This window comes from Lactuca saligna, chromosome 2, assembly GCF_052625555.1.
Source record: "Lactuca saligna cultivar CGN05327 chromosome 2, ASM5262555v1, whole genome shotgun sequence".
Taxonomy (NCBI): Eukaryota; Viridiplantae; Streptophyta; class Magnoliopsida; order Asterales; family Asteraceae; genus Lactuca; species Lactuca saligna.
Window position 1 is genome coordinate 148898021 of NC_136418.1, and position 72089 is coordinate 148970109.

Sequence of the window (72089 nt, forward strand, 5' to 3'; positions counted from 1 at the left end):
AAGGGAAGACAAAAGATCAAAACTTTCCTAGTCCAAGAAAACATTCTAAACTGAATAAAAAAGGTGTGGGAATCCAGATCTGAAACATACAATGCTCTTGGGACATTGGAGAGTAATAAAGTTTCAAACTTTATTCCTAACTCTCCACAATGAATATGTAATAAAGCTTGGAACTTTATAACTTACAAAGGTCTAGAAGGTAGATGATAGTTGAGCTCTTTAATTTCCAAGCTTCAAGGATTAATCTTGCATGAAACATTGCTCCAAGACCACCAAAAACGCTAAAATAAAAGGATGGGAGAAGAAAGGGAAGGCTCAAATCTTAAAAATGGAGGTTAGGGTTTCTCCCAAGAGGTTCTAGATATGATGGAGGCTAAGAAAATACCCTAAAACATGAATCCTTACCTTTAAATACATTGAAACCCTGAAAATTTATTTGGCTTTGGGCTGCACAGTTCTCATATAGTGAGAATATAGTTTCACCTCATGAGCACTCTCACGTCGTGAGAATTACATCTGACCTCGTGAGAACGGATTTCACCCGTTTTCACTCCAACTTCAAATAGTCATAACTTATTCATTTCAACTCCGTTTTCGGAATTATTTATATGCACGGAAAGGTGTTGAAGAGCCTCACAACCCTATTTAATTACTTTTGACTTAATACATATTGAACTAAAAGAATAATCCATGTAAGAAGCCTAGAATATTACTTTTTTCCTGTAAGTCCCCAAAATGCTTGTGTATCAATCAGATCCGTTTGATGGTGCAGAATCCCAATCAAACGGATGATGCCAAATCAAAATAGAAGAGAAGAAGAAGAAGAACTTGGATCTTGAATGTATTGATGAATATGACTGAAGTTCCTTACACAAGATTCACTTTCTCTCTCTAGAACACACCTTAAGTTTCACACACTTAAGCTCTTCTCTTCTTTCACTCTCTACTACCCCTCACCCTATATATAGTTGGGAACATGGGCCTAAATGAGTTTACGGCCATAAACCTGTTTACAGCCGTAAACACCCCACCTAGTCGTAAACTAGACTGTAAACTCATAAAATATTACATAAAAATACAATTGCCCAGAAAAGCAAAGTATAAACCATATTTTTAACCCAACAATCTCCCCCTTGGTTTATAGGTTTCTTTTCTTAATTGAGCCAACAAGCTCCCCCTAAAAAGTAGCTGGATTTTCTTGTCAATCTTCATCGAGAGCTTACCTTCAGCATTAATCTTCAAATTCTTCACAACTTCAAGATGAACTTGATGAATCTTCAATGAATGACCTCTTCTTGAGTAGTTGGGATTTTCTTAAGAATTTGACATTGAACGCACATTGAGTGAGGATGCTTGATGTACTGATTCTTGAAAGATAGCGCTTTCAGTTTGAGAATATTTAGAGATAACATTAGTGAGAACAAATCTTCTAGATCACTTTAGCAGGTACAACGATAGGAGCAGACTGATTGAGGAGACTTCAATGCAATCCATCACATAATCTTCAGTTTCTGCTTCACCTTGCTTCCGGGGTAGAAAAATTGAATGTTGAAAGAATAATCTTCATTTCTTGTTCCTTCGAATGAGAATTCTTCGATGATCATGGATGAAGCCTTGGTTCAGAAATCTTCGACACAGTCTCCATGAGTCTTATCTATACCTGAAATCACTTTTCAAGACAAAACTAAACTAAAAGAAAACTTAGCAAACAATATTTCTAGGTTTTTCATATTTTTTGAAAAAAATAAAACAGAAACAAAAATATTTTTGGATTTTCTGATTTTTCTGAACATGATATAAAATAGAAATAACACTATTTTTGGATTTTTAATTTTTCTGATTTTTTATTTGTTTGTTTGTTTGTTTGTTTGTTTTTGTTTTTTTTAATTCTCCCCCTAAATTTGTGCATAGAGGAAAACTATGAACAAATTTAACAAAAAAAAAAGGATCAAAGTTGTCAGGCAATCCAATATTGTTTATCAGCATACGCCTGCATGTCTAGATCTAGTCAATTTTTGGTATTGTGGTCCACTTAAACACAAAGGATATTGACAAACTTTTCAAAATATACCATTTAGCTGACGACGACCACAGGTATTGTTGTCCACTTAAATTAAGCAACGAGATCTATAGGCAACCTCTTAAATGGTTCAATTTTAGTTGCACTAGAACGTGTTCCCCACTTCCTGATATACCCTGGTTATCAAGAACTTCCAAAAAACTCCTTACTTTAGCTGAATATTCAATTATTAAGAAAGAATTCAGATATAGAAGCACATATGTGGTATCCCAAGTCGGATGTCTTCCAATCACATAGAGGGAACAACATATGACTAACATATATAGGGGGTTAGAGAGATAGAATGTTCCATATGCTGTGTCCCAGGTCGGATCTTCCGATCATGCAGAGGGGTCAACATATGGCTAACAGATAGAAAGAATTTCAGAGATAAGGAGGTGTGTAGAATTAGAGTTGCATATGTTGCATTCCAAGTCGGATCTCTTCCAATCACGCAGAGGAAGCAACATATGACCGACAGATAGAAAACAAGAAAATAATTTCCTACATACCTACTTTATCAGAACCCCCCAGTCGCCTTATCAGAACCAGAATTAAGGACATAAGTTTGTATATCAAGGGAAAGTTGAGCCACAGTTCTAGATGCGTATTAATTTAGTGTATCCCGTAGGTTCCCGTGTTTATCTCACTGCTCAATCTACCTGAGCATCGTATGTTCAGTCCAAACAGTCCTATCAATTCCTTCGTGCCTACCAGCACATTGAACACAGAGTCTAGACAGTTCAGATTCAATACCTTACACTGGTTTTAGACTGCTCGTTATCACTTTCTCGATATCACTTCCAAAACAATACTTACTACCAAAAAACTATAAGAAAATAAAAAAAATTGTCTTTGAAATGAATTAGATTAAGATAAACTCAGGAGTATAGATAAGAAAACACAAACCGTAATTCACCGATTGAATTCTCATCCAGAAGGTCTGAGAACAGCACACATAATCTTATAACAGATCTGGAAATTCTTCATGTCGTTAAGCATTAACCCCATGAGTGATCACTTCCTTTCCTCCTTTCCCGCAAAAGAACACATACTCTCAAACAAAGGTCTGAATGTTGTATAATTGAGAGATGTCCCTTATCATGTGCCTGGAACAACCACTATCAACAAACCGAAGTCTGATGATATGCCTCCATAGCTGCTCTGACATAGAGAGGGATCAGTTGGTCTTTGGAACCCATTCCATTTTGAAACTGGGTCAACCTTTGTCATCCTTGCATGGTACTCTCTCACATGACATATCCTGCTTATCACAAACAAAATATGTAGAAATATTAGAAGCATTAGGAGATTTCGGAGATTGAGGCCTCGGAACCCATTTGTAGTTGGTTTTAACCCATTTCTTTTTCGGTCTGATGGGTGGCTCAGTACTTGCTTTTGATCTTGATGTCGGCCGTTGAGATCACTTTGACCTAACCGGTCTTTGTTTCACTGGAGCATCTCTTGGATTGGGCTTCTTGGCCGGCATTCCCTTCTTGCCTTTGGGATTTAGATTCTTGGCCTTGGAGATTGAGTTCTTGTTCTTCGTGGCATTCCAGCCGACATTGTTTGAACGTGACCTTGAGGGGTTTCTTTTGGAGTATCTCCCTCTTGGCGCGTTCTGCCATCCTTGTGCATAGTAGGGAACATATGCGCGATTTGGACAGTTTCAGGCAATATGTCCAGGTGTTTCATAGTGAAAACAAGTCTTTTTCTTCACTGTGAAGTTGTTTCTTCCTGCCCCTAGTGGTGTGTCCTTGACATGTCTCTTATTGTTCCCACAAGCATAGTTACAACATGCATTCTGTTTCACTGGAATTGGTGGTCTGTATTTCTCAACAGTAGGTTGATCAGAAGCATCTGAGTTCGAAGCAACAGATTCAGAGTTCAAGGAGATGTTGGTTTGTTCAATGGTGTTCTCCTTGTTCCAATCCTCTGCTACTTTACCTACACACAAAGTAGAAGCATTAGTATTTTCAACCTAAATACCTCCTGACACAAACCCAGCTGGTTTGCCATATTGAAGATGTGCCTCCCTATCAATTTCTTCTCGTGTCATAGGGATGGATGTGTAGTTATGATTGAAAGGTGGAGGAACACTATCATACCCTAGACATTTTTGCTGGTTATTTTTAAATTGCAGACAATAGTCTATCATGTTTGCAACTTCTTTGCTTGACACATCAAATTTTTTAAAATAAAAATCTGCAGTTTCAAATTTGCATTTTAATGTGTCAAGCTCAGCAGTTAACTCAGCAAGTTGTTTCTTAACATAGTCATAATTTTCACATTTATTGCTATAATCTTCCTGAAGTTTCCTAAAGTCTTTGGTTTTTGCTTCTAATTCAGCCTTCAGGGGTTTCTATCCTTTCCTAAGTTGGTATCCTTCCTATTTTAGGTCCTCGACTTCCCTTTTTAGCAAATCATTATGTTCATGAAGAAGTTTAATCGTAGCTTCACATGATTGAGAGCATGAAACTTCATTGACCGGAGTGTTTGTGGAACTGATTGTTTTTCCACACTTCAAAGCGTCAAGTTCTTCAGTTATAGCAGAAAGACTAAGATGATTTAGATCTTTTGTCTTCTTGATGACAACCATGTTCATATCCCACAATTTTGGAAGTGAATTCAGCAGCTTTTTGTTTATCTTAGATTTAGTCAAGAAGATCCCAACTATATTCATCTCAGTAGTAAGTGTAGTAAATCGTTGTAACTGAGCTTCCAGGATTTCTCCAGGGATATAATTGAACATGTTGAAATTTTGTCTTAACATATCCTGACGATTCTCTTTCATGTCTTCATTTCCCTTGTTGACATCAAAAGCCATTAAAAGCACAAAATAGAAGCCAAAATCAAACTTAAAAGTGAAACTTAAAAAACCAAACTTAAAAGTCAATCTGAAAAGCTAAATTTGAAAATTTGAAGGTTAAACAATTTGATTTTTTTTAATTGAAAATGGATTTTGAAAATAAAGGAAACTGTTTTTTTTTTTTTCAATAAGATGTTGAGCTGCAAAGACTATATCAGCTAAAAATGGAAGATGCTTAACGTGTTCCTTGGTAGCTTAGCTGGTAAGGTGCATGTTTGAAGAGTTAGAGGTCTTGAGTTCGAAACCTAGCAGGCGCAAAAACTCTAATTAATTTTTTTAAGTATAGGCCGCACTCTATGGGCTGAGGTGTTGCTGGGCCGTAAACTCGGATCGTAAACTATTTCCGGCCATAAACTCTTCAAATGTGAAGAAAAACGACGTTTTTCACACTTTTTGCTCCAAAACTCGATCTAGAACTCGTTTTTATGAAAAACGCGAAGAACAAACCCCCCTTATTTTGCCAAGATCTATCCAAAAATGCAAGCATACTTCTAAAATAAGATCAAATAAGATCCAGATCTGATAAAATTGACTAATACAATCCAAGCTCTGATACCACTTGTAAGTCCCTAAAATGTTTGTGTATCAATCAAGTCCGTTTGATGGTGTGGAATCCCAATCAAACGGATGATGCCAGATCAAAATAGAAGAGAAGAAGAAGAAGAATTACTTGAATCTTGAATGCATTAATGAATATGATTGAAGTTCCTTACACAAGATTCACTTTCTCTCTCTAGAACACACCTTAAGTTTCATACACTTAAGCTCCTCTCCTCTTTCACTCTCTACTACCCCTCACCCTATATATAGTTGGGAACATGGGCCGTAAATGGGTTTATGGCCGTAAACCTGTTTACGACCATAAACACCCGACCTGGCTGTAAACTAGACTGTAAACTCATAAAATATTACATAAAAATACAATTGCCCAGAAAAACAAAGTATAAACCATATTTTTGACCCAACATTTCCCATTTTACCATTTTTTATTCCAAGCACAAATCGAAGGCTTTTATCACTTGTCCAAAATTATCACCATCCAATAAGGTCTAAACCCCATTCCCTTGAAGCCCAAGATTGTTGCTTGATCACTTTATTGTCCATAATCTCGAAATAAAAAACTTGGCGATACAGGATGTTACAATCTAGCTCTTTTTTCTTTGTTTGGGCTAGTAATTGATATCATTTCTCATGTATCTTTTCATGTTTTTCTTGCTGATCATTGCTCCTCTTTAATATGCATTTGTCTCAATAGCAATTCAATATTATAAAGTCCAAGCTTACACAGATCGATGCTTAGATAGGGCTCGTGTACTGATTTCAACTGACACACTACACGTTCATCGCATGTTTAATAATAAGGATATCTCCAGAAAAGTCTCCATATTTTGGGCAAATTTTTAATAAAGTCATAAATTTTATTTTTTGAATAAAAAAGTCCTGACTTTTTCACATTTTGAATAGAAAAGCCCAAGAAACCGGTTAATTTATTCACTTTAGTCCTTTTTGACCTGTTCAGCAGGTCATAGGACCAAATTGTTAATTTTTCGAAAATAAAAGGACTTTTTTGCATATTTCATCAAAAATTTTATATAATGTATAAACATATTTTTTTACATATCTATATCTATTTTTACGTATTTTTGTATTTTTTATATTTTTATAAGTATATATTTACGTATTTTTATGTATTTTAAATGTATAAAAGTATTTTTTTTTACTTATTTATATGTATTTTAAACAATTTTACATATTTGTTTTATGTATTTTTATGTGTAATTTTTTATGTATTACGTATTTTTACGTATTTATGTATTTTTTTTAAAGCTTTTTATATAGATGTTTATGTATTTTAAATGTATAAACGTATTTTTTACGTATTTACATCTATTTTTTTTAGTATTTTACATATTTTTTTATGTATTATGTATTTATGTATTCTTTTAAGTGTTTTATATAGATGTTTTTGTATATTTATGTATTTTAAATGTATAGGCGTATGGTTTTACGTATTTATATGTATTTTTTTAAAAACTATTTTACACATTTTTTGTGTTTTTTTATGTATTATGTATTTATATGTATTTTTGCGTATTTATGTATTCTTTTAGTTTTCTTATATAGATTTTTTATGTATTTTTATGTATATTAAATGTTTAATTGTATTATTTTTACATGTTTATATATTTTTTATGTAAAAATAATACACTTTAACATTTAATGTACATAAAAATACATAAACATCTATATAAGAAAATTAAAAGAATACATAAATATGCAAAAATATATATAAATACATAATACATAAAAAACACATAAAAACACACAAAAAAATAAATATGTAAAGTACTTAAAAAATACATATAAATACGTAAAACAATACGTTTATACATTTAAAATACATAAATATTCAAAAACATCTATATATAAAACTTTAAAAAAAATATATAAATACATAATACATAAAAGATAAGTAAAATACATAAAAGTAGATATAAATACGTAAGAAATACGTTTATACACTTAAAATACATAAACATCTATATAAAAAGCTTTAAAAAATACATAAGTACATAAAAATATATAAATATATAATATATAAAAAATAACACATAAAAATACATAAAAAAAATATGTAAAATGGTTCAAAATACATATAAGTAAGTAAAAAAAATACATTTATACATTTAAAATACATAAAAATACGTAAATATATACTTATAAAAATATAAAAAAATACAAAAATATGTAAAAATAGATATAGATATGTAAAAAATATGTTTATACATTATATAAAATTTTTGACAAAATTTGCAAAAAAATCTATTTATTTTCGAAAAATTAACAATTTGGTCCTATGACCTGCTGAACAGGTCAAAAAGGATTAAAGTAAATAAATTAACCGGTTTCTTAAAATGTAAAAAAAATCAGGATTTTTTTATTCAAAAAATAAAATTTAGGATTTTATTAAAAATTTACCTAAAATATTAGGACTTTTATGGAGATATTCCTTTAATAATAAGACTCATGCTTAATTAGGACACAACACCTTATACACTTTCAACGTCTGTTTAAATTTTACTATGTGACTTTTGAACCATCACACAAGTACCTCACGAATGATAACAAGTTTTATTTGTTCATAGTAATGGTTATCTATAAATCGAATCATTATCATATGGATATCATAGATGACTTCCAAAGTCTCTCACCCTAATATGAATATCCATATTATAACTATAGCATTTTATTCGCATATAATAGATGAACATTTCTATAGATACAATATAAGATAAAGTTCCGTAAGTACATCATGCATTTGTATCCTTCTTGAACTCACCAACCCCTCGGATTGATTGTTCTTTGGTTGGTACATCTTCCCAAACCAACATTTCCATACTAATATTAATTTACATATCCAAATAAAATATATATTTTTTATTTATTATACACTTTGATAAGAAAAAAAGTTATTTACTAATTGTATATAATATAACCAAATTTTAACAAGGATAAAAGAAACAAATATACGTTTTCTTTATCAAGTTAAATTGATAAACAAGTTAGTCTAAATCAAAATAGTATACAAAAGCAAGTAACGTTTTTATTTTATAACAACTTAATTCTCTTATTTTGAGGATGATTAACGGTTAACAGAACTAAAAAAAATCATGTGTGAAAAGTATTTAAATTGCATATTATAGTCTTCTAAAACATGTTTTATTGTTATTACGTATTGTTTGTGTTCTACAACATGTTTTAATATTGTTATTGCGTATTGTTTGTGTTCTACAACATGTTTTAATACTGTTATTGCGTATCGTTTGTGTTTTCAAACATGTTCAGGGTTTTTCTATTGACATAAAATTTATACATGTTTTATTGTTTTTGAGAGTTGTTCCTCAATCAAATTTAAAAGGCATTACTTATTTATTATTTTGATTGTAAATAAACTCCCATAAAAGCATTTACTTCAATTGTGGGTATGTAGTATGTACAATATGGTTGTTATGATGGTTGGTATTCTAAAATCGTCAACTATATCTAGAAAAAGAGAGACCTATCAAGGAGAGGTAAAATGTTTAACATCTTGTTTTAGGGATCGATATGATGTTGATAGAATAATATATTTTCTCCATGCATTGCGAGAAATGCATCGTTAGAAGAAATTTTTTCATTGGATGATAAAAATAAAATCCTAAAGCAAAAACATCAAATTTATCGGTACAAATATCCAAAAAGGATTAAAAATATTATATATTTTAACTCAAGCCTAAAAAGTTTTGAGCTTGACAACTCAATTGGCTCATACTGTACAACTCCAAACTTATTGTGTCATAGTTAAATCAGGTGGCTTATTAGGATCAAGGAACGTTAATACGAAACTCTTACTTTCAACGCAAGAGAGATAAATTACAATGTTCATATATTAAATACATAAAGGTTTCTTTTAATTCTTTTGCTTGTCGACCAACAAACGGGTCAATACAAATTTTTCTTCGGAGTCCACATTTGAGTACTTTTCCTTTGAGCTGAGATGATAATTCAGCGACAAGTTGGGGTTGGGTTTTGGGATGTCTTCGGGTGATGATAGTGTTTTAAGAATGAACTCGACTTCGAGCTCAGCAGTGGGTTGAGTTTTCAAAACATATTCGGGAAGAGATGAGAAGTTGTTCAGTAGGTTTGGGATAAAATTATTGCACATTTTGAAATTGAAAATGCATGAGTGAATAAATAGGGACATATGTTTGTGGTAAAGTGGTATTTACGGACCAAAAGCAAAAATGTTTATAGTAGTCGTGCTTGAACAAATAGCACATGATTTATTTCGACCGGATTAGGTTTTCTATTTTTTTAATTTTGTCTTTCTTGTTGTTTTATTTTAATAATGAGAAGATGCTATATTAATGGTCCTTATAGTATACAAATGTAGAACATAATAAAAGAAGCCTAAATTGGTCCTTTTATAGTTTTAATTGTGTTAACCAAAATGATAAATCATGTAAAGTTTTGAAACCATATGCATCAGCCGTTTAGTGAATGTAATAGGTATATTCATTCGGATACTTTGCAAACAACATAGACCAATCATGAAATTGTGTCAAAATATATACAAGTTTTAAGTTTAACTTTTATTGAAATCTTTATAATAGATATTTACTAGGACGTCCATAAATAAAATGCATACGTATCTTTTAACATTTTCAATAAAAGATGATTACAAATTCTTGAAAATATAGCATTGGTTAGTGAAATATGTCGTGAAGTTCGGTTAATTTGTGGATACACTTTAAGTCAATCATCTATCACCTTATCTTATATAATTTACAAAATTTGTGTTTGCTAATATGTGTAGTGCATGTGGACTATTTATATTCAGAATTTGGAAATAGTTTTTTCTTATGTACGGGATAAAAGGCGAAGCAGAAATCTGAGAAGGTGGTGGTTAAGAGACATTGCTTAGTGGTTTCATGTGTCAAAAGATGATGTAGTGGTGGCTCGGGTGCGAATGAAGATGAGAGAGTGTGTCAGAGTACTCATCAACATGGATGGTGTAAGTAGGTTTTGCAAGATGCATTAGCCGTGTAGTGAACCTAATAGTTATATTCGGTGTAATACATTGCAAACAACATAGACCAATCATAAGATTTTGTCTAAATATATACAAGTTATAGAGATTTTAAGTTTAACGTTTATTGAAATCTTTATAATAGATATTCACTAAAACGACCATAAATAAAAGTCATGTATATAAGAATAACACTCTTTTAACATTTTCAATAAAAGATGAATACAAAATTCATGAAAAATATATAGTGAAGTGCATTTTCCGAAAAAAAAAAAAAAGTGACGTTGTGAAGTTCTGTTAAGCTGTGGAGACACTTTAAATCAACCATCTATCAACTTATCTTTTATAATTTACAAATGTAACACCTCATTTCTACTTTATAGTATAATTAAATATAAATGTTTGTTAATAAAATTCGAAGTAGAAATATTTGACTTTTTAGTCAAAGTAATCATCACGAAAGTTGTAGTAGTCGTGATGACAATTCTGTGGATATAAAGAACGTTTAAATTTGACTTTATATGAAGAAGTTATGACTTTCAAAGTTTTGGTGCGACATAGCACAACAATATGCGACACAGAAACCGAAATTATAATCGGTTGATTGTTAGCCAAAAAAAAATGTAAACAAAAGGTGAAGATCTCGTAAATACGAATCTATCGATATAGATACAGTTGAGAACAGAATTCGTATGAAGAAGTTATGATTTTTGCAAGGTCTTTTACAGTGTAATCTTCATAGACTATGAATTTAAAGTATTGAGAATTAGTTGTTGAGATCTAAAGGAAAGTTGTAGTACTCAAAAATATCTAATCGTGTATATAAATAACGTCGATGACGGAGCTCGTATGCGAAAGTTATGATTTTTTGAAGATTACGAAAAATGTCCGTGAAGCGATGATGTGGCGGCACTAGAGTGTGTTTGTGACATCCCAATTTTCAAGACCAAAAATTTCATTTTTAATATAACAATTTAGTAAACCGTTTATCAGAAAAACATAGTCAAATCACATCATTCATCAAAACCACCATCACATGTCTCAAATCATATCATAAATACGAAATATCATCCAAGTATAATCCCAAGAACATCATAGTGCGGAAATCATGTGTGTGTGATGCGCTGCTACCGTGCCGACTCCTTCCACTTCGACGAAGAGGTACCTGAAAATAAAAGTGAAAATTGTAAGCACAAAGCTTAGTGAGTTCCTTCATCATACCACATACCATACATAGCACATACTGAATAACACAACTGGGTATTAACTACCCCTTCGGTCCTGTCTACCAGTACTTTACCTAGCATATCAGGGTGCTGGCCTCCCCTTCTGTGCTGTTGATCGGTATCTTGCCTAGCATATCTGGGTGCTAGCCTCCCCTTCGGTCCTTTTGACCGGTATCCGGGGACTATTTCAACCCCTATTACTACCACATAATATCATAGCACATATATCATAGGCTGTCTAGCATAACCGGGTATTAACTACCCCTTCGGTCCTTTCAATCGGTATTGGGTTCTAACCTACCCATATCACTTAACACATTACAACACAACATACAAGCAATAACAGACAGTAACATATCAAATAATTATCACAAAGACAATGAAGTCGGGTACCCAACTCCTCATGAAATTTCTTTTAGAATCTATAAGTAAAACGCACATCACAATCTGACACTATCGATGTTGGCACTCTGTGTCGAGCCACCACCTCTCGAACCTAGACCTCAACCAATTTCTCTGCAGAAGAGTTCTCACTTATAGCCAAGAAGTGAGCACTCTTTGCCAACCGGTCCACTATCACCCAGATCGTGTCTACACCCCTCGTAGTCCTCTGTAATTTGGTAATAAAATCCATAGAAATATGCTCCCACTTTCAAATAGGAACCTCCAGAGGCTGCAACTTGCCTTGACAGCACTAAGCTCTTCCTTGACCTTGCGACAAGTCAATCATCTCTCAACAACCCATGCCACGTCCCTCTTTATACAGGGCCGCCAATAATCGCGTTTCAAATCCAGATACATCTTCGTGGCCCCAAGATGGATGAAAACCTTGACTTATAGACCTCCTCCATCAAAATCTGTTGGGCCCCACCCGTATATGGCACCCAAATCCGCCCATGGAAAGTCATAAGCCCTTACTATCTGTCTCAAAATCTGAAATCTGCCCGATCACCTGCTCCCTCTTGCGGTTTTTTGGTCTCATGGCTACCGCCTGACCCTCCCGGATGACATCTAGGACAGGAATCATCATTGTAATCCCCGTACATACATCTCGAACCGGGGAATTTGTTGCTCTGCGACTCGGGGCATCAACTACCACATTAGCCTTTCCTGGATGATACACAATCTCACAATCGTATTCATTCACCACATCCAACCACCTCATTTGCCTCATATTCAGGTTGGGCTGATCCATCAGGTACCTCAAGCTCTTATGGTCTGTGTATATGGTACATTGGACACCATAGAGATAACGACGCCAAATTTTGAGGGCAAACACTACCACCCCCAACTCTAAATCATAAGTGGGATATCTCGTCTCATGAGGCTTCAGCTGCCTCGACACATATGCTATCACGTGCCCTCTATACATTAATACAACACCCAGTCCTGATATAGATGCATCACAGTAGACCATAAAGTCCTCCACCCCCCTCCGGGAGGGCTAGCACTGGAGCCTCACACAACCTTTGGTGAAGCGTCTTAAATGATGCATGTTGCTCAAGCCCCTAAGTAAAAACGACATCCTTTCTGGTTAATTTGGTGAGACGAATAGCAATCTTGAAGAAATCCATGATAAATCTCCGATAATATCCTGCCAAGCCAAGGAAACTTCTGATCTTGAATGGAGATCTTGGCACCTCCCACCATATAACTACCTCAATCTTGGCTGGGTTAACCAAAATCCCGTCTTGGTGAACGAGGTGCCCCAAGAACTGGACCTCTGTTAACAAGAAATCACACTTCGAGAATTTGGCATAAAACCTCTCCATCCTCAACACCCCAAGAATCTCCCGAATATGTTCCTCATATTGTTCCCTTGACTTTGAATAAACCAAAATATCGTCAATGAAAATGATAGCTGACCGATCCAACATGAGCCTACACACCCGATTCATGAGGTCCATGAACGTTGTCGGTGTGTTAATGAGCCCTAAAGGCATCACCACGAACTCATAATGACCATAATGAGTCTGAAAGGCCATCTTCTAAATATCCTCCTCACGGACTCTCATCTGATGGTATCCCGATCTGTCACACCCCCAAACCAGAATGGCGGATGACTTCACGTAGTATCACAACAACTGAATATTGTAAAGAAAGTAACACAACCATCATATATATAAAATGAAAACGTATATTGTTGCGTTATACATGTTATCAAAAGAATATTACAATATGATGATAAATGTTCAATAATAAAAACATCCTTTGTGTTCCTTCTCCCAAAAGCTGGTAGTTACCTGTATCACTGATTCCCTGAGAAATACAAGTGGTTTTGAAAATTGTCAACAATTAAGTTGGTGAGTTCATGAGTGTTTCGAGTTGAAAAGTATATCCTTTTTGGTAAACGAGGTTTTTAGAAAGTCCAATATTTTCTTGTAAGATGATTCAAAAGTTTCCAAAGTTGAAATGCGTTAGTATCTTTTATACTCAAATGATAAAACAACTTTGTATGAAAAATAATGTAGAAAACTGCAATGCACATATGAATCTCGTAAATCAATCTTGTTTTATACTTTTTATGTGAGTTTTATAACCATACTATTGACACCGAAGGCCTGTAACAACATTCTTCAAGTGTTGCAGTGTTATGACATTTGTCACCCCAGACCTGCCGGTCTAACTATAGCTAGTAGTTTAGGTGCGGGATTGTCAATCCCGTATAGATCTATACACAAGTATCACGCTCTCCCTCCAAGAGATTATGGTATATAATATAGGACTTGAAATGCATACAAAAATGTACGTTGAAGTTTGAATATCTCACATTGCCTAGTATAAGTAGATTTACAATGAAATGACCTTACTTCTTTTGAAAGTGTTTCGTTTTTCAAGATGTATATGTAAAATGTAGGACTGACTTGTTAACTATACCCATTATAGTTTTTCAAATAGTATGTTCCATTTAGTAGAAATCACTTAGTGACATAATCGCTCTTGTATACATAAGATGTTTGTATCGATATTCGAAGATAGAAATTTCATTTATGTTTATAAAACGATACTTTAACGTGTAATGTACTTGTATTCCCCCCCCCCCCCCCCTAAAACATGAAAAAGAATTGAAAAGTAGGGGTATGAACTCACTCGTTAAGTTTGAAGAGAGAGGTTAGAGTTGAGCAGAGTTTCAACCGCGGAAAGTTGCGTCTTCGGGTTCTCGGGAATCTTTGCAGTGTGGATCCTTCGTCGGGGGCTCGAGTGCGGAAACCAAGGTAAAGAAATGGTCTCTGGAACTGGGAGAATGGCTGAGGAATTGTGAATGTGTGCCAAAACTCGAAGCTCATGCTATCTATTTATAGTGCTGGAAGAGTGAGTACGCGGGGCGTAATTTTGGAGTACGCGGGGCGTACTCACGTACGCAGCGCGTACCTCGTTACGTTGGGCGTAAAAATGCGTCATGGCTTACGACTCCTGGCTAGCTAAGCGTAGCTTGGGCGGGCCGATGGGACTCGACTCTGGGTCTAGTACGCGGGGCGTACTCCCAGAGAACGCGGGGCGTAATCCGCCCTGTCCTCTTCTAAATTCCGTAACTTTCGCGTACGAGCTCCGTTTTTCGTGTTCTTTATATCCACGCGTAGGTGAGATTATGCTCTACAACTTTCATTTAGACTCCGTTGGCTAGTTTTGTCTTTATTTTTAATGATATATTTTTAATAGGCCGGGCCTCCTAAAGTTCGTTTAAAAACTCATAGGTTCTTTATTCGACGTCGGTTTTTGTTTGTCTTTTCATCCATTTGTTCCTATTGCGGAGATCTTCAACTCTCATTTGGATTGCGTTAGCTAATTTACACTCGATCTTGAATTCGAGTTTTTAGCCCTCTACTACTGTTACGAAACTTCGAAAAATCGTAACTTCTTCATACGAGGTCCAATTTGGGCGATCTTTTTATGCACGCTCACCTTTTAACGAGATCTACGATTTATGTTTAGATACTTAAGGCTAAAATGCACATTATTGAGATTTTACTTTTTACGTCAAATAATGTTTTAACGGCGTGTCGTAAATATACGAGTGGTTATAATTTCTTCAATATAACCCGGTTTTGAGCGTTCTTTATGTTTTCGGAAACCTTGACACGTTAATTAGTATTGGATGCATCCCAACTTAGATATTCGAATACTTTATTTTCAAGGTTAATTTAGTTGTATTTGACTTTTGAGCGTTACAATGCTTTTGGAAAATATAGGGTTGTCACATCATCCCCCTGTTAAGGGAATTTCGTCCCGAAATTTAATCTAAGATAGAGTTTACAGATTAGGAAACAGGTGCGGGTACTTTTGTTTCATTTGATCCTCTCGTTCCCAGGTGTATTCAGGTCCTCGCTTGGCGTTCCAGCGGACCTTTACGATAGGTATGCGGCTTTGTTTAGTTCTTTTGACTTCCCGGTCCATAATCTCTACTGGTTCCTCTACAAAATGGAGGTTTTCATTTATTGTAATTTCATCTAGAGGGACGACAAGGGTCTCGTCGGATAAGCACTTCTTTAGGTTTGATACGTGAAAGGTAGGGTGTACGTTGTGGAGTTCCTGAGGTAGTCTAAGTTTGTAAGCCACTGGACCGATCCTGGCAAGGATCTCGAATGGTCCGATGTATCTAGGGTTCAGTTTCCCACGTTTTCCGAAGCGTATCAATCCTTTCCAAGGCGAGACTTTTGGTAGGACACGGTCTCCAACTTGGAATTCCAAGGGTTTTCGTCTCTTATCTGCATAACTCTTTTGTCTATCCCTTGATGCTTTTAGACGTTCTCGGATTTGAACAATCTTCTCCGTAGTTTCCCGTATGATTTCTGGCCCAGTAAGTGTGTTGTTAGTTGCTTGTCCTTTTGCTAGTTGTGTGTCCCCCACTTCGGCCCAGCATAAAGGTGACCTACACTTGCGGCCATAGAGGGCTTCGAATGGGGCAGCTTTGATACTGGTGTGGTAGCTATTGTTGTACGAGAACTCGACCAAGGGTAGATGTGTGTCCCATGCTTTGCCAAAATCGATTACGCAGGCTCTTAGCATGTCTTCTAGGGTTTGTATGGTTCTCTCGCTCAAGGTTAATTTAGTTGTATTTGACTTTTGAGCGTTACAATGCTTTTGGAAAATATAGGGTTGTCACACGATCTCAGATCGATCTTGGAAAACCACGATGCCCCCTGCAACTGGTCAAATAGATTGTTGATCCTCGGCAATAGATAACGGTTCTTAACTGTCAACTTGTTTAACTCTTAGTAATCAATGCACATCCGGTATGAGTCATCCTTCTTCTTGACAAAAAGAATCGGCGCTCCCCACGGCGAGCTACTCGGCCGTATGAATCCATTTCCCAACAGCTCCTGAAGTTGCGAGGATAACTCCTGCATTTCGGGCGACGCAAGACAATATGATGCCTTGGCAATAGGCGCCGCCCCTGGAACCAGATCGATCAGGAACTCCACCTCCATCTCAGGAGGCACGCCCGATAATTCCGTGGGGAAAACATCTGAAAAGTCACATACCACTAGAAAATCGGAGACAAACATCATTTGACGACCCGTGTATCCACCACATAAGCTAAGAAGCCCATACATCCATGTTGCAGACTCTGTATCACCCTGGCGGCAGAGTAGGGTCTCGAATTATAACCATCTGACGCTCGCAATCAATCAAAGCCTCAAATCGGCTCAACCAATCCATGCCCACTATAACACAGACATCACCCATCGCTATTGGCACCAGGTCGATCGAAAACTTGACACCAAAAATCTCCAAAATACACTCCTGGGATACATCGGTAGCAAAAACTGTATGCTCATCGGCTATAAAAACCCTCAATGGTCTACTCAAGGCGTCGCGCCTAGTGCTAAAACAACGAATAAAGGATAAAGACACAAAGGATCGACTCGCACCCGAGGCAAATAACACTAAAGCAGGAACATAATCACAAGGAAAGTACCTAACATGAAACAAAACATAATCATAAATAGTTCAATTTAGAAATTTAGAATAAAAGTTACATACCAGCAACAACATCAGGTGTTTTACGGACCTCCTCTGCAACCAGCTAAAAAGCTCTCCCACGAGCTCTCGGAGCCTTGGCCTTCCCCAGCCGACCATCAGTGATACGCAAGGTAGTAGGACCAGGGGCCTGGACTGAACCCTGAGTGAGTTGAGGACACTCCGCCTTCCAGGGGCCAGTCTGGTTGCAATGAAAGAAAATCGAAAATCCCTTGGGGAAATCCTTCGCCATATGCCCCTCCTTGTCACATTTGAAACAAATCCCTGATCGCCAAGGTCCCTCATGACTCTTACCACACTTTCTACAAGTGTGACCCTTCTGGCCTCCAGCCCTAGAATCAATGGGGATTAGGCTACTTAGCCGCAGGCTACGTCTGTACTGACCTCTTGTCTCTCTCATGAGACTCCCTCCCCTCTCTCGTATGGGTCTCACTCTCTATCTCCCTCATCCTGGCATTGGTCTATAGCTCAGCCAATGTCCGATACAATGATTTCGCCATGAACTCCCGAATATCCCTCCTCATAATGCTCAAGTATCGGCTCACACGTGCCTGCTCCGTAGAAATGTGCTCAGGGCAAAATAATGCCATCTCATGAAACATCCTCGTACTCTTCATCAACATCTATGTCTTATGTTTGAGTGACAAAAACTCCTAGGCTGACTGCTCCCTCTCCACCTGAGGGACGTACTCATCTCGAAACATCTGGGTAAACCTCTCCCAAGTCATTGCAACATGCTCTGCAAGAGAGAAATTCATCGTCACAAACTTCCACCAGTCCTTTGCTCCCAAGCGAAGCTGGTTCAGCGCAAATCGATGTTTCAGGTTCTAAGGGAATGAACATGTATAAAAGCATCCATTAATATCATATATCCATCTCATCGTAGCAATTAGGTCATGAGTCCTATCAAAATCTGGTGGCTTCATGTTGTTGAACTCCCGGAGCATCAATGAATCACCCCTTACTATCTCACAGCTGTAAGGGCTACAGTGGTTGCGGCAATAGAAGCCTCAGTGACAACAACATAATGCTCGTCAAAGTCTTGATCAATGTGGTCTTAATAGACCCGAACATCTCTGTATTGGCCTCCTTGATAGCTGAGGCCACCTCATTAACAATGATCCTGCGGATATCATCGTCATTGGTACTCGCTCTCTCAGGGTTGTTGGAGCCTAAACCTTGAGTAACCACCATATTCTCTGAAACATAAACACGGAAATAATCAGGGGCCGACTAAAACGTACATACACATACATATCCATGTATGCTCTTTAGTATCCTATGATTCCTCCTTGAGTCGCGTACATATTCAATGCTTTCAGTAGTACAAGCCCAATGCTACCTTCGACACGAACCTCTATTCGCCCCAAGTCATCCTCTTAAGACACGAATTCACAAGTACTCTTTTCCCCCATAGATATCTAACTATTTTCTCAGCAAACTTCTCAAAGTGAACATCTAGGAACTCATCCTAGACTACTCTTCTACTAGATCTGGCTCGCAAAGATCTCCTCCATTCTCGTCGTCTGCTCCACGTACACTAATCGTACATGATATAGGGCTCGATAGAAAGTCGAATAAATGATTATTTCTTAAATCCACAACAAAACAAGGAACAGGAAGAAAGGATAGATCATGCATTCTAAGGCTATAAAGTCTTAACCATGTACAACTAAGTAGCACACGTAGAGAAAATAGTAAGAATAGCATCAATCAAAGGAACAACCTCCTGGGCTAAAGCAGCATGAATCAGGCAACTCTAGCTCAAATTCCTGAAGATACCTAGCCTACCATCAAGCATGCAGTTCTAACAGCTCAAGAATAACTTATCTCATAGTATAATCAAGTAAGGTTATTTTGGGAAATTACCGCTTGGGCTCTGGCTAATTGTACACACTACTTCGTCCTGCTTTCCTCTTAAAAGTCCTTTGCTATTTTTAGAAAATCATTTCTTTTTGGGAAAATTTAATCAATTCCTCGGTTTGAGTCCTGACATACCCGAGGGTGTGCAAGAATCTCTCAAACCAAGGCTCTGATACCAACTTGTATTAGTACAAAATTTTCAAACAAAATTTTCATTTTTAAAGTTTCACAAAAACATAGTTTAAACATAACTCATGCCAATTTGAAATTTTTCCAAACACAAAACATCAAATTTTTTTGTCAAATATCCTAGAATCCACATAAACTCAAATCATCAAGTTGGTGTGTACAATCATGTCGGCGCCTTCCCGCGATCCTGAGATGTACCCAAAACACATTTAATGAACACTGTAAGCACAAAGCTTAGTGAGTTCACCAAAATACCACATACACTAATAATAAGCCTTTCATGGCTATATCTCGATAAGGACCCTCTGGGCATGTATCTCAGTGAAGACCCTCCGGTCCTACATCTCAGTATAGACCCTCCGGTCATAGTTCGATTTATATATAGAATAATATAACAACATGAGTCACAAAGACAAAATGCATAATAACACGTAAAGCAGATAAGTACCTCCGGTCAGTAAAGCAAATAAGACCCTTGGTCATGCATGCATTAACACATAGGTAAGTATAGTGAGAAGACTTACCTCTCAAAGCAAAGCAAGTAAATCTCGCACCCGAACTGTTGGTCTAGACTCCGCCTACTATATGATACATATATCTCTAATTAATAATTAATATCAACAACCCCCAAACTAGAAGACCAAGTCTCTTCTACTAAATCTTAGGATGGTAAAAAGACCATTTTGCCCCTCCATGGTTAAAAGTCCACAACTTGACCAAAACCCTAAAAATCAAAGAAAGTCAACACCCAACACGTACATTGGGCGTACATCCCTCTATGTTGGGCATATAGCTAAACATGCATGCATCGGTAACTCAAGGCACTACACTGCGCATAGTTGGGCCTGGGAGTACACACGATATACTCCCCAAACTTCCTCTTTTCGATCAATTTGGTCTTAACTCGTTAAGATAATTTCTAAAATTTCAAATCTGGGCTAACTAGAGCCTATACTTAACAAAGTTGATGACTTTAAGCCTTAGCATGGCTGGACAAGTCTCAAGCTCACAAACTCTAACATTCTAAACATAAAGTTCCACATATCTCAAGCATGGAGAGGTTTCGACGACCAATATCTCTTGAAATGGACCCAAAACATGAACTAAAAGGACAGGATTTATGCTTTGGAGCTCATCAAACTCACAAAGCTTCAAACTTGGGACATAAAACCCTTGAAATGGACCCAAAACATGAACTAATCAAAACAATGAAAAAGATTCAAGCTTGATACCTCTGGATGATGCACCAACAACAGAAGAACTCAGATCCAAGAGCTTGGACACCAGATATCCTTCCTTCAAGGCTCCTCCTTTACAAAAGAACTCCACAAGAACTTTTAATAAGCCACAAGCACTCACACAAGCTATGAAAATGATATTTAGGGTTTGAGGGGGGTTGGAGGCTAGAAATGGTGGCTGGAAATCAGGCCATCATGTTCCTTAAATAGGGGCACACAAGGCATTAGGGTTTTCACTCTGAATCTAGTACGTCTTGCGTGTATGTATACCCCGCGTACTCGACTGCCACCATTTCTCAAATAAGGACTGACCTTGACAAATGAAATAAAAGTTCAGGTCATCGATGCATACCTTATTTCGGGATGTTACAAATATCGAAAAATTATAGGGTTAGGAAACCCTAAAAACAAAAGCTTGAAAACCTTTGGTAGCAAGTGCCACAAGTGTTGCGCCTCTAATGGATCACAAACAAACTCTAGCAACCAAGTAATATTACAGAGAGGGGGGAAGGAGCCAAGATTTCGTCCAAGGCACTCAGAAAGAAGGCATAGACAAAAGTCAACCCTAAGGAGGATTTATATAGATGTTAGGAAAGTATTGGATAAGGCATGTATCGCGAAGATAACCCTAATCCCTTAACTTCTTCTCTAAGGCATCCAAGGCACCCTTTTAGCCCAAGGAAACCCTAGAGAAACTCTAGATTTCGTTCCCCCTCTTTAGGAAGGTTCTTGAATTTCCCAATGCTCAAGTATTGAACATTATCACCTTTAGTCCCCGCACTTTTAATTAATTCCTTTAATCTTAAAATTAATTCCAAATTAGTTTCTGATTAAATATTAATTAAATAATATGATTTCTAATTAATATATTATTTTCATAATACATTAATAAATCATGTATTTCAATTTACTAACCAAATAATAAATTCATCATTCTCTCTCTAAAAGTTAACCTATTTAATTGTCGGGTTTGAAGGCAACCCAAAAGGACTGTGCTACCATCAATTCAATTTTATACCGATTATATTTATTGGCTTAGACACCTAATCCAACAATGTCAACCAAGGATAGAGTAAGCCCTGAGTGGGGGAGAACTAGGTATTCTTCCTGGAGGATCAACAGTTGGATTGATTTTGTTGGTTTCGCCACAATGGGTCTGAGGAAGTTGTAGCGTAAGTCTATTGAATTTTTGGTATTCGGGATTGTAGAGATTTATCATGGTTACGAGGAATAATGGACTGGTGCAAATGCAAGTGTAGAGCTAGTTGTTGTTAGGATTTATGCATTAGGATGTGTGTACCGTAGATTGTTTGGTTATGGAATCATAGTTCTTGCAAGCCCGGGATGGTGACAACTTTGAGTAGTGAGGTTGGGGATGGTTTAGAAGATTCGAAAGATTATGAAGTTATTAGAATATAGTGGAATCCAAGTGTGGGAGAAGCGCTTGGGAATAATGGGAATATTTCCAAGTGTGAATCAACGTCGAATTTTATATTTCAGGACAAGAGGATAGCTAGTTTGTAACACTCTAAATTTTCAAACAAAATTTTCATTTTTAAATCACATAAAATCAGTATCACATTTTCTCAAATTCACGATGTCTCAAATGTCAAAAACACAATTCAACAAATCAATAGATAATATCCCATAATACTCAACATAGTCTCGAACATATGTTTACAATCAAGTCGGTGTCTTCCTACGATCCTGAGAAGTACCAATAACACATAACACACAATAAGCATAAAGCCTAGTGAATTCCCCAAAATACCACATACACAAATCATAAGCCTTTCATGGCTATAACTCGGCATGGACCTTCCGGTCTCATGCGTCTCGGTGAGGACCCTCCGTTCTCACGGCTCAGTGTGGACCCTTCGGTCATGTGTCTTAGTGAAGAACCTCCGGTTTCACAGCTCAGATTGGACCCTCCGGTCCTATATCTCAGTGAAGACCCTTCGGTCTCCCAACTCAGTTTGGACCCTCTGGCCCTAACTTAGTAAAGCATAGAGTAATATAGCATATATCACAAAGACAAAATGCATAATATCGCATAACTCAGTATAAGCACATATGACCCTCAGGTCGATAACTCAATAAGACCCTTCAGTCACACAGTATTACCGCTCAGGTAAGTATAGTGAGAAGACTCACCTCGGTAGTAAGCAAGTATATCTAGCACCCCCACGAACAGTCTAGACTCCAACTAAATAATATAATTATATCTAATAAACAATTTGTAATAACCACTCCAATATGCAAAACTAACTCCTCCACTAAATCTCAAAAACGGTGAAAAGACTATTTTACCTTTTCATGGTCTCTAAAGTCCACAGTTGGCTAAACCCTAAAAGTCAACAAAAGTCAACACTCAAGTCAACAGTCCATGTTGACTAAACTTGTTGAGTGCATCTACGTGACTCGTCGAGTTCCTTCGTTTTCTCATAAGCATCGTGAAAATCCAACTCAACTCGTCGAGTTGTCTTATCAACTCGCGGAGTTGTAGTGCGTTCAGACTATCAACGAAAACCCAAGCTGACTCATTGAGTTTGCTCATGCACTCGTCGAGTCCCTCTAGACTAATTCTCATTCAGATGATTCTAAGCAGAAATAATGTCCCAAACTCTAGATCTAGCCTCCCAAGGCTGAAATACCATGTAAAGTTGCAAGCTTTATGTCCATCCATGACATCTAGGTCTCGAAAATGACAAAACAAGCTCTATATAGGGTTTAATGCATAAAAACTTGTCACCAGCTTGATAAAGCATGGATCTTTGGGCTCAAGGGACTACATATGGTCCATATCTGAAATATCAACTCTATGGCAAGCTCAAAACACTCTAGAACTACAAAGGATGGAAAAAGGCCCTAAACTTTCTAGAAACGAGATCTAACCAAACAATGAGCAATATGGTGAATTTTTACCTTCAAACAGAAGCAAGGAATGAATGAACACTGGATCAAAAAGCACCATCTCATCAAGCGCTTTGCTCCTCAACTTCCCTTCAAAGATGCACTAAAACACACAATATTAGCCTCTCTTTCTCTCACACGAGGTTATAGCTCGATTAGGGTTTTTCACAGAGTGTTAGGGTGATAAGGGAGGCGGAAATGAAGGCTTAAGGTCTTTTAAATAGGACAAACCCTGAAAATTAGGGTTTTCTCACTCAGCACTTACTCGTCGATTTAGGGTCCTCTAACTTGTCAAGTAGATTCTAAAAATCATGCGCCAATTAAACTCCTCCACTCGGCGAGTTGGGGCATCCAACTTGTCGAGTTGCTCTGAAATTATGAAAGTAAATTAATTAAATATTATACTTGGGAGTTAGGATGTTACAAGTTTGGATTGAATCAAAGCTCATGCAAGGGATATGTATAATGTTCAGTTTAATCAGGTAAGCAAATGTTGAGGATTCATGTTATCTCATCCAAGGACATGAAGCATCAACAGTGATACATGTTGGGTTCAGGTCTAGGTTCAGGTTGAGGGTCATGTTAGAACCATTCTTCATGTTCTTATTTGATGAAGCCTTTGGGGTTTAAAGCACGAACCAAACGCTTGTTTGGTTTTATTAGGATGGGTTTTAGATCGTGTGAATTTTGGCTAGGTATTCTTGTGGATAGTTGGCAAGGCCATGGGTTGGGCCCACAATACATGTGGAAGTGTTGTAAGACTACAGGGTGACCCATACTGTTCACTAGGTTGGTAAGTAGTTGCATAACTTTTATAAGACAGTGGGGTGGCCCGTAGCATACATTAGGTTGGTACACAGCTATGGAAGTGTTGTAAGACTTTGGGGTGGCCCGTAGCATTCACTATGTTGATAGGTAGTTGTGGAAGTGTTTTAAGACTATGCGGTGACCCATAGCATTCATTGGGTTGATAGGAAAATTTTAAAGTATTGTAAGTCTACGATATGGATCGTAGCCTTCACTGGGATAAGTTAGACCATTGCAGGAATGATTGTAAGACTATGGGAGGGTCACAACATTCATAGTATTGATGTAGGACAGATGTCAATTTGAGGATGGGTGTGATGTAAGGCTATGACTTGGTTGTAGCATTCACCTGGAGTGAAAACAGACTTGTTATAGTTTGTGTTTGGCATTCCTTCCTTATGTAGACAAGAGGGTCGTGTGAGCTATGTTAATAATAGGCTAGGATAACCTTTGTCTAATAGACTTTTGATTGGATTCTTGATGTGTGGCCAGATGTGAGGTTGTCAACTTCAGCAGTTTGATAGGAATTATGTATTCCAGTTATTTAGTGGGTCGGCGCAGAGAGAAAGATCTCAGGTAAATCAAAAATGTGAATTTTTGGTTATTAGGATGTGATGTAGATGTTGGTATAGCACAAATGGTTGAGACCGTTTTGAGAGTCGCTTTTGTACTCGAAAGCAAGGTTTTCGATATTGACGAATGGTCAAGGGTTATGTTTTCCAGTTATCAGTGAAATATTCAGGGTTGGAGGGTTTTTTTTTTCAGTTCGGGTTGTGCTTTAGAGTCAACATGGATGTGGTTTAAATGGTCATGTATGTCTAGAAGTCATGAAGTATAGTTGAAGTTTCTCTTTCTTGGTTAGGGTCAGCGTATCAAGGTTTGTTTCTTAGTCATGTAGCGTGATATTTGATTGATTGGGTTTCAGTAGCAGTGTTGGAAGACGGTCGTCTGGATGAGATGATTTCTCGGTTCTATTTTGAATTCAGGTAGTTCGGTCGGGGTTGGCTGGAGTAGCAGAGTAAGTTGTAAGGAATAATTTTAAGGACTAAATCTAATTTAAGTAGGGGAGACGTATAACAATTGAGTTTCTATATTGGATTGGTTTAGGGCATTAATGAGTCAAAAACTTGGTTTTGGGGGAAAACAGAGTGTCACGACGTGACCATAGGAAGGCCACAATGTGGCGAGTGATTTGGGAAACGCGTATGTGTAACAAGATTATTGTCGCGTCATGAGGATGGTTGTAGCCCAAACCCATGATATTTTTAGGTTTTCCTCCGTATTTAAGCCATTAAAATCGTATTTTGGGTTTTATTTCCAGCCTCTATCACCCTTTTGAGCCTTGAAGCAAAGGCTAATACTCTTATCTTCATTTGTGAGCTTATCCGTAGTGTTTTAGAGCCCTTGGAAGGAAGAAAAAGACCTTGTGGTGTAGAGAATATTGGCAAGCTTAGAGTTGGTGTTTGAGCCATTTCTAGATCATTGTAAGAGTCCAAGATCCAAACTTTATGTTGATAGCTTCTAGATCTAGGTTTTTTGTCCTTTTCCTTCATGTTATGGAAATTTGGATGGACAAATCTCATTAAGTTGGCAACTTTATTGGTCCATAAGGTCCCTAAGGGTTGACTTTTGGTCAATTTCTAGTTTTAGAAGGTAGACTTAAGATTTATCTTGTGTTGTTTTAGTAGGAGGTGTTTAGCACCTATTCGTTGGCTGGGAAAGCTGTTAGTTATGGACTTTGTCAGCAAGGTGAGTGTTCTCACTATATTATGTAAGATACTAGTTGTCTTAGTGATACTTGCACGCAAGACTAAGTGGTGGCCCCAGACATATGTACGAAAGACCAGGTGGTTACTCTTGGCAATTATATGTAAGACTGGCTCCGACAATTTTATGTATGTTGCTAGTTGTCTTTAGGATACTTGCAAGGAAGATCAAGATGCGGCTCTTGGTACTTGTACATAAGACCATGATTTGGCTTCTAGTGTGGCAAGGAAAGACCATGATACACTCTAAATTACACTCTTTGTATTAAAAGTTTTCCATGAACATATTACACTCTAAAGTTAAATGTCGGAAAGTCATATTTTTTAGCTCCAAAATAGACTAGTTGGTGAAAATCTTAAAAAAACTTAACTTTAGTCTTTTATAATTTCGCATAGAAACTTCGTTTGAGTTGATTTTTGTCGGTGTGTTCTTTGTGACAAGAATTTCCCATTGACAAATTACACTTCCAGTTTGGATGTTGGGAATTAAAAAAAAAAAAATTAGCTATAAAATAGATTATTCTGTGAAAATTATAAAGAAAAAACTTCATAACAATCATCATACCATTTAATTTCTCTCAATCGCATCAGTATACAAAAATCTAAAAAACAAAAAAAAAAAAAAAAAATCATTTTTGCATACAAACTTCATAACAACCATCATACTATTTAAGTTATTATCGGTCACATTACTATCTACAATAATTTGAAATTAAATAAATAAATAAATAAAAATTTTCGCAGTCACCCTATATTACCGCAAGTATTAAGCTGCAAAAAGTCTAAAAAATATATATATATATTTTTTTGTAGTAAACCAGATTTTCACTGATGGTTGATTAGGAATGGTTATTTTGTCCAATTTTCAATTTTGTGGCTTTTTTGAGGTAAAAGGTTTTAAAAAATCGTTGTTGTGATCTTCTTTAAGCTAATAAACTTAGGTATATTATATTGAAAAATGAAGAATTAACATTAGAATCAGTATAATAAAAAAAGTTAAAATATATTAGCCAAAAATAAAATTTAAATGTTTTAAAGTTTCAAATTAATATGATTTAAAAAATAACATATTTTTGACTATTTTTATAATTTTTTATTGTGATTATTAAATTACGTATAGGTTATTATTATTTAACTTAATATATTTTTTTACTTTTAACTTTTTTGTAATTAATATTATTTTCAATTAATAAAAATAAGTTTTTTTTTTGGAAAATTTTAATTATTAATATAAGATCATTTTTATTTATTTTTTTTTGTTAATAAAATATTTGTATTTAAGCTTTTATAAATATTATTATATCATTATTTTTTCTAAATATTTTAAAAAAGTTTGTCTTTAAATATATTTTTTCAGTAAAATTTTAATTTATGTTTTGAACTTAATATTACATTTATTGTAGCAAATTTAGCATATTGATTATAATTATAATATAACTTCATTTAAAGACAATATTTTAGAATTGATTTAAATTAATAAATTAAGTATATTATATTTAAAAAAATTAATATAAATATTAGATTCATAATAATTGTTTTTAATATATTAGTTAAACTAAAGATTCGAAAGTTTTAATTTTTTTGAAATAAATAATTAAATTAAATAACATTTATTGTAATCGCTATATAAATTTTCAAAAGAATTTCCTATATTTGAAGATAATTTTTCAATTTTTAAATATAGATTCCACCCAATCTCTCTTTCTCCGTTTCTCTCTCTCATCCCCACCAACAAACCCCTGATCCATCTATCAAAATCACTCTTCAGTCGACCTGAAATTTATACACTCCACTGCCCTTCCTCCTCGACCAAATCACCGCTCTGATTTATGGCCGCTTATTTAGCCTGCTCCATTCGTTCATTAGTTATTTAGGGATACACCAACACCCAGACCTTCATATATATATAAGGAGTTGGGAGAGAGAGAGAGAGAGAGAGAGAAGAAAAGGTGTCGGTGCTGTTTGATTATCCGTTTCACGTTTTGCAGATTTGATTTTTGGTCCTAGATCGATGGATGTGAGAGGAGAATTAAAGGGGCGATGTAGTTGTTCGTCGGCGGCGATTACCACGGGGAAGAGGAAAAACGATCATAGACCTTACAAGGGAATACGGATGAGAAAGTGGGGAAAGTGGGTGGCGGAGATTAGGGAACCAAATAAACGGTCAAGGATTTGGCTCGGATCCTATTCCACACCCGTCGCGGCGGCAAGAGCCTACGACACCGCCGTCTACTACCTCCGTGGGCCCTCCGCCCGGCTTAACTTCCCGGAGTTACTTGCGTCCGATGGCACACCGGATGAGTTGTCGGCGTCTTCTATTCGGAAGAAAGCGACGGAGGTCGGGGCAAGGGTGGATGCAGAAACGAGTGGTACTTCCGTGCAACATGCACTCAAGCCTTGTTGGTTTGAAGAAAAACCCGACTTGAATAAGAAACCAAAACCCGAACCCGAATCCGAATCCGAATACCCAGATGGTGATGATAACTGATAACTGGTGAAATAAAGCAACTTCATCATCCCCAGGTATTGGAAGCAACAAATTTTCGTCAAAAGTTTTCTTGAAAAAAGAAATTACCCAATCCGAATCATTGTAATTGCCATCTTTGTGATTAAATTGCATTTAATCGACAATTATGAACGGATTTTAAGCTTTGAATTTGTGTTTGAAAGTGATTATTCGATCGGAATAACAGTCGAGAAAACGATCGAATATAACGTTTGGTTGTGATCTGCTGATAAGCAAAGAAACTTATTTAAATAATTAAATGTTTATTGATAAGATTTAGGAAAAGGATAGATTAGAATCTTAGATAAGACGAATTTTGTGTACCATGAAAATAATGCAATACTAAAGTTGTCTTGTCTTGTATTTTCAGTTGCTAGTTGTTAAGAATTAAGAGGGAGTTTTGTAGTGTAGTTGACATGGATTTTGTCTGTAGAAAAACAAGGGACACATGTTTCCGTTTTTTGTATTTATTCGACATGTTTGTTTTGTCACAAAAGAAAAGTCACCACATAATTGGTATGAGAAGAATATGAAAGATGTTAAGGCATAACTAGACATACAAGTCTTTAAATCCTCCATGAGATTAGAAAAACCCGGTATGGGTTTCTACAACGTCGTTATGGCTGATGTGGCAGATCCAAAACGGCGGTATAAAGCCGGGAATACCACCCTGTTTCTCGTTTTGGTGCTTCTCATTTGTGACATATATTACGGTTCGTCAATTTCATAAAATAAAATATAATAAAAAACCTTTTTTTACCTATAAATACAACCTATTTTACCCTTATTTTCTTCACATTTTTTTTTCTTTCTCTACACTTTTTATAAAATTCAATACTTCTTCAACCAGAAAAACGAAACAAAACCGGAAGTCCAAAACACCCTTCCACCGAACTCAAACCCACAACTAAATACAACATTTCCTTTCGGATTGTCAGTTAAGAAAATTATTTGAACATATTATACTCTCAAAGTTCACCACATATCCCATACCAAGCATCTTGTTTCAATCTCACCTCACCTCAAATCCAATTTTCTTCCTCACCTTACATTTAACAAAAAAAAAAAAAAATGGCCAAAACTCAAATTTAAAACAAATTTTTTTCTCTAATTTTTCATAACTACCAAACCACCATTGCATCGGTCAAAATCATTACCGAAACACAAGCGGACAGTAGTAGGAGATGGAGAGGGAAATGGAAAGAGAGGGAAAGTTACCATGGAAAATAAAGAAATTCCAGAATGGTGTACGCCGGAAGAGGAATATGTAATCGTTGTGTAGGACTTCAAAAAATGACACTCAAGAAAATGGTATGAAGAAAGATACTTATTGAGAAGCAGTGCTCACCAAATTTTATGGTATCTTGAAGAAAAAACATATCGCAATTGTGATATGATTAGTAATAAATGGACTCAAATAAATAAGTGATGCACAAGATTCATTAGGATCTACAACAACCTTCAATCAGAAAAGCAGAGTGGTGCTAACGACTTTGATTTGTTCAAATCCGCAAAGAGCAAAATTGGGTCGAGATGGCTTATCTGTTTGAGTTTGATAAATTATGGGAGATGCTTCGAAGAGATTCAAAATAAAATTAAACTCCTACATCGATAGAGGTTAAATCGAAGAGGTCTCGAAATCCGAGCCCGATGGACGTTTCGGACGCATAGGCTCACATCGACCTCAGCACTGACACCGATGAAATTTCAGATGATATCTCCCTACTACGACGACCGACAGGACTCGACAAAGCGAAGCGCGCTGCAAAACATGAAGATGGAGTTGAGGAAAGCAAAGCATATGGTGGAAATTGAAGCGAAGTTTGATGAACACAATTAACTATAAAAAGAAAAAAATGAGTTGTGGCGTAAGCACTTGGATTTCCTTCATAGGCAAGCACATGAGGAGAGGGAGCAACGTGATTGAGATGATATGACAAACGAGTTGGCAATTCTTAGGTCTATAATGATTAAGGTTTGTCACAAGAAGATATAGAAGTAATTAGGTCTATAGTGATGAAGGTTTGTCACAAGAAGATATAGAAGAACTACGAGTGCTGAAGACGAAGATTAGGGCAAAACATTTGGACAGTTAGGAGTATGGTTTTATGTTTTAAATTTATCATATACTTTTTTGTATTGTAATGTTTTTTTTAATTTAAATGTTATGTGTAATTTAAATATTACGTTTTATTTAAATATTGTGTTATATTAAATTATATTTGTTTTTATAATTATTAAAAAAATCTAGAAAAAAATTAAAAAACAAATGATGACTTGGAAATTAGTGGGTGATGTGGCATGTGAGATAACTAAAAGATCTTAGAGCCTCCACTTTGCTTCTTTCAAATCTAATTGCAATGCCATGTTTCAATTTATTGCAAGATGCATTGGATTTGTCTTTCTATATCTGAAAGCCTTTTAAACACAATTAACAACTAGGGAAGAGGCTTGTACGTTGCACAAATTGGATTTTTTGTTTTTTTTGTTGATGCAATTTGACAGTGGTAAAAAACTTCAATCACCAAACTCTAACTCCATCATCTTAATAAAGTTTTTAACCTGTTATGTTGATTACATTAGAAATCATAACCCCTAACAAAAATGCAAATTAAGACAAAAGCCATGTCTTTCATCACCTACATTTGTGCAATCCTAACCATATTTGTTTTTAATTAGAGTTTGTAAGTTATGATATGCTTCCATAGCCATTTTCATGGCTTCCTTGAAAGAAGAAGCTCCAACAGGGAGAATCATGAACTCATGAACCTACATCACATACATCTATGACCCTGCAATAAGCATACATATTTACACAACCTAGATTATGTGAGAATTCTTAAAAGATAGTCAGTACAGATGCCATACCTCATCTTTCCAAATTCATCAATTGCAATACAAAATGTTTCATCAGGGTGGGTGCACAAACCCGAGTAACTGCAAAAGGAGCAGGAAATGTTTTTAACAATTGAATATAAGATAAATTGAAAGTTCAAAAAGTTGTGAAAGAAAGAAATTTAAGTATGATGTTATAATAGATATATAAAAGAAAATATGTTGCTGTTTTTTATATTTAGCTCATTGCAAAGTCTAGATATATATTATATAATCATATATGTAAAAATAAGGAAGCTTGAAACATTTATTAGGTGGAATGTTGTTTTCTTAATCCTTAGAGTTTTCAAATTCTACAAAGTCATTAAGACAACTCAAGAACAATTTCATTTTCCTGTCATATCGTGTGCTCCAAAACAAATTCACAAGACCAAACCTATGTAACAAAATGACACGTCAGCAACATGACAATCCTATGTGGACAATGACATGGCATCAAACCTATAAATTTCAATAAATTGTGCCATGTCATCAATATTCTCATTACGTCAATAGCAATGGGTAAATTTTGATACAAAATAGAAAGTAAATTGTTATTTATAGCATTTAGCCCAAAATACAAACTTACAACTCATATGCATTGTTGTTGCTATCCATTATTCGAGGGTAACTTCCCATAGGAAGGATTTTTATTCGGTATATGTTTAAAACATGTTAAGAATATATATATATATATATATATATATATATATATATATATATATATATATATCGTATCAAAAAGATTACATATACTTTCTAACATTTTATATAATAAAAAAAAAGATATTGGAACTTTGGTCTGAAATATTGAACCATTGTGTGAAGCAAAAGGCATGCTTGTCTCTATGCAACATTTATGTCATCCCATTCAACCTCTTTCCACACTATAGTTTGCAACCAAAAGAACTTAGTTTAAGTAATAATTCTAGAAAATAACTTAGAGTATTTAGGTTATAAGAAGTAACAGACTGGATTTTTAGGGAGTCTCCCCAGTCTGAAATTGTTGATTGTTCCAAATTCTCCATCATAACAAACTGGAAACACATTATTTAAAACATTATTTCTCTTTAAAAGTTGTAAATGTGCTTGTGAAACTTCAGTTTTTTCCAATGTGGCATCTCTCTCTTCCTGTGACATTAAATATTTTAAAAAGTCAGGGAAACCAATTTAACATTACAAGAGAAATGACTATGTATTGAACTCACCTGATAAGATATCAACTGAAACTGAAAATTATTGAACTCATGACAGTATCTGATAACAAAGCTTTCAAAAAACAGTTGGTCACTCCTTCAAATAGGTGAAGTAATTGACTTCTTAGATGTCAGAAGTTACTTACCTTTCTTCCAACTCTTTGAATTGATTAGATTTGAGTTCAAGTTCCTTCAATTCATCACTTACTTCAGTGCACTGTTTTTATGTTTATTGAATTGTTGCTTCAAGTTTGCGTTCTTCTTTTTCTATCTTCAATATCATTGAAACAAAGAAGATACAAATATGAAAAACACTAAACACTGAGAAATTTACACAATTATAACATTGTACTTTCATTACATTTCATATTAAGACATCGAACTTTGAAAAATATACTTTGTTGATTTACTTATATTCTGGGTAGATTGATTACTCTACAACACTGTAATAGGAAGCAATTAGGTCACATGTCAGTGCCTTGATACATTAAGATTGGTTTTTTTATGCCCTTTTTGTTTTTTCTATTAAAAATAAATGCATAAATTTGACAGCATGTAATATAATGTACTTACTCTTGGTTAAGAGTGAATCTAATGGAGTTTGCAAGTGTATGATATTCATCTTTTATGGTGTCCATGTTACATTTTTTTGGTCAAAAAAATCTGGAATTAAAGGTTTCAGCAAAATTTGTACAAATCAGATCGCTTTCAAGTTTGTGTTGTATATTTGATTTACTTTACACTTTAATTAAAATTATGAAACATATAACCCTACAACAATTATAAATCCAACCTAATTAAACATAATAAAAAGGGAAAACTAATAACCCACCTTCTTTGTTGCTTCCGAAAGCAATTTCACAACATAGTCTACAATTGTCAAAAAGGCTTCATTTTCATCAAGACAATACCTGTCAAAGGAACCATTTACCGTTTTACCATTTTTCAGATCACATATAATATAGTTTGATGACACTCTTTTTGAGATCAAAGTGGATTCATTTATTATATGAAAATATCTTGTAAGAGAGACACTATTATAGTACTTTTAGGGGTAGGTGGTAATGATGAGTTATATGCAAAAATAAATAATCTTAAACACTTAAGTGTGCATGCAACCCTAATAAGGATCTATGTTTTCTATATTGAACCTATAACTATGAACATCAAAAGGAAACCTTAAGAACACTAGGTTATTTTCAAAAATCACATATACGTTAGGGTTTACATACCTTTTAGTTATTGGAGTAAATAACTAATCAAAAACCATCTTGAAAAACTCTTGGAAGCAAGCACCATAAATGTCGCACCTCTAATGGTTCACACCCAAACCCTAGAAACCAAGGAGCTTGAAGAGAGAGAGAGAGAGAGAGAGAGAGAGGGAGAGAGAGAGAGAGTTGGAGAGTGGAAATTTCGGCCTTATGCCTCTTGGAAGAGCATAGATGAAATATCAAACCCTTAAGGATTTATATAGGAGTCTAGAAAGCTGTTGGATAGGGTATGTATCTCCAAGATAATCCTAATCCCTTAGCTTCCTCCCTAAGGCACCCAAGTCACCCTTAAAGCCCAAATAATGAAACATCCCAAAATACGACCTAAAAATTTTTGTTTAATAATTACTAAAAACACCATGATAATATCATAAGGTAAAACTCGTACGTCAATATCTCAAAAAAAACAATGGCAAAGTGTTATGAGTAAACTGTATCGAGACTGTATCAAATCACATCTATGAAAAACTAAAGACAACTCCTAGGACAACTGGAGTTGTGGTGTGTGCGATGCCATCAACCCAAGCTCTTCCCTTTGCATGCAGAAGTACCTAACCAAAACTGAAACTGTAAGCACGAAGCTTAATGAGCTCCCCCAAACTACCACATACCATACGATACATATAAACACATACTAGGCCTTGCCAACTGCATCGGACCGAAGTCCGGAAACTGCATCGGACCGAAGTCCGGAACTAACCAGGGCCTTGCCCTCTGCATCAGACCGAAGTCCGGAACTACTGAGGCCTTGCCTCCTGTATCGGGCCGAAATCCGGAACTAACTGCATCAGACCGAAGTCCGGAACTAACTGCATCGGACCGAAGTCCGGAACTACTGAACATAGCATAGCATAAACATATCAACTAGCATGAACACATAAACTGCATACTGCATTGGGCTGTAACCCGGAACACATAACACATAAATCCTGTCTGAGCCACGAAGGCATCAAACATACTAAAATCTGCATTGGGCCGAATTCCGGAAACTACTACTAGCTAAACGGGCCAGCATTGTGGCCTTAGACCCGTTCCTACAGGAAGGAAACTCACCTCGTGATCTGGCTGCTGAGTGTATGGCTCTGGAAGCTATCTGTTGCTGCTCCGGTATCTCCCCGGCTACAATTCCACAAATACACTCAATTAAATACTAATAACTGCATTGGGGTAAAATGACTCTTTTACCCCTGGCTAAAGTCAACTCTCCTGGTCAAAGTCAACTTACAGTTGACCTGACTCGTCGAGTTAGGCGCCAACTCGCCGAGTCCCTACTCTCACTTCTCAACCCTGCTCGCTGCTACTCGTCGAGTATGGCATAAACTCGACGAGTTCCCTTTCGACTCTAGAACTCAGGCTATCTGCATCCGACTCGCCGAGTTGTATGAACAACTCGATGAGTTGTTCTTGAATCTATGAAGATTGCCTTAGACTTGCCGAGTTGTATGAACAACTCGTCGAGTCCCTCCATTACTGAGTCTAACCTCCGACTCACTGAGTCCATTCTACTACTCACTGGTCCCACTCGGAATAACTCAAAAGGGAAAGATCAGGGACTCGCGGCTCGACTCGCCGAGTCCGAAGAACGACTGGCCGAGTCGCATGCATGCAGTTACTAAAACTCGATTCTGCTCAAAACCACTGTATACAATTTATAGATCTGAGTTTCTAAGGCTTGTTTACCATGTAGAGTTTCCAACTTTACGTGTACATACGGATGAAAAGGGATTTAAAGGTTGAAAAGGCACTTAAAAGGGTAGATCTAGGGTTATCATGCAAAATGGCTCCATAAAGGTATTAGATCTACATTTTTGGAACTGAAACATGGCTAGATCCGAAGGCTAATCAACCCAATGTGATTTCTCTACTATAAACAAGCTAAGAAATGGATAAAATGGACTAAATGTGCTTATAATGGAGAATTAATCATAGAAACAGAAGGAAATCCGATTATTACCTCAATAAGCTCGAAGTGGTGCAACATCTTGGATCTTCTTCTACTCCTTTGAATCTAGCCTCCTTCTTCTCTTCAAAACTTCAACATTCACACAAGAAATGCTCAAATACTCAAGGGAATGGTTAGGGTTTGCTAATTGATGCTCTGAGGGTGAAGGAGACGAGTTTGGGACTCATAAGATGGTTTAAATAGGGTGCAAACCCGGGGATTTTGGGTTTCTACCTGGCAGGCGGACTCGCTGAGTCCCAAATATGGACTCGTCGAGTCGCCGATCTATACGCTGCTCAAGATCCCGTCTCTACTCAACGAGTCTGGCAATAGACTCGCCGAGTCCCTCTAGAAACTTCTAAATAAATAACATGAAAACAACATACCAGAGACGGGTTGTTACAAATAAACCCTACAAGGATTCTAGATTTCATTCCCCCCCTATGGGAGGTTCTAGAATTGCACAATGTTCAACTATTAAACATTGTCACCTTTAGTTCTCCTACTTTTAATTAATCCAATTAATCCAAAAATTAATTCCAATTAATTTTTGATCAATTATTAATTAAATAATACTGATTCCAATTAATATATTATTCTCATGATATATTAACAAATTATTTATTTTGATTTCTAATTAATTTATTAACCAAAAATTAATAAGCCATTCTCTCTCTCTAAAAGATATCATATTCAATTGCTAGGTTTGAGGGCAACCCAAAAGGACTGTGCTACTATCAATTCAATTATATACCAATTATAGTTGTGGGATTAGACACCTAATCCAACAGTCTCCCACTTGGATAAGTCTAATAACTATATTTTCCAATATAACTTCCAAATTGATCAACACATTGTAACTTCCAAAAGTTGTTGTCGAACTCTGACCTAGTCATTTATGTGTCCTAAGATAAGTGATCAAATATTCTTCCATTCTACAAGATATCGTAAGGACATGAGACATGAGTTATAATCAATCTCATTGTCCAAGATTTTATTTCCTGAATTCTGATTTATGACGACTGAATTTAGACTACTAATTAAACACATAAATTTAGTCCAAGCTTGGCCAAACACTTGTAAGTCAACACCAAATCACCAAGGGGCCCAAAGATATCGCTTTTCCTGTCAGCGCAAAAGGAACGAATAAACTTCGACTTATATGCTTCCACTATTTATTCATCAAATCATGCCAACATTATGTTTTATAACATCAAGTTACTGATGCATTTATGTATTATTAATGCAACAACTCATATATCTGTTTCAAGAATATAAGATATTATCATCTCAAAATTACTCGTGATAAAATCCATGAAGTAATTCTATGAGTTTGGGTTTATCTAATACTCAAAATCCCCATTTTCTAAGAACGTATAAATATTGCAGCAAACAACTGATATGTCTAATCCCCATAGACAATGTTGTAACGCCCGTAGATCCGGACTAGTCAATTTAGAGACAATAGGCATCAAAAATGAGCTATTTATGGAATATTATTTATAAGGAATAATCTTAACCAAGTCTTAGAATATGTCTCAAGGGTTTCGTACATATAAAGAACACCAAAATCCGAGTTATAACGAAGAAGTTATGGCCCGTCGAAGTTTTACGGCAAAACCGGCACGACACCGGGAGACGTAAATAGTGAATTTATGATGAAGGACTTTTTAGACTTAGTGATCTAAACCAAATTTGTAGTATACGTTAAACCGATAACATCCATAAAAAGAACGCCCAAAGCTGACTTCGTATGAGGAGGTTATGATTTTTCTAAGATTCGGCTTAGCAGTGCATGACCCGAAACTTGAATTTTAATTCGAGCGGTTTTTAGCCTACGCGGCATAAATGAGAGTTGAAGATATCATTAATAGGAACTCAACAGTAAAAAGACAGACGAAAATGGAGTTCATGTGAAGGAGTTACGAATTCTTCGCGGTCATTTAACAGCCTAAACCCCTCCAATTGTTAAATTTAAGATCGGTCGAGAATTAGCCAACAGAGTCTAAATGAAAGTTGTAGATCTTGTTTTTACCTACGCGTGGATATAAAGAACATCAAAAACGATGTTCTTATGCAAAAATTATGAATTTTTGAAAATCGGTTGGTTTCCACCCTGTGTGCGAGGCCACGTGTCAGCACTAGGATGCGCCTGGCTGTAGCCAGCCTAGCTCACGACGTGAACCTTCCTCTAGCCCCGATAAATAAGTGGTGAGGCCTTCATTCATTCTCACACCTTCCTACTTCTCTCCCTCTCTCTAGAACCTCTCTCTAGCCCCCAAAAAGCCTAGGGAACCTCCCTAGCACGAGGCGGAATCCCCGGAGTGCCCGACGGCTCCGAGAAGAAGAGTCTTTCGACTCAGGAACACTGATCCAGCGGTGAATGGCTTTGAGAAAAACCCACTGTAAGTGAGCTACGCCTACGCTATTTTTAATATAGCTTTTATTTAATTATAGTAACGTTATTAGGAACTTATAATGAATACTTGGGCTATTATTATGGGTTATATAAGTATAGTTTAACGCTTATATAATATAAATAATATCTAGAATATTAATTAGTCTCAGTGAATATTAAACTAAACCCTAGTGGTAATTATACTAGGTTTTGTCGAGGGAAATTGTTTTAAGGGTAACGAAGCGCTATGTGAATTCAAAGTCACCACTTAATCAGGTGAGTGCATAGTTACTTTCATCTTACACATAGATATGAAGTATTTATATAAATTATGTGCTATGTGTGCATATTATCTGAGTACTTGTTGTCTATGATGGATGAACGATTTTATACATGTTTTAAATGGTTTAAACTGTATATGTATTTTATATCTATGATAATGTTGGGGTAAAATATGGGTAGATGAAATAGATGGAATATGAGTTGGATGATGAGTTGAGAGGTGTTATAGACCACGAGGTGAGGTTGAGAGATGGACAATGTGAGAAGCCTTTCCCAAATGATGGTCTCGTCATCTAGCAGAGTATGGATGACAACCATGGACTATTCTAGATAGTCTCATGGAACACTAGCAGGCTCGCAACCTATAGGTGTTGTGAACGATGTGTTCACCCGGTGTACCATAAAACCTGGCAATCATGAAGACTTGATCCCTAAACCTTGGTGACCATGTATACTTGGTGCCTAAACATTGGCGATCATGCAGACTTGATGCCTAAACCATGGCGACTATGTAGATTTAGTGCCCGCTGTGTAAACCTTGGCGTTCATGCGCACTTGATGCCTAAAACCTGGCGACTATGTAGACTTAGTGTCTGTTGTGTAAACCGTGGCAACGATGGACTTCGTGCCAATTCCTTAGGATGATCCTTAGGAATGCATAAACAAGGCATAGATGATTCTTAGGGTAGATCCTTAAGAGTAAAGAAGATAATGGGGATGCGTAATTGAGTTGATTGTTTGATTGTTTAAACATAATAATTATATTATTGTGGGTTGAATACCCTATGTACTCACCAGGTTTTCCAACCTGACCTACTCAGTTTATTTATATCACAGGTGACGATGTGAAGTTACTTTACACTGAGATTAAGGAGATATAGATCACTAGTGTAAATGAATGTAAGTTCTGTTTATGCTTATGTTTATGTATTGATGATGACATCCTAAATGTTTTAAAATGAATAAAATACATTTTTTGGAAGTGTTTTGATAACGTATTCATCATGTTTTTCTAGGAACAAATTCCGCAACATTTTTATTAAAAGAGATACTCTTATTTTTATAAATCATAAACAAAATCGGTCTTTTCTGGCCGTGAAAATGGGGATGTCACAAATGTACAATTCAATTCATGACAGTCTTAATTCGCTACTTACTTTCAAAAGTATGACCGACTATGGAATTTTGAATAATCAAACTATTCAGGAAGTAAAATATGCAAAGTGACCCAATAATAACCTAATTAACTATGGTCTCAAAACTAATGAATATAAATAAAACATTTTTTATTTAATCACCACATTAATCAGACTTTATTCATTTTATAATGTTTCGAGTGATCAACTAAATGCTTGAGTTAAACATCAGTCATGCCATGTTATAAACATGCATACTATGTCTCTCTATGGTCCTTTCTTTGCGAACAGATCGACTGGACACTATTCCAATGATGCTCATCTCACAATTCCAAATTCCTTTCACTACTAGAATGTGTTAAAGTTCAACCTCACATGCAATGATCTTCTGTAATTTTGAGGCTTCAAAGTCATAAAACTTAGCCAAAAATATTACAAAATATTCCATTGGAGCTTTTTTACTAAAAAAAAATCCAAAGTAATGAAGTTTCAAATTCAAGATACACTTCCTTAAACACCTTCCTTGCATTAAGTTTTTGACTCGCATGTATATTTTATTCATTAATTCCCTCTATGGAAGCATTTCCATGTTCTCATATGACCATCATTTTTAACCAAGAATCATCCCAATCTAAAACATGTCAATATGGTTATTCCAAACCATACCATACTTCCAATTGTCCATAAGTAACCGATCTTTTGGTAAATCTCAGAATATTCTTGACAGTTGTTTAACAACTTTAGTCATACCAAGTTCTAGTCCCTTTTCCCTCTCAACGCCTTAGGCATTTGGAAAAATCAGAACAAGTGAATATTATAGCATATGTAATCGATCCTATATTCGAAGCATATGAGACTCGATTCATTATGTCTTACATAAAGACTTGATATCTTATCAGTATCTTGCTATAATATTTCCATGTATCGAATTTCCTATACTGAACCATTTCAACACGATATTCATATATGTCCAGGACTAAGTTCTATTAAACCATATAATCTAAACCTTTATATTTGAAACAAAGTATAAGTACCCCCTTCCTTAAGTCTGACTATAGCAAAACAATTTCCAAACTTTGCAACTTGCAAATTTGTAGACTTTGTTTCCTACAAATATTATTTCCAACTTGCAACACTTATCATAACAATTAAGCTCCTACTAGCATAACAATTATGCTCCTAATAGCACAACAATTATGCTCCCACTAGCTGTGACATGTATCCAGAAATCAATTGGACTTCTAGAAATCAATATTATTGACTTTCTTACTAAAGTGCAGATTTCTGATACGTAATGCTTCGACGATCATTAGATAGGATACATGTGTGTGTGTGTGTTCAAACCCTTTTAAAACTTATTGCCATATGTCCTAAAAGTTCAAACAATTCCTTGCCATTTCTCACAATTCGAACTATGAAAAGGGATGATGTAAGCACATTGCAAATTAGAGAACGCAATTATCATAAGTACCAACCATAATGATATTTATCAGATCTTTAAAATCTACTAGTTAAAGTGTTTCCTCATAATCATTCTCATGAATTAGAGCAAAACCTTTTACCACCTAGATTTTATGGTGTATATGTTTCTATCCATGTGAATCTAGAATTTCCAACCTATAATCACAATATCAGTTTTAGGACAAAACCAAACTCAAATTTAGCTTTCCTTTCATGGACTGAACTTCACTTATTCTAATTTTTTTTGCCCTCTAGTAGCACAAGGGCCTACCATTGATTGCATGTTGTTAATCAGTTCACCTATATTAATCAATGCACTTTCACTGACCAACATACTTTGTCATTTACAGTCAAATGAGAACCATAACTCTCATAAGCATTGCCAACTCAACTGGAAGGTGCACAAAAATGAGAATGTGTCAACTTAACATGATAGGTTATCAACATCAGGTCGTGTGCTAGTGATAACTAAAAGGTGTATTCTTGATTGACTCTTGAAACTCATTGAGATCATTAAGACTCCCATTGACTTCTTGACATATAATTTTCTCTCTCAAGGAATATTCCTTCACGAGCAAAAACAAATATTTAAAAGTTAGTGTGGATTCTTGGCAAGAAACAATTCATGGAATTTGTCTTAGTTTATCCTTTGTTTTAACAAAAACATCACAACTACCAATCCTAAATGTGCTTGAGTAAGAAAAAATTATTACTCCACATTTCATGAGGTGTTATAAACCTACTTATTATGAAATAAGTTTCAAGATACAATTCGAAGTAACTAGAGCATGGCTCTAAAACTTGATTAAAAAACGAAGTATAACCCATCTCTCGATTGAACCATTTTAACAATATCTTATTCCTCTTCTTAGTTAAACAACTACACTAAGATGTTCTTTGAGGATCAATTGTGATATAGTTCCATAATCATTACGATGATCATAAAACACAATACTAAAGTACTCTCCTTTCCTTTCAGATTGGAGAAACATTTATCTTTCTGCCTAACAGATTCTTCTTATTCTTTATGCTACTCTTTGAAACTTTTCAAAGTATCAGAATTATGTTTAATCTTATAAATACAACCGTGTTTATCGAAGCATCAGTAAATCATTAAGAATAAAGTCATTGTCCTTTGTGGTGGATTTTAATAGTCCTTATCAATATGTACTAGATCCATTAGTCCTTCACTTGACTCACATAAACATGTGATCAATGAATTATTCATAATCCTCCAAAGATCAAGATTCTCAGACATCACAAAATTTGAATTGTATTACTCCAAGTTTCTATCCAATTGGAAGTTGGGTGATGATAATTCTTTACCACTTAGTCAATTACGACATTTATCACAAGTGAAATAACAATCAAATCCACAATTAATATTGCTAACAATATAAATGCAGCCAACACTTTCATAGATAAAATTGCTAGGAAAAATAAAGTAAACCAACTATATAAACAAAAATTTCACTTTTATTGATAACTAACGAAAAATTGGAACTTGTCCTTACAATGCATAAATGAAGAAAATTTTTCTAGACATTTCCTAAGAAATCTATTATCATAACTTCTAATAAGTAGCTTCCAAAAGCTGATCCTCGAACCATGCGACCGAAATCCATATCTCACGATCAGATTCAACTCACTCTTCTTAAGCTTCCTTCTTTTTCTTACATCCTACAATACCATCAAAATGTGATCATCACATCATGTATTAAGAGTGTATGAATTGGATCTTGTTTAAATAATGCAGTTAGATAATGGATGTACCTGAAATAGAATCACATGACTTGACTTTACCATCTCTAAGATCTATCAGATAGTCTTGGCAGCTTTGCAACCAATGTCCCTTCAATTAGCAATAGAAACATGTGGACTCTTTAGGGGTAGCACACGTAACTATCTAAAAACTAGCCTTTCTCTTTACTATATGATCAAATAGTTTGACCTTGGCCGATCCCTTTCCATTGGGAAGAGAAATCTTTTTTGGACCACCATCATTACCATCGTCAATGTCCATGGAAATTTTAGAATCAGATCCTTCAAACACTTTTGCTTGACTTCTACTCTTGAGCATTTCTACTTCAGCAACAATCAACATATGTGTCAGATCAATTAGGGTCATGTCGTGGTCGCTCATATAAAAGTTCTCAATGAACTAACTATATGAATTAGGAATCGAAAGTAAAACCAAATTAATGGCTAGCTCCCTTAGGAAAGCGACAAACAACCTATCCAAATTTTCAAAGTACGATTTCATTTCCAGAATATGCGCACACACAGAATTTCCATCTGTATGTTTACATGACAATAGGGCTTGAGTAATTTCATGTCTTTCGACTCGAGGGAATCGTGACGTGGGGAGAGTCACTAGAGGAAGAGGAGGAGGAAGATTTAGAGAAGCATGATATCTATTTCCACCATTGCTCGAAGAAGGGAACATACTTTCACCTTGATCAATGTGGAAGATCATCTTCAAAAGGTAGAGGAAGACCATTATTATCTTGACTTGACATCTATAAAGGGAGAAAAGAGAATTCAAGTTAGTTGAATTTTAATCCTTAATTATAAACCCATAATTTTAAATTAAGGCTAGGATCTATATTTTCAATTAGAACTTTGAAGAGGGATTTCATAATCAAATTCAAATCTATTTTAGGTAGTTAAGGCTTTTACTAGTTTCAATCTTATTAAACTACTAGATCTTTTGAGATTCATTGAATCTAATCAATTGCATGTTTAATCTCAGATTATGCTCTCACTTTTGTGACTGGGATGCCAATGATCACAAATGAGATGTGAATAACCATGCAAATTAGCTTGGCACTCTCGATGTCATTTATCATCTCATTTTAATATGTCAGTTAACTATATACACTGCATTAATCAATGACAATTTTCGAGACACCCATTACCACCCTTTATTAGTCCCTCATTAGTTTATTAGTTAACCACACACGCTCCACTAACGACTTATAAAGTGTAATGTGTAATTCGAAGGAAGGTCACGACGCAGTGGTCGGCTGGAGTCAACATTGCCTGCTGACCTTGAGGGTTGACTTTTGACTTATGGATTTTGCTAAACTATTAATGTACTAATAGGTAGATTAAGGTTTTTCCTTGTGTGATTATCTAAGTGGAGTTTAGCACTTGTGGGCTTTGGAGGACGTATTTACTTTTGAGCTGCTTTGTGAGGTGAGTATCCTCACGGTATTAGCGAATCGAAGGCACCAATTCCGACCCATTAAATTATGATTATTTGCATGCTAGTTTTTTATGCGACTGTTGCAAGTTTTGTATGTGCTTGCACGTATACCGGGTGGGGCTCGATGCTAGGTGGGGCCTGATGAGTGTGTTGGGTGGGGCCTATCGTATGTTACTAACAGATCTAATCCGAGCAGGGCCTGATGGTTGTCGCGTAAGGCTCAATGTATGTATTGTAGGAGGTATTTTAGAAAACACACTAATCTTTATGCTTATGATTTTTAGTTTATGTTTCAGGTGTTTTTGGTTCGAAGTGAAAGAGCTCGACATGATTGCATTGCACACACTATGTTTTTCTGCTTATTGACTGTGATGTACTTTTGGAATGTTGTTTGATTCACTATGAATACTTAATGGTTTTGATAAATATGTTGGTTGATGGTTTATTTACTATAAAAACAAAAAAAAATTGGTTCTGAGTTTTGGGGCATTAAAATATGCAACAATTTGAATGAAAGTTGAGCATCCCTAATCGGATATAGAGGGAAAATGTGCAACATCTGATTGATGATAAAGTCAGGAGATAGATAACGAACCAAAGAAGGAGAAATCCAATGGCAATAACCGAAAAAAAAACCCCAAAATACAATAAGCACCAAATTTAATCGGAATGTAGTGGCGAGAAATAGGGGGGGGGGGGGGGGGGGAGGGATATGAAAACGATGAAAATATATTGTTCATAGCTTTTGCCTCTTTAAATTTACATTGTTCATTCTCTCCAACCAATGACATGGTTAAAAATTAAAAATATGATAAACCCAGGAGAAAGAAACAGAAAATGACGAAAACCTTAGGTACAAGAACAAATAGAAAAAACTTAACACCAAAAGCATACAAACTACAAAAAATTTAGGGGTAAAAAAATTAAAAATGCCCCTTATTAAACATGTTAAAATCCTAATTTTTAAGAACCTCAATTAATTGGTAAATATTTACACGATACTTTTATTAAACATGTTAAAATCCTAATTTTTTGTGTTTTTGGTATGAAAAGTACAAACTTATAATTTTTACAGTCTAATATTTTCATCCATATATGCTCTCATATTTTAACACAAAACTTATATAAAATACAGACTTACACAGTTAATTTACAGTTTAATGCGAAAAATTCACAACTTAATACAAACCGTTTTACAATAACTTACTAATTTAAAGAAGTCAAAAACTCAAATTCTACCACCACATGCTGCCACCAACCACCTGTATCAACATAGTAGCATTTATTTCTTCCAAATCAGATATGTAAATAAAGTCATGCATTCTAATAAAGCATATTAATTCACTCGTTTTGAATTTAATGCAAACAAATTTTAAAAACTAGTGGATTTTTACAAATTTATACAACAAAAAGAAAAATATATTCTTAAGAAAATTTACACAAAAATATATACGTAAATCATTCATATTTTAACATAAATTATAAAAAAATTCACAGCAAAATGCAATCAATTCACAGTTTAAATGAAAAATTCATAGTTTAATGATGTCAGTTCACATTTTTAAACACAAAAATCACAATTTAATATAAAATAATTCACAGTTTAACATAGTCAATTTCACAATTTAAATAAATATGCACAACTTAATGCAGTTAATTCAAAGTTTAAAATACAAAAGTATAGCTTAATACGTAAAATTCACAGTTTATTACAATAAATTTATAGTTTAATATAAAAAATATAAATTCACAACAATAATATCAATTTAAAACTCTTAATACAGACAATTCACAGTCTAATATACAAAATTCACAGCTTAATATAATATATTCACAATTTTAGACCAAAAAAAAATTATATTTACTGTCATATTTTCAAATTAAAACTTATATTTAGACGTTAATATATGAAGAAATTTATATGCATTAAATTACGAATTTAATATATAAAGTCGTGAATAAAATTTACAATGTAATACACAATTCACAACTTAGTATACACAATTTATCAGATACATTGTGTGCACCACATAAATTCACAGCTTAATAGAGCTTTTTAGAACTCTCATTCACAGTTTAATAATCAATTTGGACTCTCATTCATTGTACTTATAACATAAAAACATATTAATTCACGCATTCATAGTAACTAACTTAAATAGAACTAAACAATAGTCGAAACATTAAAACATCATAGTTTAAAGCTTAAAAAAATCAAAATTCATATTATTTGAGAAAACACCAACATAATAACATACATTTTAAATTCAATTAACAGATTAACAACAATAAAACATAAAGTGAATTAAAGGTTGATGCCAACATTATAAAAAAAATAATAAACATGGATTAACAACTTAATAGTAGAAAAAAAACTATGTTTAACGAAAGTAAACAACAAATGAGAGATTAGAACATTAAATTCACAACTTAACAGAAAAAAAAAAGTAAAAAAATATCAACATACCTGATGCAAATATGGTGTTGTTTCACTAAAGATCAGAGAGAAAAAGATGGAGCTGAGTTGGTGGTACTACATCGGAGCGGCAAGGCAGTAGTTATGGTGGCAATTGACATCGATCTCAGATCTAGTCCGTTAATCTCATCAAAAGTTGTAGATATGAAGGCATAAATCATAGATCCATAAGTGAAAATCATAGATCTCTTGTCGGAAATTATAGATATAACGTCTGAGATCATAGATCTAGACTGAATCGCTTCAGATCTGATGAAAACAAAGGCCTTTTGGAGGTTGAAGACATACATCTATGGTTGGTAGAGGTGGTGGTGGACCAGATATGAACATATCTGGTGGTCTTTCATGGAGATTGAGAGAAGAAAAAAAGATGGAGGTGTGATGAAGATGTGTCACTAGAGCTCACAAATCTGACCATTAGTGGTGGCGAAAATCAGTGGTGGAATAGATCAGATGTGGTGATGGAGTAGATCTAGACATGAAATGCATCAACCACACCAAATCTGATGCAAATCTGGTGGTGTTTCAATAAAAAATGAAGAAAAAAAATGATGGTGGAATATGTTGGTGATGATGGCCGGAAACGACATCGGTTAACGGTGGCAGCGCCGGTAGGTGGCAACAATGGTGGTAGTTGATGATGATAGATGGAGGGTTTGTATTTGAGCTTTTGAAGGTAAGTGGGAGTGTTTGGATGAAAGAGAAATAACCCAAATCTTATTTTATAGTTTAAGTTTAAAGGTTTTTAGGGTTCTTAATCTTTAGCCTTTAGGGGTTCTCATTTGAACTTTATATATATATATATATATATATATATATATATATATATATATATATATATATATATATATTGATTATGTGTTTTTTTTCCATTTTAATATTACACTCTTTTACTTTAAATTTTATTAACATATTCATATATAGATTTTAACAGATTAGCGGTATAAAAAGAAAAGTTAATATTAACTTTTTTTTACTTTAAATTTTATTAACATACTCAATGATATAAATATTAACCACAGTATAAAAAAATTAACCATAAATATGATAAATATACATAATTATGTAAATTTTAACATTTTATAATTAAAATATTTTTTAAATTATAAATAATTAAATTTATATTTATTTATTATTGATTAACTATTAATGTTTAATATTTAAGATACATGTTGAAAAATATAAAGTAATAGTTGATATGGCAGTTAGGATTATTTTTGAAGATGAGTGACATTTCACTGATGTAGAAGTAATTATAAAAGCTGACGTGACATGTTTGAAAGTTGAATGACATTTCTGTATGACCTTATATGCTTAAGATTCATTATAAAATGATATTGCTAATAACATGTGATCTTATAGGGTCAAGATACTATTAATTGATTGTTTATTATAATATTTTTTTTATTAATAATAAATATCAACATGTGTATTTAATTGGATAAACATTATTTTATGGTAATAATATTTTCCAACATATTGAGAATTATTGTTTCTAGGAAATAGTAATAATAAAAGAGAAAACATTAGCTTAATATGATAAAGTATAATATTAAATGTTATGTATAACTTTTTGGACACTTAGAGTAACCATTTAGTTAAGATGCAACTAATTAGTTGTAGGTAAAGTAAAAGTGATTTCAACTTTTGTCTCCTAAAACACTAAAAATGACTAGTGTAAGGCATATGATTACTTTTCATTTGTTTAATACTTTACACCATGCTTGTAAGAAAGTCACATTATCTTATCATTTTATGTCTAGCTTATGTACTTAAAAGAAGGTATAAAAGAAAGACATAAGAGATGAAACGATTGGCTTTTCTACTCATTTTCTTCTTCTTTTTGGGTTGTCAATATCCTAGATTTCAAGTCTTCTCCCTCTTTTCTTTTCTCTTGCAAATGGTGCTAGAAATGAAGACTATTATGTTGTTTTATTAAGACTTATTTGGATATGTCTTAGTAGCTTAAAAATAACTTATTTGCAAGTAAAGCCTAACATGTTTTAGTAGTTGGTTCTTTCTTTTGTGGAAACATTATAGAGGACCTCTTATTTGGATTTTTATGCCATTTTCATCAACTCCCCAATTGCCAAAGGAACCAAAGACTTCAAAGGTTGTAATATTTTCCTTTCTATGGTTGTTTGATATTTCTAAGTCTTACAAAATGATCATTGGTGGGTTAAAATGGTTTTAGTTTATTCAAATTATATAATGCTTTCGTCGCTAAGTACGTCAAGATTGTCACTATAGTTAGACTATTTTTGAATCGAAGCCCAATAGTGACACCTTTTTGGTGTTATAACATGTTGCCCATACCCACTAGTCTAAGACTACATGGTATGGGTGGGTGTTGTAACACCCAAAACTTGCCACCTCACATGCCAACACAAGACTATTATACCATAACTAGAAGTGGGGGTGGTGTTCACATGTTATAACATGATGTTAAGGAGAGAGAGAGAGAGAGAGAGAGAGAGAGAGAGAGACTATGTGTAGAAAGGAAATCCAATGAAATTGAAGTTTTTCTTGTTTCAATATGTCATGACGCAAATGGCTCTTACCATAAAGTGTTAGGGCTGGTGTTCATTTGGCCTTAACGTCGTTATGGAGGTGTACATTTAACGTCCTAGCTCTTGCATTTGATTGACCATTTGAGCACTTGAATGTATTATTCAATATGGTTGGTACTTTACTATCTTTTGATTTATTTTGCAGGCATTATGGAGCACGTAGCATTGGAGTTATGGAGGTGAGCATACAACTTCGAGCTTGGATGATGGATCTTGGAGAATTAGAACATGAAGAAAAGATGGACAGGTCATGTAACGGAAGAGAACTTGAAGACAAAACCCGAGTTGTTGCATTTTCATCCTAGCAAAGGATCACATTCAAAGCACGGTCTGTTTTACACCGACATGGGTTGTGTTTGTCCTTTCCATCATATATTTGAGCAACATTAATTGGGATGAATCTAGACCAAAGACGGATCGAATTTGACGACTTATTAGAGTTTTAGCAAAAAGCATAGAATTGATTCGAAAACACATGACCATGCTTAAAACACATGGTCAAAACACATGTCAATGCCAAAAACACATAGCCATGATAAAAAATACATTACCTTGAGTTAGGCACGTGATCTATTACTAAAAAGGGGGAAATCACCATTTTTCAATAGAGATGGTTTTGGGAGCAACTTTTGGTGATTTTTAGGAGATTTTTTAGGAGTTATTGAAGATTTTTAATCATTGAAAGCACTTTTGATTTCCATTTGTAAGCATTAAACATTTCAATTCCATCTTTTTTGTTGGTTGATTTGTTCTTAGCCATGTGTAGCTAAGAAAACCCAATTTATAGTTCTTGTTTAAAACATGTTGATTGCTTGAGTTGAAGCATATGGCTTGATATTTGATTTATGATTCTATTCTAGTGATTATGTTCTTGTTTAAACTAGAATCCTTGAATTCGATTTATGTTTGATTGGCTACTTATATAAATTGAATTTTTTATGCAGTTAGTTAACCTTTAGGGCACCTCATCATTCTATAAAGTTAATGATTGGTAACAAACATAGGTTTTCTTATTGTCAAACATATTCCACACATTTTCATACTTACGAGTGCATGATAAGAAATGAACATTATTGGGAAGCTTGTACAAATATTAATGTATTTTTTCAATACAATCTAAGAGCATGTTTAGATTGAATTGGTAAAGTTAGGTCTAGTAAAAGAGTGTGTTTTGGTTAGATAATTTGGCAAGCGAGAGGTATTAGAGTGTGTTAATATCTTTTAGTACCAACTTACACTAGCAATCATGAATTACATCAACTCATAATCAAGTAAAATGACAACATTGAGAATTAGAACTAGAACCATTCCAACAAATTGTTTACAAGTTTATTTCATTTTATTCGTGTTCTCATAGTAGGTTGTTATTTTCATTATTGGACTTTTGTAAGCAACCACCACTCTTTTGTGATCAAAGTACATTGTGTAAAGAGGTATTGATTGATTGTCCCGTGTCTTTGTGGTTCGATGTTGCTTGCTTTGTACTAATTTTTAGTGCATTAAAGCAGTGTATTAGGAGTCTATTGTACCCCTATTATTTGTTGGCGCCCTTTCTGAGTACACGACGTTACTAATTGTTTATGACTAGATCTTTTCATACATGTACACAATTACTAATTGATATAGAGATAGAGAAGACTTCAAAGAGGTTATGTAAGAAAGCCAAGCTTCATAAGAGGCAATTAAGTTTTGAGACTTCTTCATCATCCGCCCCTCCGATCATTAATATTTGTGAGGACATACCCCTTTCAATTGTATTAGAAACTGAAACAGAAACCCTATCACTCTCACCTCAACCATCCTCATCCAGAAATACCACTCCACCCTCCTCACCTACTCATAAAATCCCAGACTCTATACCCGCAGAAACCTCAATTCCTACTCCTACCATGGGAGACAAAGGAGGAAATAGATGTAATAATAACAACAAATGTGGTCCACCAAGCCCACCCGAGCAAACCCTTCACCAATGGGCGAGGCAAGACGTTACTTAACAACCTTTTTTCATCACCTATCCGTCAGCCACAAACCTTGAACTAAAATCTATCCTCTTCCACTTACTCCCAAACTTTAGAGGCATTGAAAATGTAGATCCCCACAAATTCTTCATTGAATTCCATGCTGTGTGTGTTGGTATGAAACTAAATAATGTGACGAAGGATCAAATCAAGCATAGGACATTCCCCATCGCAGTGCAAGGCGGTGTTAAACACCGAATTTATGATCTCTCACTAGGGACGATCAATACATGGGAAGACATTTTACGCCTATTCTTAGATAAACACTTCATATAAATGAAAACCTCATCCCTAATAAGAGAGATCATTAGGGTCAAACAGCATAATAAAGAATCCTTTCATACATATTGGGAGAGGTTCAAAAAGCTTTGTGCCCGTTATCCAAAGAATGGCATTAGTGAATACCAAATCCTATAATACTTCATTTAAGGCATGGACCCTTGGGAAAGGAGACTTCTTAACGCCTCAAGTAGAGGGTCTTTGACCAATAAGACTCCCACAAAAATTTTTGATCTTATCAAGAACATGGCGGAGGATTCAAAACATACGAGTCAAGATGAAGATTGGTACACAGATGCACCCCAATGTGTAAAAGAGGTGCACACTCCTCAAACTGAAGTTGAACTATCGAATTTGACTAAGATGGTAATAATGCTTTACAAAGGTGTGCAACCCACTCCCTGCCCCTACGGAATATGCACTCAAATTGGGCATCCAACCAGCATGTCGCCTCAATTGCAAGAAGAAGAATATGAAGAAGCAAATGCTATGGGAGGGTATTCTAGGTATAATCAAAGAAATTATGATCATCCTCAAGGCAGTCAAGGGTGGAATAATAATCAAGGAATGGGTTATCAACAAAGACAACCACCTCCATACCAACAAAGGTCATCCGTTCAACCTTAAAATTTTCACTGAAGGCAGCCACAACAACCACCTTAACAAGCGGGTTCATCAAGTATGTCTTTGGAGGACATAGTCAAAAGTATTTCCAGTAGCACTTAAAGTTTTCAATAAGAAATCAAGTCAATCATCAAGAATCTTGAGCAAAAAATGGCTTAACTTGCCCAATCGGTGAACAAAATGGAGAATCAAGGAAAGTTGTCTCCTCAAATCGAAAAGAACCCAAAGCATAATGTTTGTGAAATTAGCTTAAGGATTGGAAGGAAATATGAATGGCTCAAATATGCTTGAATAAGAATATGAAGAAGAGGATTTTGTGATAGAAGAGCAGCCGAAGAAAGATAAGAATAAAGAAAAAATGGTGGAGAAAAAGTAGGAAGAGAAAGAAGCACATATCACACCACCACCTTGTCCATCAAGATTGAGCAGCATAAAAAAAAGAAAGAGAAGATAGTGAGATCAGGGAGATGTTTCAGAAAGATTAAGTAACTATTCCTCTATTGGATGCGATAAAACAGTTACCTAAGTTCCTTAAGGAACTTTGCACATCAAAAAATATGTTGTGAGGTAATGAGATAGTGAAAGTAATTGAAAATGTTTCTTTAATTTTGCATAAAAGGATTCTCCCAAAGTGCAAGGATTCGGGATGGGTAGGTGTAACACCCGTAGATCTGGGCTAGTCAATTTAGAGACGATAAGCATCAAAAATGACTTTTTGATGGAAGATTATTTATAAGAATTAATCTTAACCAAGTTTTAGTATATGTCACAAGTTTTCCGTGCATATAAAGAACGCCAAAATCCGAGTTATAACGAAGAAGTTATGACCTGTCGAAGTTTCGCGACAGAACCGACATGACCTAGCGTGACCCAACGCGACGTAAATAGTGAATTTAAGGTAGATAGATATCTATCCTTAGTGATCTAAACGAGAGTTGAAGATTTCTTCGATAGTACTCCAACGATAAAAAGACAGACAAAAACGGAGTTCAGATGAAGGAGTTATGAATTTCAAACAGAGTTTTCCTGTCCCGGCCTACTAAAGATATTATATAAGTAATATAATTATAATATATTAAAAATAAAGTCAAAATTAGCCAATAGAGTCTAAACGATAGTTGTAGAGCATAATCTCACCTTCGCGTCAATATAAAGAACGTCGAAAACGGAGTTCGTATGCGAAAGTTATGAATTTCTGAAGTTCGGGGCGCGAAACCCCAAAACTGTCAGAGACCACGACGTGACAAGCAGTACCACAACGTGGCAAGTCTCCTGACACCTCCGAGAGTCCCCCAGATGCAACTTGCGATGATGCATACAATGACGACCAAGACCACGACGTGGCAAAAGGTTCCACGACGTGGAATAGGCCAGTTTTGCCCTTTAAATAGATTTGAAGGGCCAGCCGAGTTTGGTTGCTCATTCTCTCATCTCTCTCCCATAATACATTGATTTACATGCAAAGAAGTACCCCCAAAGCCCCGATATCAACCCCGAGACCCGAAGCAACTCCCGAAGTCCGAAGATCCCAAGAAGAAAAGAGTTTCTGAGCTGAAGCTCTGCCCGCGAGAAATCCGGTGTGTGAAGTGATCCCGGTTTCACCGAAGAATACTACTTCTACAAGTCGTAGTGCTGTCCGATCATCTTCTGATCAAGTGAGTGTCTAGTCTCTTTCGTCTTACACATAGATATGAAGTATTTTATAAAATACGTGCTATGTGTATATATATATAGTTGTTTATATGTGTGAGTGTGTGGTCACTTTCTTCTGACACATAAATATTAAGTATTTGCTATGAAATATGTGCTATGTGTATAATATAAAGTTGTTTATATGTGTGAGTGTGTGGTTACTTTCTTCTAATGTATAGATATGAAGTATTTGCTAAGAAATACGTATTATGTGTTTATACATTGTTTGCTTATTTGAGATGTGTGTGGAATGGACGTTTTATATAGTTTTTAAATGAGTTAAACTATATATGTATTTTATATCTGCGAATATGTTGGGTAGAACATGGGTAGATGAGATAGTTGGTATGTGATAAAATGAGGAGGTATGAAAGATGCGCCAAATAGAGATGTCATAATACTAGCAGATGCGCTTAAAAATAATATTGGTAGATGCACCAAATAGAGATGTCATAATACTAGCAGATGCGCTTAAGAATAATATTGGTAGATGCACCAAATAGAGATGTCATAATACTAGCAGATGCGCTTAAGAATAATATTGGTAGATGCACCAAATAGAGAATGTCATAATACTAGCAGATGTGCTCATAGGATAATCCTGACAGATGCGCTTATAGGATAAGGTCAGCAGATGCGCCTAATAGTGAATGTCGTAATCCTGGCAGAGGCGCTTAAATGATAAAGTTGGTAGATGCGCCTTAAATAACAATGGAATTTGTGTCTATTCCTTAAAGTCAAATTTTAGGAATGAATGAATAAAGGATAGGTGATTCTTAGGGTAACACCTTAAGAAATAAAGAAGATAACGGGGATGGGTAATTAGGTTGCTTGTTTGATGATTAAATATAATAATTATATTATTGTGGGTTGAAAACCCTATATGCTCACCAGGCTCCCAAGCCTGACCCACTCAGTTTAATTGTATCACAGGTATCGATATGAAGCTGCTTTGCATTGAGAGATTAAAGGAGATGTAAATCACTAGAGTAAATGAATGTATGTTATGTTTATGCTTATGTGTCTGTATCGGAACATGACAACCTGAGGTTTTATTATTTAATGAAAATACATTCTCTTTGAGAAATGTTTTGATAAGTTTTTATCATATCTTGTTTTGGGAACAAATTCTGCAACCGTTTTCTTTAAACGATTACTTTGATTTATAAAACAACGCATAAACAAATCGGTCTTTTCTAGCCAAGATATTGGGGATGTCATAGTAGGTTGTCAACTTCAACATTTATGAGGCAATGAGGTACCCAAGCAATGTCCATTCTCTAAATTTTGTTGATATCATTCAACCTTTGTCTGGAAAGCGTTTTGAATTGACTAACCATGATTCACTGGAGTTAATTTTGAGCGGGAATTTTGATAACAATTCAGTCAAAGAGATTGTTGAAAATTTCATGTTAGATGATGAACTGTTGGAAGTTGTAGAGTTCATGGAGGAAAGGAAGAAAATGAGGTATGAAAATACCAAAATGAAACTACCTATTGTCTGATACAATGCTTCTTCCTTGTATTTTGCAGGAACCCAAGATAGAATTAAAGACTCTTCCAGATCATTTGAAGTATGCCTATCTTGGAGAAGAGAAGACTTTTCCTATTATAATCTCCAAAAAATTTTCCATTTCAAAAGAATATGAGTTGGTGAATTTGATGAAACAAGTATAAGAAGGCAATAGGGTGGACCATCGCGGATATCAAAGGGTTTAGTCCTTCATTACGCATGCACAAGATTCTCATGGAGGAAAAACTTTAAACCAACATGAGAGGCACAAAGAAGATTTAACCCACCCATGATGAAGCTAGTAAATAAAGAAATCATGAAGCTTTTGGATCCATGTACGATCTACCCCATCTTTGATAGTAAATGGGTAATCCCCATTTAGGTTGTCCCAAAATAGTGAGAGTCACAGTTGTCAATAATTCTAAGGGAGATTTGGTGTCCACCCATGTGCAAAATGAATGGAGAGTTTTTATTGATTATAGAAAGTTGAATACCTCAACGAGAAAAGACCATTCCTATTGTCATTCATTGATTAAATGCTTGAAATATTGGCCAAGAAGTCCCACTATTGTTGTCTTGATGTTTTTTTTTTTAGTTGCCCCGAAACACCTTCCTTTGGGTTGTGCAATGCACCCACGATCCTTCAAAGATATATGGTTAGCATCTTTTCTGAGTATGTTTAAAACATCATAAAAGTTTTCATGGATGACTTCACAATCTATGGAAACTCCTTTGATTCATGTTTATAAAATCTCACAAAAATCTTACAAGGGTGTATTGACACGGACCTAGTGCTCAATTATGAAAAATGCCATTTTATGGTTTATAAGGGCTTGATACTTAGACATATAGTGTACCCCAAAGTGTCTAGAAGTTGACAAGGTCAAAATTGGTATCGTCAAGATTTTACCCTAACTAACTAATGTTTTGGAAGTTCACTCATGTCTTGGTTATGCAGGGTTTTTTCGGCACTTTACCAAGGACTTTTCCAAAATCATGGTACCAATGTGTCAAATTCTACAAAAGGATGTTGAGTTTAAATTCAATGATGCATGTAAGGGTGCATTATATCATTTGAAAGAATTGTTGACATCCACTCCCATTATACAACTGCCAAGTTGGCATCTCCCATTCAAGATAATGTAGGATGATAGTAATATCGCAGTTAGGGTGGTTTAGGGACAAAAAAGTGAACCGAGCTCATAATGTCATCTATTATGCGTCTAAGACCCTTGATAGTGCACAAAGAAACTACACCACAATAGAGAAAGAGTTGCTTGCTATTGTTTTTGCACTAGAGAAGTTCTAACAATACCACCTTGGAACTAAAGTGATCGTCTACTCAGACCATGCATCTATAAATCACTTACTAACCAAAATATATTCGAATCCAAGGTTAATACGGTGGATGTTGTTATTGTAAAAGCTCAATAGTGAGATTAAAGATAAAAGCAAGAAAGAGAACCTGGTTATCGATCATTTGAGCCTAATAGTTCAACCCGAGGATGCGACACCCATTCATGAGACATTACAAAATGAGCACTTGTTTGCTATCCGTATGCCACCTTGGTATGCAGATATATGTAATTTTATGGTTATGGGGAGGTTCCCACCCGATCTCATGAGGTCATAGAGAGACAAGATCATGAAAGATGCAAAAAGGTACATTTGGGACAAACCATACCTTTAGAGACATTGCACATATAAGGTAATAAAAAGATTTGTTGAAGAACATGATGTATAATCCATTCTCAATTTCTATCATACCTATGCTTGTGGAGGGAATTCCGGTCCTCAAAGAGCTGCCAAAAAAAATTTAGATTATGGATTTTATTGGCATCAACTCTTTTATGACTCTTACACTTTTTGTAAAAGTTGTGAGAGATGTCAAATGACTATTTCTTCGAGTTCCCGAAACCAAATACATTTGTCCCCCATCTTGGTATGTGAAATATTTGATATACGGGGTATTGATTTTATAGGTCCTTTTCCTTCATCCTTTGGGAAGCTATACATTCTTTTGTTGTTGATTTGGTTTCCAAATGGGTAGAGGAAAAGGTAACTAGAACTGATGATGCTAAATTTGTTATATATCTTGTCAAGGCTAAAATCTTATGTAAGTTTGAAACTCCAAAAGCCTTGATCAATGATAGATGCACACATTTCTACAACAAAACTCTTGGATCAGTTCTCAAGAAGTATAGAGCCCAACATCGGTTGTCTATAACTTATCACCTGCAAATAAATGGATAAGCTAAAGTGTTAGACACAGAAATCAAGTCCATACTTTAGAAGAAAATGGATACAAACCACAAAGATTGGATCTTGATACTAGAAGATGCTCTTTGGGTATACTGAATCGCATATAAAACTACAATCGAGATGTCACTTTATAGATTGGTGTTTGGAAAATCCTGTCTTCTTCTCATTGAACTAGAGCACAAAGATTTTTAGCCTGTCAAAAATATACACATTAAGATTGATGAAGCATATGTTCACCGAAAGCTAGAGATCCAAGAGTTGGAAGAGATAAAAAATGAAGCATTTGAGAACTCACGCATCTACAAAGATAAGACCAAAGATTTCCATGATAAGTATCCTTACCGTAAGAAACTTTGAGATAGGTCAAAATGTATTAATCTATGACTCTCATCTTAAATGGTTTTCTGGTAAGTTACGGTCCCGGTAGGTGGGACCGTTCATTGTTACTAATGTATATGATCATGGTGCAGTCAAGATTAAAAGTAACAAAACGGAAAAAGTGTTAAAAGTTAATGTTCATAGGTTAAAGATCTTTTATGAAGGTTTCCAAAAGAAGTATATGGAGTTTGATAACTTAGATCACCCGAACTACATTGAGTAATTTTGAAAGGCAAGGTCGAGCCAAAGACTTGAAACAAGGGAGACTAACCGAGAGGCAACTCGGGAGTATTTTTTCCCATTTTCCCTAAATTTACATTGTTTTTCTTTGTATTGCAATGTTTTTTATTCCTTTTGAAAGTTCCATCTGAAACAATTTTCATATCCGATATATTGAGAAAGAGTCGTCTATTAAAAACTTGAAAAGTACGTTTTTGTGAGGATTTTAGAACAAGTGCACGGTCTAAAGGTGAAAACACATAAGCTAAGATACAAAACACATGGTTTTGGCTCATCCTGTGCATGGTTATCGAGGTTTCGAATGAAAAAAAAATTACGCACTGGAAAAGGCAAAAACACACAGTCTATATTGAAAAACGTACGCCTTTAAGCCTGACCGTGTGTGGCTATCACGTATTTCCAAAGAAAAAAATTATGCACAGGACATCCTTTAAACAAAATGCATGACCAACGTCTAGACCATGCATCGGTATTGCAACTTTTCAAACAAAAAAAATTCGGACGGTGTTATCTCAAACACACGGGTATAGGGTAAAAATGCACGACCTATTTTTAAGATGTGCGTTTGTAATGCAAGTCTTCTTTCTCGAAAAATACTCACGGGCTATTCCCTAAAATGCATGGGCAGAACGCATGACCCTGGACCGTATGTTTAGATCATAAGTGTTCGGGAAAAAAAGATGCATGACCAGAATTAGAAAACGCACACCTATTTGCAAGAACACTAGACCCAGTCTTTGACCATTCGTTTCGATCAAATATCGATCATATTTTTGTCTATCTTAACTCTCTTTCTCATGACCATGTTTCCCTAATCATCTCTAAACCCCATTGCCGATTACTCTTGAATCCACAATAAAGCTCTGATTTTTGTTCAATTTTTTTCGATATTAAAGCTCCAAGGTTTGTTGTTTTAAGTCCCTACTTAATAATCTTCAACCTCAATGTCGAATTCCCTCCATGAAAGTCTAAAAAAATCGGACCTTGCTCCAAACTCTAGTTTTTATGTCTTGCAAATATTGAATAAATATTGTGTAGGGTTTCAAGAGCAAGCTTGGGGAGGTGTTTGGATGGAAGATTGGAAGCTTTTACCTCCAATTATACACTCCGCCATTGATGAGTTCAAGTTTTTATTGAAGTTGAAGTTGAAGTGAAAAAGTCAAGCACACATCATCAATTCAAGAATTTGACTGACAAATTCCTTCCACGTCTCAAGTTTTATGCATGAATCTTAAGATTGCTTGACAAGAATGGTTGAAAATACATCCATGTGCTTCATATAGTTATACATTCTTGCTTCATTAGTTGTGCCTTAGCCTTTGGCCATACTCTGTCAGTCATAAATTTAGTTTTTCACCATGCCAAAATGCAAAAATCCATATCCAAAGGTTGAATTGGAATCCAAGTATGGTGTCACTACTATTGTGCACCATTCTCTTGCGCAACATGACCGCTACCATCACCTCAAGGGCTGTGACTACACTTAACAATGATTTGTAGATATTCCTGCTCTCTAAGAAATAGGAGTTTATAATGGCATCCTTCAATTATTTAGTAATATCAGATGGGATAGGATCCTAACTTCACCACCTATGGATTCGTTTAAAAACAACTCTTGAATTCTTACAATCTTAAGAGTTCCATGACGACGCCAAAAAATTCTCATTCTGATCTTAAGGGTGGCCCTCTGAGTTATCTCTAATGTTGTCTTCCCCAAGAAGATGTAAGAAGAGTCGAGAAGATGGGGCTAGAAATTCTTTGGTGCATGGTCACCGACCTTAAAAGTCTATATTTTTGCTCTTTTATTACCTTCAAACTTGTCAACTTTTCCACTAGTGATTCTGGCCCCAATCATTGTGACGGGATTGTCACTTATCTTGCCACCCGTTTTTCTTGTGCCAAACTTCTTGAGGAGAAACACCCTAATCTTGAAAAAATCACATAAGGATCCAATGTACTTGAAGCCTCACAATGTTTCCAAAAATAGAGTGACAATAGTCTTACATGGTTGGTGAAGAAAACACCTTATTTTCGAGTTCCTTCTGGGGATTTCTGCTCCCTCCTATTCCAGCAGGTCATCACTCACACTTAGTGGTTATTACCAAATAATATTCCACCTAATCCCACCCAGAGTGCTCCTAAGCGGATGGTCTTCAACCACGAAGAGAACACTCATGTTAATCCCTATGTTCCTCCAGCTCACTCTAATCCTCCCACTACAGGATGATACACTTATGTTGCCCCAGTAGAGACTGCATGTTACATCTACACCTGCCGAACGACTCATTACCATGACACACACATGAGGTGTTTTGATTTCCTCGATTAAAGTGTTGCTGACATTCGTGCTGATTTGTCTGCAACCAATGCACCCGTTCAGTAATTAACACAAATAGTACAAAATAAACAATCTGAGTTTATGCAGTTATTATGATGTTACACCCCTCACGGTCATCCTCCCTTCACTCAGTACGTTTCCCGACCCTTTCCTATCATCGATGATTATGCTTAATCTTAAGCTAGGGGAGGGGTCTTTGTATATCAGGTTCGGGTTTCTTAGTTTGAATTTCATCCAAAAATTTATAAAAAATCCAAAAAGATTTTCTATTTTCATCATTTTTATCTTTTAGCATTTTCAAAAAAAAAAAAAAATCCAATCCAAGAAAGCCTAACCTTCTTAAAACAATCGAGTCGGTATGCGAGTTGTATGACTTGATATTAGACTTGATCATTTTTCAATACAAATTTAAAAATCAATTTAATCACAGACGAACATGTCTCCCAAAGCTACTCATGCAAAACAAAAAATGAAGAGGTTCTCAACATCAAAGCATAATAATATGTATAGGTTGGCCTTTGGAACTTATGACCAGTATTATTGTTCGTAAATTCTCAATTATAAACAAATTCAAAAATCTAAAAGAATATAAAACTTCAGTAACTTGAACCTTCCAGCGCTTTAAAAACTCCTCTCTACCTATTCCCCTCTAAGTACCCTGTTGGGGGACTTTGTTGTTAACTATACTTACGGGTCCTTGCTTATTAACATTAGTCCCTCAAAAAATGCCTTAGAAGTCTCTCACTTTAATAGATCGCGATATGTCCCATCAGTATAAAATGTTAATGGTAAAAATATAAAGAACTAAGTCGAGCAAAAAAAGGGGTACTATCGAGTCAATAAGTGGACAATTCAACAATGTTGAGTCAATAAGTGGACAATTCCACAATGTCAAGTCAATAAATAAACAATTCCACAATAACTTGTGTTGTATAATTCAACTAGGGAACGTACTAAGCCAATACCGGTAAGAGTGAAAAAAATTGTTGTTGATCAATAAATAATTGGATTTGGTCATTGTTAAGATTTGCAAAATGAATGTGATTGAGCATAGTTTTTATCACATACATTTTTCACAAAAGTAAAACCATAATTTGTTCCATGTGCTAAGTCAATACCGGTAAGAGTGAATACGTGTTGTAACCTTTGATTTTGTTGAGTTATGTTAGGAGTAACTAAAAATCTTGCTTCTAATGTTATATATCTTTGTTGGGTTAATTTCATGTTAGCTTAAGGCATGACAACTCCATTTTCGACTATGTGTCACAATAAGGTCGATTCGGTTGGATCACATTTATTTTGTTTGATTTATTGCATTGTACACCAAATATAAGATTTGTATTTTTGTTTTCTTCTTTTCTTCTTTTCTTCTTTCTGTTATAAACTTATTTTTTTGCTCTTTATTACACCAAATATAGGATTTATATTTTTGTTTTCTTCTTTTCTTCTTTCTGTTATAAACTTATTTTTTTTTTTGCTCTTTATTGGGGAAAAGAAATGTCTAAGCTTGGGGAGGCTAGTGCATTTTGTAAACCTATATTGCATGTCTATTCCTGCTTTTCTTTGCATTTTACGTCCTAATTTTTGTATTTGGTTAACTATTTGGGCACTTGCATGTTTTATTCAAAATTTCTAGTACTTCACTATCTTTTGATTTATTTTGCATGCATTTTGGAGAACGGATCATTGAGTTATGGAGGTAAGCATGGAACTTGGAGCTTGAAGAATTGGAGCATGTAGAGAAGATGGACCGACCATGTAGCATAAGAGAACTTGAAGACACAGCTTGAGTCATTGCATTTTTATCTTAGCAAAGGACCACGTTTGAAGCACGATCCGCGTCACACTGACCGGTGTCGTGTTTGTGCTTTCCGTAATATATTTGAGCGACATGAGGCAGGGTGAAGCTAGACTGAAGACGGAGCCAAGTTTGAAGACTTATTGGTAAGAGTGTGCAAGAAATCGCACATCTCTCTATCTAATAAAAGAATAGTTTTATTCTTCTTTTGACATTTATCATCTTATTAGCCCCCTAATTAAATGCATATTTTATTCTTCTTTTGTCATGTATCAACATATTAAATTTATTAATTAATGCATTTCATTTGTAAACCTATTTATTCTCCATTTCAAATTTCAAATTTTAAATTTCCCACTCTAATTACATTAAATTAATAACATTAGAATAAAAATTAAAATAAATTTAATACAAATAATAAAGTCATATAATTTCACATATTTATTTAAATCAATGATTAAAATTTATATAACTAAAAAAAATCTTTTAATTAATAATTTATTTAAAATAATTTATTAATAGTTTTTAGTTTTTATTTTAAAAGTTTAATTAATTGCATAACCATGGTTCCTACGGGTTATAAACTAGTACCACATAAACCGCCCGCATCGCATCGCACCATACAACATAATGCGGTTTCGAACTTTTATAGTGCAGTTTGCAGTCTATAGTTAAAAAATTGTGGTTCAAACCACACCATATATATATATATATATATATATATATATATATATATATATATATATATATATATATATATATATATATATATATATATATATATATATATATATATATTTGAAAATTAAAACATGTAAATATTGATTTGCCTTGACACTAGATATCAACATGGAAATTTATACAAAAGCTATTCTCATATTCCTTCCAATAATTATATAAACCATATGCAGAAAGTTTATTGTAGTTTTTGGATGGCTTTCACGGCTGTTTAAGATATTTTTTAGTCAAATTTTGTTGAATTCTAACTGCTATTTTTCTTGTATTTTTTATTACTATTGGCTCGTTAATTACAATAAAAAATTTAGTGGCTAGTTTGATGAGTTGACGTGGCTTTGGACAACATCTTGGCTTTGGACAACATCTGTTGCTACTTTTTACCATTAGAAATAATATATATTTAAGACGTTAACACAAATAATTAGACTAATTATACTTAGTCCAATGTATATAAAATTATCTTTTTAGTTATTCATCAAACCGCATCTAAACCATTCGCACCACAGCAAACCGCACTATACTGCATATTGCGGTTTAGAATCTTCGCGGTGTCGTTTGCGGTTTTTGATAATTTCAAATCACACATATGGTGTGTTTTGCGGTTTTGACTATAAACCGCACCAAACTGCACCGCACACACATCCCTATTTATAGGAATTTTAACAAAAAACACAACATTGATTAAAAAACACATGGCTATGCTAAAAGCACATGGTCAAAAAATATGGTCATACCAAAAATACATGGACATGCTAAAAAATGCATGACCTTAAGTTAGGCACGTGAGCAGTTACTAAAAAAGAGGAAATCACAATTTTAATTAGAAACAGTTTTGGGAGTAACTTTTAGCGATTTTGGGAAATTTTTGGCATTCCTTGAAGATTTTTAATCATTGCAAACAATTTTGATTTCTATTTGTAAGCATTAAACATTTCAATTCCATCTTTTGTTTGGTTGATTTGTTCTTAGTCATGTGTGGCTAAGAAACCCTAGTTTCTAGTTCTTGTTCAAAACATGTCGAATGCTTGACTTGAAACATATGACTGGAAATTTGATTTATGATTATATTCTAGTGATTATGTTCTTGTTTAAACTAGCATCCTTGAATTTGATTTATGTTTGATTGACCACTTATATGAGTTGAATTCTTGTGTAGTTAGCCTTTAGGGCACCTAATCGTTCTATAAAATTAATAACTGGTAACAAAGAATAGGCTTTCTTATTGTAGAACATATATCACACATTTTCACACTTCTAAGCATATAATAAGAAATGAACATTGTTGGGAAGCATGTACAAAACTTAATGCTGGTTTTCAATATAATATAAGAGCATGTTTAGATTGAATTAGTAAAGTTAGGTCTAGTCAAAGAGTGTGTTTTAGTTAGATAATTTGGCAAGTGAGAGGTATTAGAGCGTGTTAGTATCTTTCAGTGCCAACTTAGAATAACAATCATGAATTACATCAAGTCATAATCAAGTTAAACTGAAACACCGTAAAATTTAAAACAAATTTTCATTTATTTTTTAATAAATATTTCATTATTAAATCTTCCAAAAGTCAAATATCCAATGTTTCCACAAAATACATAACATAACCCATAACCCAAGATCTCAAAAACATGACATCTGCAAGTGTGTACTGATCAAGCTGGCGCCTTCCTGCGATCCACGCTAGTACCTACAACACATAACACATAACACTGTAAGCACGAATGTTTAGTGAGTTCCCCAAAATTCCACATACTGTACATACGCCTTTCCAGGCCATAGGATCTTCCGATCCAAGTGTCTCAGGGGATTTCCATCCCAGGCTTTGTTGACCTTCCGGTCCATATCATCTTGACCTTCCGGTCCGCATCATCATACTCATATCACATAACATATCACATATAGCCTACATCACATATACATCGTACACATAAGACCTTCCAGTCACACATAATTACCCTATCGGGTAAGGCATAGTGAGAAGACTCACTTCGCTGATGTCGGATAATCACTCGTGCCCAATCTCCCGACCTATCGTCCTCCTATATCATAAGTACAACTCTCATTAATACTTTCCTGACTTTGTTTCACTAACACTGTCAAGTCAACACTAGTCAACCCTGGCCAATGATGGTCAATGGTCAACCTTTGACCCGATTCGTCGAGTGCCTTCGGGTAACTCGGCGAGTTCATTCGTGTCCACCCGTACCCGTCTAGTCCTGCTTAACACGTCGAGTCTTTCCCTTGCTTGACGTGTGATACCTGCTTGAATCGCGGGGCCACCCCGACTCTACTCGTCGAGTCTAATTCTAAACTCGGCAAGTTCCATCGTGTACTCACATCCTCTAGATCCCTTCTGACTCACCGAGTCATTCCCCAACCCGACGAGTCACCAACTGTGTGATTTACGGGGAAACCCTAACCCTACTCGTCGAGTCTGTTCTTAGACTCGGCGAGTCCATACCATGCACAAACCCAACTGACCTCCTGAGGTCAGATCTGTTCCACTAATCCATAGATTCGACCTTCCCAAGCATGATAATCACGTAAATTCTATATCTTGATGCACAAACAACATCTATTTGATCCAGTATGATGTTTTAGCCCCAATTATCATAACCCATTGGTCTTCATAAAGCTTGATGAGTAAGGCTCTCTAGACCTCTATGGATCCAGATCTAAAGCCTCATCACAAATAGGGACTAATTGGACATCAAATCTAACTAATAAAGGGTCCAAGAAACCCTAAATCCATATGATCATCATAACAACAGAAGGGAAGCCGAATTATTACCTCAAATGTGATGCTCTGAGCTCCAAATCCACAGAATGTCAACCTCCTTTGCTTCATCTTGACTAGAACCTCCTCCTTGCTAAATAATACTTCAAAGGTGTCACACCCGCAAACCAAGGATGGCGTAAACGTCCGCGGGTGGAGGACTTCATGTACAATATCACAACAAGGAATATAATAGTGCTCAAAGTAAATACAACGATCATAAATATAATTGAAAAAGTTATACCAAAGTATATGTTTACATGATTCAAAATCAATTACATTATGATGACAAAAATAAATTGTTGACGGTTTAACGTCCCATCCTCAAAGCGATGAAGTTTTCCTGTTTCACTGATTTCCTGAGAATACAAGTAGTTTTGAAAAGTGTCAACAATTAAGTTGGTGAGTTCATAAGAGTTTTGTTTGAAGTAGAAACCGTTTTCCTTGTAAAATCGATATAGTTTGATTTCCAGAAAATCCAATATTTTCTTAGTTAAGTGTGAATAGAAATATTCCTATATGATGCATTAATGAACCCTAGAATGACCCGTAGAGTTCCTCTATAATCGTCCAGCGTATATAAGTTATATAAGGTTTAAAATAGATAAAACGTTGAATATAGTGGGTCTGCCCTAGGTCCACAACCAAACAAGGAACATAGATGAGGCGGACACCACTAATTCTAGGCCAATCGAGACTAAATTCTTATATGACTCAAACATATACGCTCAGCGATTATAGTTGAAGTCTAACAATTCTGGATGAAATATAGTTTCAATATCATAATAACTATCTTAAGTGAACCTGGTACTTTGTATCGGTACCCCCTTTTTGTATAAAGACCCGACACTTTGTATTTGTACCCCTTTTTGTATAAAAACCTGATACTTTGTATTTGAACCCCTTTTTGTGTATAAACCCGATACTTTGTATTTGTACCCCTTTTTGTATAAAAACCGGCACTTTGTATTTGTACCCCCTTTTGTATATAAACCCGACACTTTGTATTCGTACCCTTTCTTTTTGTACGAGTGTGTTATGTAAATGATCATAAACTATACCTATTATAGTTTATTAAAATGTTTGAAATGTATATGTACCCTAACTATACCTATTATAGTTTAGTATGTTTCTTTGTGGTGTTAAGAATCCCATTCTTTGTAAGTCGAATGTATAGTACAATATAGCTATGTTTAACTTGCTTTGTTTTGTACTAATGATTATGATGGAGGATTCTTATATATTCAGTAAGTAATTTCCTATTATACAAATATATCAAAACAAGAAATACATGTAATATATGAAGTCATCAAAGACTTAACACTTTGCTCAACATGTTACAAAGTGTTTTGATAGTTAGAAGTTGTTAACTAATTCTTAATCTTTCTGCACTGTTTTAGAAAAATCATAGAAAACTCATACGAAGTCGAAAACTAGATCCGTAAATTCTGAGAGTTCCCAAAATGTGTCTAGTTTACTCATAATTTTTATTACGATTTTTAATGACCTCCAAATTGGGTGAAAAAGTCCATAATCACAGACTGGTACGGATTGTTGTTTGAAATGATAGGCAGTTTTTTAAAAATCACCATAAATTGTAGAAAAATCGTATGGAGATGTGCAAGTAGTCATTTTAAAGCTAAGAACTTGAACTATTTTAACCTTATACAGTTTTGAATACAAAAATGTTTAAGTTGCCCAAAACAGTCCATGAATGGAGTTGAACTTTTCTGATGAAGGCTGTTAGAAAAGTTTAGTTATGTTCTTGGTGTTTTAACTTGTATTCCTCCCTCCCCCCCCCCCCATAAAAACTTGAGAAAACATGAAAATGTAGGGGTATGAACTCACCTTAAGTGATTTCAGTAGATGATTGTTGAAGAATGGAAGTGTTTAACTCAAGAACACTTGGAGATGCCTTGAAGATTTTCGAGAATCTAACATCATAGTTATGGAGTTTGTGTAATCAATCAATGATTTGAGTAGAATGAAGTGAAATAATCATAAGGAGGATGAATTATACTTAATAAGAGTGGAAGAACACTTGAAAATCAGCCTTGAATCTCGAATTTGGTGGAGAAAAAGTTTGAGAGAAAAGTGGTGTTTGATACTTAGTGAAATGAGAGCAAATGAGAGAAATGAGGAGAGAGGATGAATGTCTAGCTCTCAAGAACGTGGGAAAGGATGATAATTGAGTGGAAAGGAAATTGATATGACCTAGGTAAGGTGGAGAGGTGTGGCTGGTCATAGAGTGGGTGTGGGAGTGGTTGCTTGTGTCATAAGGTAAAGCAAAGTCAACACTCCACCTCTTTGTACTTTACCCACTAGCTTTTATTATTTAAATAAAGATTTTTATGGAAATATGATTAAATTGTGAATATTTAGGGTTTATTATGTTAAAATATGATTTTGGGTGAAAATCCCGCGTTACAATAATTAAAAACAGGCCTTAAACGCAAAACTACGCGAAAACCGGGAGAAAATGGGTTTCCAGCGAGACCTCTCGGTCCTAGGCCGAGGTTCGGTCCCTAGCTGATGCCGAGTCTGGAATGAAGCGAAACAGAGGGAAACAAAGGGGGGGGGGGGGGCGAGGAAGCGAAGGGAGGCTCGGTCCGACGATAAGAGGCGAAGGTGGTCAGACCCGAAATGGACCGAAATGAACATTACCTTTGGGTTCGGTTCCTTTGAGCGAGGTTCGGGTTCGGTTCCTTTAAACGAGGTTCGGGTTCGGTTCCTTTTAAGCGAGGTTCGGGTTCGGTTCCTCCTGGGCGAGGTTCGGCCCTGAGAGGACCTTCGGCTCAGGAGGGTTCGGGTCTTCTTGGTTTCGGTCCCTAAGAGGACTTTCGGGTCCTAAAAGGTTTCGCCCCTAATAAGAGGGTTTCAGGTCCTTAAGCCTATTTTACTCGTTTTTACCCCGTTTTAAGTCGTTTTTGACCCGGTTAAGGGTCGGAATGACCCAAATGACTTTAAAAAGTTACGGAAACTTTTGAGAGAGATTTGGGAGAGATTTCACATACTTGGAGAGATTTGGGAGAGATTTGACATCCTTGGAGAGATTTCTCATACAAAGAGATATTTGAGAGAGATTTCACATACTTGGAGAGATTTGGGAGAGATTTGACATTCTTGGAGAGATTTCTCATACAAAGAGATATTTGAGAGAGATTTCACATACTTGGAGAGATTTGGGAGAGATTTGACATCCTAAGAGAGATTTCTCATACAAAGAGATATTTGAGAGAGATTTCACATACTTGGAGAGATTTGGGAGAGATTTGACATTATTGGAGAGATTTCTCATACAAAGAGATATTTGAGAGAGATTTAGTGAAAACGATTGGGAGATGTTTCATTTGTGAACTTTTTGAGTGTCCGGCTTCGCAATGATGGGTCCATAAACCCTGTAAAGCCTTGTTTAAGGATCTTACACACTCCCGATGAGTATGCAACATTGTTTTATCGGTTTGGCTTGCCACTTACCACAGTTTTAGGTTAAGGAGATCTAGTTGTACGTACTTTTCGATTTATGATTTCTCATCAGAATAGCGAGTTGTTTAGTAAATACATAACGTAAGCCCTAGTACACAAGGGTTAGTTGAGTTGATCGGTTTGACTTGTTGACTTTATTTGACTTTGAATTGACCAGAACTTGACGGTTGTCACAAAAGGTCAACAATGGCTTCCTCTCTCTCCCAAAACGCTCAAGCACTCTAGGGTTTCTCTCAAGGGACTGATAGTCGCAAATAACGGCCCTGAGTGTCTTTAAATAGGGCCCAAACCCGCGAGATTAGGGTTTCATTAAACAGCGCGAACTCGCCGATTCCACCCATGAACTCGCCGAGTCCGGTCATCAATCGGGATAAGAATTCGCAACCCTATTCGGCGAGTCTAAGCACCAACTCGCCGAGTCCCTCCACAAACTCTAAAATAAATGAATAAAAAAATATACCTGGAAATCTGGATGTTACAATTCCCCCCCCCCCCACTAGAATCAGACTTCGTCCTCGAAGTCTTACTCTGCAAACAACTCTGGATGTTGTTCACGCATCTCACGCTCCGGTTCCCAAGTCAACTCTAACCCCTTCCGATGCCGCCACTGGACCTGCACCAGAGGCACTTCCTTGTTCCTCAAAACTTTGATCTTTTGATCCCTAATAACCACCGGTGTCTCAATATAGTTCAAGCTCGCATCCACCTGAATATCCTCTAATGGTACCATTGCCGACTCGTCGGCTATACACTTTCTCAGCTGAGATACATGGAAGGTGTCATGAATCCGACCCAACTCTGCAGGTAATTCCAACCGGTAGGCTACCCTGCCTACCCTCGCGATCACCCTAAAAGGACCAATATATTGGGGCCCCAGCTTGCCCCTCATCCTGAATCGGATCACTCCTTTTCAAGGAGAGACCTTCAGGATTACAAAGTCGCCGACCTGAAATTCGAGCTCGGACCGGCGCCTGTCCGCATAACTCTTCTAGCGACTCTGAGCGGTCAACAATCTCTGTCTGACCTGCTGTATCTTCTCTATCGTCTGAAGCACAATCTTTGTACTACCCATCATACGTTGCTCTACCTCTCCCCAGCAGATAGGAGTCCGACACCTCCTCCCATACAAAAACTCAAAGGGTGGCATACCAATGCTCGAATGATGGTTGTTGTTGTAGGAAAACTCTGCCAAGGGCAAATACATGTCCCAACTCCCGCCAAAATCCAACACACATGCTCGGAGCATGTCCTTGAGCGTCTGAATCGTCCGTTCACTTTGCCCGTCAGTCGGTGGGTGGTATGAGGTACTAAAATGCAGCCTCGTACCCAATTCCTCATGAAATTTCTTCCAGAATCTGGAAGTGAAACACACATCTCGATCTGAGACAATCGAGATCGGCACACCATGCCACGATACCACCTCCCTTACGGACATCTCTGCCAACCTCTCAGCGGAAGAGCTCTCACTGATAGCAAGGAAGTGAGCGCTCTTCCTCAACCTGTCTACAATCACCCAAATTGCATCGACGCCCCTCGTAATCCTCGCCAATTTGGTGATAAAATCCATAGTAATCTATTCCCACTTCCACTCGGGAACCTCTAATGGCTGCAACTTACCATGCGGTCTCTGGTGCTCGGCCTTAACCCTACGACAGGTTAGGCACCTCTCAACGAACCATGCGATGTCCCTCTTCATACAGGGCCACCAATACTCCCTCTTCAGGTCCAAATACATTTTAGTGGTCATATGGTGAAGAGATTAGAAGATCAATTATGTTTTGTTAAGAATGATAGTAGACGACTACTTACCAAATGTTGTGATGGAAAATGTACTTTTAGGGTTTGGGGCTCTCGGTTGACTGATGATAAGTCTTTCCAGATAAAGTCTCTTGTTGGTGAGCATAATTGTGAAAAGAATTTTAAATTCGGATCAATTGTGACTTACAGATGGATAGGGACCCACTTTAAGCAACAATTTTATAACAATCAAAAGATGAGTGTCCGATTGCTTAGAGAGGAGGTAAAAAATACTTTTGGGATTGATGTGAGTATGAGTTAGTGTAGGAGAGCCAAGAAGTATGCATTAACTCTAGTTGAAGGCACAATAGCTAAAAATTACGCACGAATATGGTCATATGGTGAGGAGATTAGA

At 35.6% G+C, this 72089-nt stretch overlaps 2 pseudogenes; one reads left to right on the forward strand and one right to left on the reverse strand.

The window, feature by feature from the left end:
- The first annotated feature begins 28144 nt into the window (after nt 1-28144).
- Nucleotides 28145-29171, forward strand: LOC145032025 (ethylene-responsive transcription factor ERF011 pseudogene; annotated as a pseudogene).
- A 2577-nt stretch (nt 29172-31748) lies between these two features.
- LOC145030237 (beclin-1-like protein) lies at nt 31749-44047 on the reverse strand (annotated as a pseudogene).
- Between the last annotated feature and the right edge of the window lie 28042 nt (nt 44048-72089).